General features: G+C 40.1%; 1 protein-coding gene and 1 long non-coding RNA gene across 3 annotated transcripts in view; one reads left to right on the top strand and one right to left on the bottom strand.

Moving 5' to 3' along the window:
* Positions 1–927, bottom strand: part of LOC145816688 (uncharacterized) — a 6,120-nt gene extending 5,193 nt beyond the window's left edge. Inside the window, exons 1-2 of the long non-coding RNA XR_014358771.1 lie at positions 755–927; positions 391–630 (exon numbers count right to left, since the gene is read on the bottom strand). This is a non-coding gene — a long non-coding RNA (uncharacterized LOC145816688). The remainder of the gene's footprint in view (positions 1–390; positions 631–754) is intronic.
* A 49,029-nt stretch (positions 928–49,956) lies between these two features.
* On the top strand, positions 49,957–60,278 carry LOC145816735 (PHD finger protein ING2-like). Of its 2 annotated transcripts, none has more exons than XM_082912685.1 (7): positions 49,957–50,174; positions 50,275–50,346; positions 51,106–51,410; positions 57,967–58,030; positions 58,995–59,251; positions 59,386–59,424; positions 60,024–60,278. In XM_082912685.1, the coding sequence occupies exons 1-7, from the start codon at positions 50,129–50,131 to the stop codon at positions 60,126–60,128; spliced, it is 888 nt and encodes a 295-aa protein (XP_082768811.1). In that variant the 5' UTR covers positions 49,957–50,128; the 3' UTR covers positions 60,129–60,278. The 2 variants fall into 2 exon arrangements, 1 of the variants encoding a protein (XP_082768811.1); XR_014358820.1 differs by having other exon boundaries at positions 49,964–50,174; positions 59,386–59,915.
* The last annotated feature ends 11,811 nt before the right edge of the window (positions 60,279–72,089 follow it).

Genomic DNA, 72,089 nt, shown 5'->3' with positions numbered 1-72,089 from the left:
TGACATGCCCGAACCATGTGGGTGACATAAATTTTAAAAAATTTCCATGTCCCATATATGTGTCTATACTTCCTAGGTTAACCACATGCAAATATATATCATCCTCTTGTGTTGGTAAGATTCTATGTTGAATTAGCAATGAATGAAAATTCAACTCGGAGACAATCGTTAATCAAAATTTGAATTAGAACCTCAAATCCCTGACAAAGGGCATGAATTCTATGCTGGCTAAATAGCAACATAAACTTCAACTTTTTTAAATGATCATCATCATCATAATCAATCCTATTATTCGTAACAAGATATTAGGCATTAATATAATTCTCCAATTATCCAGAATCGATCATACCAACACAGAATCAAAAAAAAAAAAGAAGGCAAATCACGAACCTTGCGATCGACGAACTTGAGGAGTTCGATAGGGACGTCATGGAACTTATCGTAGACAGGGCCAACGACAGTCTTGATGGTGCCTTTGACGGTGCCTTCAACGATCTCAACACTAGGCTTCAGAGGCCCATAGTTGTCCTTGGCATAGTCATACAACCTCGCCAAGCACATCAAAACGTGAATTGTAGCAACTTGCACGAACTCCAAATACTTCAACCTTTCTTCTTCCTCTCTCTCACCCTAAACACAAACAACAATAACACAACATAATTAGAAATCTAATCAACAAAATCATAAACATCAAAATCGAAATCAATCAAATTGATAAGGAATTGAAGTTGAATTTAGGGATAATTGATCGTACCATTTGGGGTTGAATGTTTAGGAGATCTGATTTGGCCATGCCTGTGAAGATGTTTTTAGAAAAGGTTACGATATATATATATATATATATAGAGAGAGAGAGAGAGAGAGAGAGAGGTGATTCCAGAGACCAGAGATATGGTTGTTTCATAGATAGCAAACTAAGAAAACTAAGGCACCGTTTGTTTACAGAGATGGAATGGAGGGAATGGAGGGGATTGATAGTGAGGGGATTGTTAGTGAGGGTCGTTTGTTTTCAGAGATAGAATAGAGGGGATTGATAGTGAGGGGATTGTTAGTAAGGGTATTGATAGTGAGGGGATTAGTAGTGAGGGGATTGATAGTGAGGGGATTAGTAGTGAGGAATTGTTAAATTATTTTTATATAAAATAATAAAACAAATAAAAAAATATAAAAAATTAAAAATTATATTTTAAAAAAAATTTCCAATATATAAAAAATAAAAAAAAATAAAAAAATTTCTAATCCCCTCACTATTTTTCTAATACCATCTCTACCTCCTCACTATGAATCCCCTCCCCAAGGGTATTAGTAATACCAGGCCATGTTTGATTCACAACACTAATAGTGAGGTATTAATAATCCTATTAAATTAGTGTGGTATTAGTTATCCCACCCCTACCCCATTACTAATAATCCTACAAATTTATTGGATTAATTATCCATTGGATTAATAATCCTAAACTAAAATATCAAAACAAACATAGGATGATTGGGTCCACGGATTAATAATCCCAATCCTATACTTTAATCCTTCCAATCAAACATGCCACCAAGGTATTAGTAGTACCCTCCCTATCTCTCAAAACAAACAAAGTATTAGTAATACCAAGGTATTAGTTAGTCCCAAGGTATTAATAGTCCCAAGGCTATCTCTCAAAACAAACACCCCATATACTAATCCCAAGGTACTAGTAATCCTAATCCCCTTGCTATAACTCAAAACAAACGGGGCCTAAATTAGACTAAGAAAACTAAATTAGGGCTAATGAATTAGAAAGTGAGGCAAGGAGAAATGGAAAGAAAGAGTCTGTGATTAAAATATATATATATACACGCTAGTGGGTGGCACACACGATGTGTGTGTAATTTAAATAAGTAAGAATAAAAAAAAATAATAATGAAATTAATATTATAATATGTATTTAGCTTAAGTAGTATGAGTCCTTGTACTTAAACCCATGATCATGAGTTCAAGCCTTGCCGATCTCTTTGTTTAATTTTTTTTAAAAAAATACTGCCACATGGCATGGGGAGAGTAAAACTTCAGGACACCATAAGAACTGTTCACTTTATAATAGTATAGAAGATATATATAATGACACTTAATTGAAAAGTCACGTATAAAGTAAATATAATTACATGTTAATTAGAAAGTGTGATTAATATATATATAATCATACTTAATTGAAAAGTGACATAAAAAGTAAATATTATCACACTTAATCAAATCAAGTGTGATTAAAATATCAATCTAATTTTTTTTCATCACACTTCAATAAAAGTAAGATATTTTTATTTATCAAAGTATGATCTTTAACTGTTTTTGTAGTAGTGATTTAAATCTATTTTAATTGTTTAGTTTAATCAAATTATTATAGTGTTTTAATACCTGATATATATATCCTGCAATTCTTACACATTGAATATATCCCAATCCAACTAGCAACGCCCGAAAGATAATAGGGCCCAAAAAGAGTGTTAGCCCAAAATGGATCTTAAGTTAGGGCGTAAGGTTCTGAGGATAAAAGATATTGTGCCTGTTTGGCAGAAATTATTTACAGCTTATTTCAGCTTTCAGCTAAATTTAAGTTATTTTGATGTGTTTGGTTTAGCTTATACCTTATAGCTTATAGCTTTGTGGAAGTCAGAAATCAGCTTATTCTTTGAGTGGGGCAGGAGATGCTTTAAGAATAAGCTGGAAATCAGCTTAAGCTGAAAGTTATAAGCTATAAGCTGTTTAGGCATAAGCTATAAACACTTTCCCACAGCTCTACCAAACAGGGCTATTCTTCTAAAAGCAATATCATTACAAGTAACACAGATCGCTAGATTATGTCCCAATCTAATTGATAAAAGTTAATAGCAAAAGAGCTACGGAATAGACTAAATCTAACAGACAAGAGAGTTGTTTGATCATTCTCTATCCAACGATCATCATGCAATGCAACTTGGTCACTATGATCTAACATCATTTTCACTATCTGATGAGCATGGATTCGACGATCAATAACAAAAGCAAGTTGGCAACTTTCCCAAGTGACTCTGATAAGGACAGAACCTTCCGATCAGAAGGGAAATAGACGATAACAATGAGAACCAAGTAGCTATAAAAAGGAAATCAGATAAAGCACAAAGGACAGATGTAGACACTCCATTTTTGACCGACCCCAAGACTTGGACGTCATCGGTTGTGTACTCGATGATTATGATTGCATGTGCTCGTTTTAGTGCCTGAAGTCCTCGGTGAAATGCCATGTCTTTGACCCTTTAAACCTTATCCATTCTATGCCTTGTTTTGGACCAAAACCTTAGTGCTTCAAAACTCAAGACCCTGGGACCTGCCGGCCATTATTGGTGGCCTCCCGGCCATCAGTGTCTTTTTTCAGATATTTTGTTGACAGTTGTTCCAACTGTTATCACAATTGGCTGCATCTCCCTACACGTGTATGGAGGGATGTATCTCAGCCAAATGCATGTTTTTCTATATGTAGGAGGTCTCCTCTCCCATTTTTGAGGGTTAGAATTTTGGGAGAAAAAATTATCTCTCTCTCTCTCTATATATATATATATATATTTCTCTCTCTCTTTCTCTTGCAAGTTTGTGCATAATAGCTTAGATACACCACACTTTTGCTTACAGCTCCTTAACCAAAGTTGTTCATCTTTGAGCTAAGGTTCCTTGAGGCCTTCTTGGAGCTTTAGAAGGTGGTCTTGGCTTAAATTGTTGTCTAAAATTGGTCTTTGCTTCAAAAGGTATAATACTTGCGTTTTAAACTTGCTTTGCATACTTGTTTTCTTATCTTTTCCACTGATTTTGGGTTGTTTTTGGGCTATAAAACTCTATTTTTGTGGGCTGAAATTTGTGATTTTAGGCCATTTAAGGTCAGAGGGTGGTTCACCCTTCTTTCTTCCTTGTTTGTAAGGCCTTTCCACATTTGTTTACCACTTTCAAACCATCATTTTTTGGGCTTTTGAACATTGAATTTCAGAGTATTTTTAGTGGTGAAAATCGTGTTTTGAAGTCCAAATTTGGAGGGGTTAGCCTCCTCTCTTTGTGCCTTGTTTGCTAGCCTAGATAGCTCTATGTGTTAGCTTATTTTTCTAGCCTTTTATTGCTCAATTCCAGCATGTTTTAACCTCTGTTTTGGACTGTTTTTCCTCTATTTTTGGCTGGTTGTTGCATTTGAGTCTTATTTTGCATGCTTCTGGTGTAGGTGTCCTCACAAGCTTGGTGTTTTAGGCCTTTAGACACCACTTGTTTGAGTTGATTGCATTGTTTTAGCGCTTTTCTCACTTAATTTCAGCAAGCATAATCTCTGTAACCTCCCTCATTTCTTGACTCTTTGTTTGCTTTGAGGGTTGTTTCAACCTTAGGATTGTTTAAGCTTGAGATAGAGGTTCATGCTTAATTGTTTAATCCTCTTTTGGTGGTTCATTATCAATGGCATGACACATCTCTCTTGCCTTAGACTACCCCTTGTTTAACACTTCCTTCTCTTTTAGAGGAGTTAATTCACCAATGGACTTAATTGGTTAAAGAATGGAAGTGTAATTAAAATAAGTAACCAAAAATGGAAACTAAAATTGTGCAAGATAAGAATTTGGTTGTGTTTTGGTGTGTTGAATCGGACGTTAATTGAACACAAGAAAAATTGGGGCATTTCATACTCAAAGTGACGAAATGTGCCAATTTTTCTAAGGTCACCATTGCCCTTGATCATGCATGATAGGGTGAAGGTTTGGCGTCTTGTTTGCGCATTTATTAACTTGTACACCTTGGTTTTTTAGCCATCATGCAATGAAATTGCTTGATTGATGGTCTTTAAACCAAGTGTATCACTCATTTTAGCTTGTTTTGATGATAAGGAGGGATACATTGTACAAACAACTTATGAGAATACCCTCTCTTTGCTCTGTTTGCTCTATGTTGCAGCAAGAAATGATGCATCATCAGTGGCCGGCCGACCACTGCTTTTGGTCCGTAGGCCATCACTGTTGGACGGCAACCCCTTACTGGTGGCCGGCCGGCCACCAGTGAATTTTGAGCAGAATGTTTATAAAGTAGAGCAGAGTTGATCTAGAAGAAGAAAACCAGTGCAAGGGTTGTGCAATAAAGGCCTTTGGGAGCAAACAGTGGATGTTCTTCGGGTGGAAACCGAGCATGCATTGGGCCTCCCTCGTTCTAGGGACCAGTTAGCGATAGTTAATTCATGTTGTAATTAATTAGTTAACTAGTTTAATTAGTTGCTTTGTAATTAATTAGTTAAAATAGTTAGCTAATTAGCTTCGTATTGTACTTATTTAATTAGCTTAAAGTAGTTAATTAAATTAGTTCATTATTGTTATTTAATTAATTAGCTTAACATAATTAATTATTTAATTGTCGTACTATTTAATTAGCTTAGATAGCTAGCTTATTTATTCAAGTTTTGTAATAATTAGTTAAGTAGTTTAGCTTAGCTAGTTTATTCATTCGGACCCCCCTGAGCGAGGGCATCAATGTTGTAATAATGTGTATGTCTTCCAACCCCACGTCTTTCTCCTTTTTATTTATCCGCTTTTGATGGTTAGGTTAAGGGCATCACGTTTCAATTAGCATATCGCATGTTTTTATCCATTCATTTGTCTTGCATACATTGAGGCTCGGTTCATCAGTCAAACTCGCATTGTCGTTTATTACCTCATTGAATACGTGTTTAAACGCATGCTATGAAATTGTTGCAAATAACATGTTAAGTAGCCGAGCCTATTTTAGTTGTATTATTGCATGTGTTGCATTAGCCATCTTGTATAGTTAGGTGTCATGCATATTTTTCTAACTCTTTTGTTTTATCTTAGCTTGGAGTACTAAGTGAGTTTTTAGTGCTTTAGCATACTTGCATGAGTGTGAGTGATTGCCATGACTAGCACGCTTGCCATGAGGCTAAGTGCTTACTTGTTAAACTGTTTGAGTGCCTGTGGATGAAGGCTTGTTGCTTGAATTGGAATGATTCAATGAATGTACATTTAAGCCCACTTTGTCAAGTAACAAATTCGCAAACTTTAAGCCCGCTTTGTTATGTGGCAAAATCAAACCCTTTTCGAAAAGCAAACATGAAATTGAATTGTTCCAATTTGGGCAAACTAGTCTATATCTTGTATGCACGCATCACAAAGTAAATGCTAGCCTAATAAATCGAAACAAGAGCATATAATGTTGATAAAAATCATATCAAGATTAGTAGAGGCCGATCTTTGATCGGGCGAGCGGGGGTGCTTAATTCATGACCTTCCCCTCTCGTACCTAAGTTCCTAAGCCGAGACAATCTTCGTGATGACGGATACGTGGCCTTTGGCACGAGTCATGGGTTTCCTAAATTTCCAAAAAATATTTAGGTGGCGACTCTGTATCTGGCAAAGTAGTTCATTTTTGGCAATTTGATTCAAAATCGATTTTCCAAAAGATTTCCCGGATTTGGACTCTTTGGTGATTATCTATTTCGCATTGCACTTGTGGAATCAGATTCAGAGCCGCGGGAGTCCGAACTGTAGGCCTTATTTTGAACTTCCGAAAAGGGAGGCGCAAAAAAGTCGAGCTACAGTTTCTGGTGACTCTACTGGGAAAATTAGAGAACTTGACTTGAAATTCATGATATGAAATTTTATCTACACTTATATGTTTCTTTGCATTGCATTTGCATTGGTGTGTTTAAGTCACTGTGTTTACCATCTGCTATTCCTGGACGGGTTTCTGGAGGCTTCCCTGAAAAGCTTGCCAAAAGGCTGACCGGTCACAGGCTCTGCCATGATGGGGACACAACCCTTGGATCTAGACTACCGCTGTACTATTTGATCCTCCTTTCACTTTTTCAATGTTAGGAGTAAGAGGTATATTAGGTAGTCTTGCCAAGGAACTCTTTTCAACCATTTGGCCTAGTTGCATATCGAAAGCCATAAAGACTGTTCCAAATTAGTATATGATGCTTACCCGAATGCAGGATTATGTGGAACGGCTTTGTTTGAATAGTGAACCCTTGCTCCTGAAGAAACTAGGATAGGGCAATCCTATCCCCTGATAGGGTTGTTTTGGTTATCACTTAACTGGTATGTGTTTTACTGTGAAACTATATAAGAACGTACGTATCAGCTGCAAGTTGAGTATCAATTTTGGAGGGGCAGAATTTAGTGTTGAGTGCAATCCTACAGCTTTGATTACATATGTGTGTTGTTCACATCTGAGCTAAGCTGCTGTGCGGTTTCTGATTTTTTTTGCTTCTTTTGCTTTATTTCTTTTTGCTAGGTAGTATAACATAATTGCTTCGGACAGTTCGGATATCCCCCAAGCGCTCTGGACCCGTGTCAGGAGGCTTTACAGATCTGGAGATCTTGTTAGGGGACAACTTGTGTTTGCTTCGCTCCCACCGGTTACCAGATGGAGAAGAGTTAGGCACCATTCACCAGTCCAGCAGATACTCTTCAGTTTACCTGCATCTAGTCAGGCTCAGTCTTCTACATCTAGTCCAGTAAGAAATTATTCAGCTATTCCAATGGCACAATATCCCCCGGTTAGAATGGAAGACCTAATCCACTACCTTCAACAAACAGTTGAAACCATGCAACAAGACGTTGCTCGTCAGGCCGAGGTCACGGCACGTCAGGCTGAGGTCATCAATAGGCTGCAACAACAACAACCGCAGTCGGCAGCGGCTTTTGCATCTCATGCACCTCCTATGGACATCCCAGCACCCGTAGCTACAGTCTATACCGCTAATGCCCAAGCTGAGAATTAGGGTAACCCAACAGAGCTGATCCCACCACAAGCCTCCAAGGCACCAGTGTACCGAACTGAGGCTCTGTTGGAATTTGAAGCTGACCCAATTGTACTTAAGGTCAACAAGCTGGAGAAGATTTTTAAGCGGGCACAGGGTGTTAACTCAATCCCTGACATCGAAGATGGATATACCGACTTTGCGGTGACATTGCCAGATTGATTCAAAATGCCACACATCAATCGGTTTGATGGCTCTGGAGATCCCATGGTTCATCTGCGGTTGTTCTCCGATATCTTGCGGCTGATGGGCTTTACCAGACTTCAAAAGTTGTCTCTTTTTTGCCGGACCTTGTCTGGAATAACAACTATTTGGTATGCAAAGCTCGAGGATTCTGTGAAGTAGAGTTTGGAGGAAATGGCTGAGGCCTTTATTGCGTAATACTCCTACAACATACAAATCGAGGTCACAACCCATGATCTCGAAGCGACGCGGTAGGGGCCAAATGAGGGCTTCTCAGATTTATTAACAAGATGGAGGGCCAAGGCTTCAATGATGACTACACAACCTTCAGAGAAAGATTAGATTAGAATGGTAGTCCGTAATCTGCATGGAAAATTCCTACAAAAAATGATAGTCCTACCCTTGTTCACGTTCATCGAGCTCCATGAGATGGGAGTTCAGATTGAAGACACCATGAAACAGGGGTTGATAACTGATGAGAAAGAGCAGGCCAAGAGGCCTTTTGTGCGCAGTTCCAATGCAACCACTAGTGGAAGCACAACTGCGCGGCCATCTGATGTAAGTGTTGTCACCACCACAACCAAAACCGTCAATCCTTTTGCCAGTACAACCCCACAAACTTCAAACAACCAGGCCCGATCCCAGAGGACTGTTACCCCACTCTACATGCCTTTATCACAACCCCTGAGGGTGCTGATCAAAAAAGCGCACCACAAGCCATTAGAGCCTCGCCCACTACCTGATCCACTCCCACCAAAACACAACCCAGCCAAGTATTTTGCGTTTCACCAGCAGCACGATCACGACACCGATCAATGTTTCAAGCTGCGTCATAAGATTCAAGATCTCATTGATAATAAGGTGATCGCACCACCTGAAAAGCTAAATATGACTACCAACCCTTTTCCGGCCCACAATTAAGTTCCCCCACCTCACAATCTAAACATAATCCATACACTGACCATTCCCTATGACCCTAGCGCATATATTACCCCTTCTCACCTACCCAAACCGGTAGTATTCATCCTTGAAAGCACAGATTAGTGCATGATGGACACGTCCGTACTTTAACCAAAACTTGTGGTGGTGACAGCGGTAGAAGAAGAGAGGCTGGCCTTAGAGAAGAGTACAAGTCTACTGCCAGAGTGCTCTGAGGATTTGACTGAGAGGGAGTATGATCCGAGCTGCTACATTGTGTCGATTGGCCAAATCAAGCCAGAAGTGGTATTGCAGTGGAGGTCAATGTGGTTAGAGAGGATGGCCCGAAACAAGGTTTGGATGATCTGGCTGAGCTAGAGGAGGGCTTAGACAATCTGCATTTCTATGATGAACAACATCAAGGAGATGTGCAGATTGACTTTTTCGATTTGAATGGGTCGGCGGACAACTCTGGGTGTTTGAGTGATGAACCTGACAAGAGGAAGGAATTGAACCAAAACCAGAAGAAAAGAGAACCGGAATTGCTACAGAGGCCGGAATGGCTGATGAAAATGAGAAACTGCCAGCAAGCACCGGCGTCATGAATTTAGCTCAAGAATTGAGCACTGTGAGTACTACGGACACCGAACAAGAAGCTGCGTTGAAGCAGTTTGTGCAAGAAAGGGATCAAGACAAACAAGAAGCTGGAAAAGCCCAATACCCTGCAGGGGATACTCCTGATATGAGAATGATTAGAACAAAACTAGACAATTATTTGTTGGTTGCCGGAGGTGTATGGTAGGAGGATGATGATCTATATCTGGCCCACACTGATGAGGACTAGGATGGATGGATGCCAGACAACACATGGTATGCTGAAGAGATAGACCACATGACGTAAAGTGGGCAGTATTTTAAGCCCCCACATTTAGACCAAGCTGAGGCCTCTAGGAAAGATAGAGAAGTTGAGAAGCAGAAAGAGAAGCAGTTGGAAAAAGAGGCAGTGCTGAAACAACTGAAGAAGATCCAAGCAGATATCTCAATCTGGGGTCTGCTCATGGCTTCTCAAGTGCATCAACAAGCTGTACTATTAGCAATGGATAAAGCCAAACTGTCCATTGACACCACCCCTGAACAGCTTGTGGGATTAGTTTTCCCAGGTGGTGCTAGCCCAACCCTAACCTTTTTCGAGAAAGAACTGCTACTAGAAGGCTGAGCACACAACAAACCTCTATACATATTTGTTGAGTGTAGAGAAAAATGGGTACCAGTGGTGTTGGTCGATACTGGGTCAGCTATCAATGTTTGTCCGTCTCGTACAACTTATGCCATTGGTTTGAAACTAGCAGATTTCGTGCCCACAACCCAAGTGATTCAGGCATATGATAATACTGTAGATGTAACAACCCGACCCTCATATATGCTTGTGATGTATGTCCGTCCTTTATTCTGTGCTATTAAATGACTAAGATGAAGCTGTATAAGAGAATAAGGTCAAGTAACTATGTTGTAATGCCTTGTGGAATGAATTGTATCTGTTAGGAAAGAAATGTATCTGTTACTACTCGAATGATAAAGTAGAAATTGAGGGCCTTAGCAGCTTAATAAATCAAAATTGATCATATATTTGGAATCAGCATAATTTTTAGGTAATATTAAGCACTTCTGTGAAATTTCAATTTCGGACATGTAAACGATAGATTTTCGTCTTATTCTCTCTTTATAGATGTACATATATATGATCTTGGTCATTTGACAAAAAAAAAAAAAAAAAAAGAGAACTCATCACTCTAGACTTGAGAAGTGAAGGGATAGAGAAAGAAGATCCTCAAGAAGGTTGAGATTTGGGCTTCAGGTATGTACATGTTTGTCTAATTTCTATCCACAACCCTTCTTGTCATAATTTAGGTGAAGATGTTTCTATGATCTTGTTCCTAAGAGTTGGAATTGTGGTGTTGTGAGTATGAAAAGTAAATGAGCAAAATGACCTTACCTTGCATGTTTTGACTCAATTTGAAGTCCCTACGAGAGACCTCACTCTATGTCTTCACTTGACTTGTTTGAATTCAAGTATGTAATATAAATTTGTGTTATGAGTTGAGATGTGAGAACAAGTAGAAATCTTGTGAATTGGAGTAAATTTAAGTTGTGAATTTATGATTTGATTTTTTTTACTCAAATGAAAGATGTAATTTGATCCTTGTTCACATGTATTTACATGCTTTGAGCTTATATTGGTAATTTAAAATTAGATTTTTGAGGCCCTAACCATGTCTACAAGAGGAGGAAATTGTACAGAATTTCAGAGTTGTGGTGCAGAATCGCCGCACGTGCGGGGCCTAAGGCCGCACGTGCGGGAACCTCAGCCGCACGTGCGGGAGTCACTGCCGCACGTGCGGGAAAATGGCAAAATTTCGGACTTCAACACTGCAAAAAAAGCACGTGCGGGGCCTCAATGCCGCACGTGCGAGAGGTGTGCCGCACGTGCGGGAGATCCTAGCCGCACGTGCGGCTAAAGGCAGAAAAGTTGGGATGCTCCGTTTTGCGTGTTGGGTCCTCTAATGTTGTCAAAACCTGCAATTTATGTTGTTTGAATGTTCGTTAATTTAATCAAAGTAAGTGAACCGAATATTGATTTAACAAGGATAAAAAGGGACTAATGTGATCTTTCATGTGTGTAGGAAACACCTCAAAAGGAAGTGCACCGCCACAACACAGTGAGTGATAGTACTTCAATGTATCCCTACTCAGTATTTATTTTTATTGACGTTGTGACCCTTGTTGAAAGTTTTATCACATTATATATAGACGTTATATCTTGACATTACGAATTTCACTACCAAACTTGTGTTGGCATTAAATGATATATTTGCTATAAGTGATTCAATACGAAATTGTGGAAACATTGAAAAAGGTTGTGAAGTTGTACACATCTTATGTGGAAGCTTGTAACTAATGGAATGTATCAAGGCAATTGTGAATTTGTGAACCAATGTGGCTTAGAGCCATTTGTGAACCAATGTGGCTTAGAGCCATTTGTGAGTCAATCTGGCTACGAGCCTAATGTGAAACTACGTGACCAAGGGTCACTTGTGAATTGTGAACCAATGTGGCCAAGGGCCGTTGTGAATGATGAATTTATGAGGTCAAGGACCGATGTGTGAAATATGAACTTATACTAATGTAAGCTTGTGAAACAAAAAAACCAAAGGTCTATGTGATGAATTGTAAATTATGAACCCAAGGACTCTTTTCTGATTATGTGAAGTTCTTAGGCCAGGGGCCGCATTATGACAATTATAAACCGATTATGTTGTCCCAACAAGCCGTACAGAGACAGACTAATTACATGATTTCAGCATTAAATATGTTTACAAGCATACTAGTACTATTGTTCACTGAGCTTGGCTCACCCTATGTTATGTCTGTTTCTGTAGGTAATCAACCAGGAGGTCGATCTTAGCTCGGCATCGTCATACTTTTGTCAGCTTAGGCACAGCCAAGATTGGGGTCGGGACCCTACTTTTGTGGAGTTGTTAGATGATGACTCACACTTTTGCTATTGGCTTAAGTTGTTATGTACTTAATGATTTTGTTATATACCCCATCTCGGGGTTAGTTTTGTATATGCCTGTAAATAACTAACTCTTAAATGTATTTTGGCTTTTGATGTACTTGTCCTGTGAAATGTTTTTGATCCTGGCATGACTTAATAGCTCAATGGATGTCATACTTTCTGGTTTTTATCAATTATGTTTTATAGCTTCCGGGCAGGCCCCTCTATGGAACCAGGTTAAGTGTCATTTTCTGTTTAGGTCATGCCCAAACTTTTAGGGGCAAGTTCGGAGCGTGACAGTAGACGCACCCGTGGGCCTCATGCTACAGTTTGGATTCCTTTTGTGTCGGTTCTTAATCTGATCTCACAATGCGCAATGTGAGATTGATAAATCACCAAAGAGTCCAAGTCTAGCAAATCGTTTTGAAAAACAAATTTTTTTGAGAAAGAAGTGCCAAACATGGACTGCTTTGCCAGATACAGAGTCGCCACCTAAATGTTTTATTTTGGAAAAATTTAGGAAACCCTGACTCGTTTGCCTAAGGCCACGTGTCCGTCATCACCAAAGTTGCCTCGGCTTGGGAACTTGGGTACGATTGGGGAAGGTCAGCTATGAGCACCCCCGCTCGCCCGATCAAAGATCGGCCTCTACTAACCATGATATCTTGTTTTGAAAACATTATGCGTTCTTATTCTGGTTATTAGCCTAGATTTACTGCGTGATGCGCACAGCCAACAAGTATAGACTAAGTCGCCTAAATTGGAACAAAACATTTCATGTTTGTTTATTTGAAAATGGTTTGATGGTGCTACCCGCAAGTAGGCTAAGACATGGATTTTGCCACCCTCAAGTGGGCTTAAAACTCGCATTCAATGCATTTAATGCATTGTTCCAATTTAAGTAACCCAACCTTCACCCACAGGCATTCAGGCAGTTATAACACGTAAGCACATAGTCTCATGGTAAGCATGCTATCATGGCAATACTCACACTCATGCAAGGATGCTAAAACATAAATGCTTACCGAGTACTCCAAGCCAAAACAGAAGCTAGTTAGTAATTATATGCATGATCCTAGTTTATGTTAAAATGGCTAATGCAACACATACAAGGTGCAACTACAATACGCTCGGCTATTCTAAGATGGCATATGATGATGCTACAACTAACACGTATTCAACTTGGAATTGAAATACAATGCAGTTAGTATGATGCGCCGAGCTTGGTGCATGCAAGACAAATGTATGGATGCACGCATGCATAGCATAAGGTATGCTAATTTAAATATGACCTAATACTAACCATTGAAAGCAGGTAAGTAAAAGGGAGAAAGAAGCCGGAGTTGGAAGACATGCACACACTCACCCACACTTATTACAAATTCGCCCTCGCCCGGAGAGACCAAAAGAATAATACAGTCCAAATAATGAATCAACTATCCTAGCTAATTAATTATTACAGACCCTCTAATTAATTAACGAATTAATCACAAAAATGATTTAAATGTGAAGCTAAAGAGACTGCCGCAACTCTGCCTTGGAATGCGCAAATGATGTATGCTTGACTCTCCCCGCTCGGAAACTCGCTGCCATAGCACTGTTGCCTCTGTTTACACTGCCGTGCTCCTCTGAAAATTTGCGTAAGTCCCAATGATGCTTCTCTGAACACTGGGGAGCATCACCGACCAAGTGGGAACACCACCGGCCGAAGGGAATGGTCATCGACCATCGGTTGAGCCATCGGCTAATTGTATTTGGTCGGTCGGCACTCCAAGTAGCTGGCCGGCTATTTCTTCCTGCAGAATCCTGCAGTTGACAGCAGCAGAGGACAAGCAGTGTATGGCATGGAATTCTCAAGCAAATGTGAGCATGGCCACACTCCCTATCATGCAATGGACTCAAGGGAGCATGACCCTCGACCCTCGGGCCATCAATTATACATTTTGATGCGTGATGGCCTAAGAGGCCAAGTTTGCCTCTTAATGTAAATGCATGGAACAAACAAATGAATGCCAACACCCTATCATATTGAGATCAAGGGCATTGGCGACCCAAGGGTTGAGACGTGTTTTGTCACTTTGAGTACGAACACACCTCACTCCTCATGCTTGGTTTGACACCACAAACCAAGCAATGCAATGCATGTATACAAACATGGCTCAAGTTATGCAACATAAGGCTAAGATGCAAAACATGTCAAATGCAATGCAATCTATCATACAAGCATGCAATGTCCAAACACGCAATGCAACTAGCTAAACAACATGCAAACATGCAAATGTAATGCAATGTAAGCATACAACCAATACAATGTAACATGCCAAACATGCAAAGTATGCGAAGATGGACTTATACTGAAATGAGAAGGCCTCAACCCTCTCCAAAACAGTGGCCAAAGATGGTGTAAATGGTGGACAAATGTTCATGCAAACATGCACATCAATGAGCCTAAGACTAAGGCACAAAAAAAGGAGCATTCTACCACCACTATCATGACCACACATGGCATGAATTAAACAACCAAAAACAGAGTTTCAACATGCAAAATGAGCCCCCAAAACCCACTGATAGGGCAGCCCCAAAGACTTAAACACTTAAGAATGCATAATGCTCATTTCAAGGCACAACAAAACAACTCTTCAAGGCATGAAAGGGATGATAAATGCAATCATACGAGCATGGGTTATGGATTGAAATAGCATGGGAAATCACTCCAAATCACTGAAACAACCCAACTCAGGCATGCTCATGACTCACACCCTCAAGGCTCACAAGCCAAAATGCAAAGAGGCTATACCAAACATGGCAAATATGATCAAAACAGCACTCAACAGGCCTCAAGCATGGTAAGATATGGCCAAGAACTTCACAAAGTTAGGCCAAAACATGAGAGCATGGTAGGTTAAATGCATGATGCACTTCTAGGCCAAAGAGAGGAATACAAAGCAAGTATATTAAACATGAAAGAGGCCATTAATCCGACCAAAAACATAGGCATAATATGACCGAACAACACCCAAAAACCTCTGAAATGAAGTCAAGAACAACTAATCATGCATGCTACCCTTATGAGCCAAAAACAAGGACAAAAGAGAGACAAAGGGAGAGGGGTGTCCTTTCCCTATGCAAGACCTCAAAACCTCTTCTTCACCACTGAAAATCTACTAGATTTTAGTGGTGAGAAGGCCAATACACAAAGATAACCAAGGCTCAACAAAGAAAGCACAAAAAGGGCCAAACAAAGCCTAAGAAGGAGGTCGACCCCCAATACCAAAACAACCTTAATGAAGCATCTTAAGCATGCAAATACAAGACTTTTTTTAGTTATACACAAAGTCTAAAACAGTAAGCAAGATAGGCTAAAGACTAGTGCAAGATTGGGAAATATAAAGTAAATAATGTTACCCTTGAAGAACACTCCAAGAACAGCAAGCTCAGCCCTCTTCTTCTGATCAAAATCGACCCAAAACTTCAAGAACAAACCCTCAAGGCCTTCCAAGTCGAAATATGGTGTAATGCTATGTGTCTTAGTGCAAAACTAAGAAGAAAACACACATTTAGGCTCTCAAACCCACACAAATGAAGAGAGAGAGGGAGATATAGAGAGAGAAAGTGTATATCAGATATATATATGTATTTTGCTCTGGTTTTTTTGAACCCCCACCAAAGGAGGAGGATGGGGCTCTTATATAGACCAACAAAAGTGTTAAGCTTCCAAGAGAAGCTAATTAAAAGGATCAAGGCTTCTTCAAGAAGCCAAGGCAAAGTGGCCAAGGCTTCCTGAGGAAGATGGGATAAGGTTCAAGCTTCTTGAGGAAGCTAAAGTTAAGACAAAGGTCCAAGCTTCCTCAAGAAGCTAGACCAAAAAGGTGTAAAAGGGGTAAAACAGCCACACTCGTGCATGGGGAGGAGGGTCCGTGCATTCCAGCTGGCACAACTGGCATGCATTATGCTTGTAAAAGGCAAAAAGGTGGTACCGGCCAGCAAAAGAGGCCATCGGCCAAACAGATGGTCGACCGACCACACCAAGTGCCGACCGGCCAATGATATGTTCCACAAATGGCCGGTAGCAAGAATACACGGCCGGTGGCCTCAAGCCAAGGCTGATGGGGGTCAGGGGTAGCTAACAAGCTACTCTCTACCCTCAGGTACAAAAACACACAAGTCCTTGGTGCAAAACCAAGCACAGAACAAGCAAGTCGAGAGATCCTGAGGCAAGGCGCGTAGCCGAGACCTCCGGGAACTCAGAACAAACACAAACAGGGATGATCACCGAGCGTTCAAACGATGACGTCTAAGTCTTGAGGACGGTCAAAAATGGGGTGTCTACAAATACCAACAGCGAGGTGATGGGCGCAGTACAAATCCGAGTTCAGGTGGGCCCAGCGCAGCAAGATATTGAGTTTCATGTCCTAGATGTGCCGACCATTTTCAATTTACTACTAGGGAGGCCCTGGAACCTTGTGAAAGCAGTCTTTTTTATCCTCCATCAAATGTTGAAATACCCTTACGGGAGGGGAGTGGCTATTGTGTTAAGGAATTTGTCCATGTATCCTCCGCCAGTGGTAACTACACCAGTACTAGAGATTGTTCATGGCGAGGATAATGTATTCCTTTCAGGGTTTACTCTGGCCGAGGCCTGAGTGGTGCAGAACATCTTGGCAGTAGATGAGGGTATGTATGTCAGCGCCCAATATGTGTATTTCATGAACAAACTCCAACATGTGTTAGGAATGGGGTTGGGAAGAAGTGCCCGGAAAAGCGTCACAGCATTGGCCGATGTGCCGTATAATTTGCATGCCTTTGGTCTTGGCTATGTGCCCACCTGTAGACACCTCATTTTTTACCGTCCTCAAGACTTGGGCGTCACCGTTTGAACACTCGATGATCATCCATGTTCGCGTTCGTCTTGAGTTCTCGGAGGTCTCGGCCACGCGCCTTGCCCAAAGATTGCTCGACTCGACTGTTTTGTGCTTGGTTTTGCACCAAACACTTGTGTTTTTGCTTTGGAGGATAGGGAATGGCTTGTTGGCCACCCCCACACCTCACCGGCCATGGCTTGAGGCCACCGACCATTGTTTTGTTGCCATCGGCCATATATTTGGCTGGTCAGCACTATTGATGGTCGGCCGACCATTGTTTTTGCCAATTTGTCATTTTTGGCTGACCGATCACTGTGCATCTGCTTTTGCAGATATTTTTATGCCAACTGTGCTAGCTAGCATACACTTTACACCCCCTCCATACACGATTTCACTCTTGCTTAGCTTGTCTTGTAAGCTTTGTAAGAGTGATCCTCTATAAAAGAAGGGCTTCTCCTCCCTCCTCAGAGGTTAGAGGGTTGAGTTCTAGAGGTTTGGATTAGGGTTAGCCATAGTGTATCTATTCTATCTCTATATCTCCCTCTCTTTGTGTATAAGTGTGTTTTTGTCCTTACTTTTGTGCACAAACACCTAGTTTTACACCTTACCTTGGTTGCTGAGGAGCCATTAGGTTGTTCTTGAAGTTTTGAGCTGGTTTTGAGCTAAGGAAAGCGGCTGGAGTGCTGTCCTTGAAGGGATCTACAAGGGTAAGAACTTTACCTTTAAATACCCCATTTTTGCATAGTCTTTTTGCCTACCTTGCATCTATTTTTGAGCTTAGTGTACAACATATAAAAGTCTTTTTTTACTTGCTTAAAATAGTTGTTTAGGGTTTCTTTGAGCTTTGGGGTTGTTTGACCCCTCTTAGGCCTTGTTTGGCCCCCATTTTGTGCTATTTTGGTGAGCTCTGGGACCATCTTGTTTGGGCCTCCTCACCACTGAAATCCCTCAAGATTTCAGTGCTGGGAATGGTGCTTTAAGGTCCTAAGAAGGAGAGGGCCATCCCCTCTCCTTGTTGCCTTCAAAAATGGCCATTTTAGTCTCATGTGTGAGCATCTTGTTTAAGTGCATGTTGGTCATGTCTTAAGTGTTATTTGTGCTTATTTTGCCATGATTTAGCACTGTTTTTAATTGGTTTAGACACACGATGCTTGCCTTGCATACTTGTCTTGTAATGCCATGAATTGCCTTAACATGTGCCTAGCATTTAGACCACTATGCTTACTTGTTTTGGCTTAGCTTTGTGAAGCTTTTATACATGTTTTAGTATGCCTAAGGTCTGTTTTTGGTTGCTCAGGTCATCCATTCTTTGCTTTGTATAGCTACCATGTAATCCCCCTTTTGAGCCTTGAGTGTTGATCCCTCTAGCATGCTTTACTTGCTTTGTTTTAGTGGTTTGGAACCACTTACCATGTCATTTCAGTCCTCATGGTATGCTTGTATGCTTGCATTCGATGCCCCTTTAATGTTTTGAAAGGCTTGTGTCTTATGCTCCATGTTTGGACCTTTGTGCATGCTTCCATATTTAGACCATTTAGATGCCATCTAGATGCGTCTTTGGTCTTGTTTAGACCTGCATTGGACCTGTTTTAGGCCCTCATGGCCCTTTGGGGCTTGCTTCATATAGCTTTGGTTTAAGCCCCTTGGCTTGTCTTGAGTTTTGGGCATTGTTGCATGCTTGGCTTGTCTTGTTTACTTGGTTTAGTACCTCTTATAACATGATTTCAGAGCTTATTATGCATGCCATTTGTCCATGATTATCCCCTTTTAAGTGTGCTTAAAGGTTGCTTCTTTGATGCTTAAGTGTTGGTCCATTTGCATGCATGTTTGTATGTATATTTGCACCTCATTTCCTTAGCATTTGGCCACTATTTTGGGTTTGTTTGAGAGCTGCCCAAATTGGTATAAGTCCATTGTTTGCATGTTGTTGCATGCTCACCTTGTGTGTTGTTGCATGCTCGGACTATCGCATGTGTTGCATGCTTGAATCATGTTGCATTTGGCATGCAATCTCCCTTGATTAAGTTGCTTAACATGTTGCATGCCTTACATGCTTGCTTGTTTAGATTACATCTTGCATGATTGGTCATTAGCATAGTGGTCCATGCCTTGCATGCTTATTTGCATATGTTGTGTACCTAGCATACATTGTTTGCTTGCATGCTCTTATTGCACATTTAGCTAGCATGCTTAGATTGTATTGCATTGAGCATGCATGCTTTGCCTCTTGAATTGAGTATGATAGAGGTTGGGCTTTATGTGTTTATTTGGTTTGCATGTCATTTGAAATCAAAATGCATACTTGGTTTCTTGGGCCATCACGCATTGAAATGCGCGATTGGCGGTCCAAGAATCGAGTACCATCCCCCTTTGAGTCATAAACATGATAAGGGGTGTATTGGTGCACACATTTGCTTGAAATACATTGCCATGCCTTGTTTTGCCCTCTGCTGCTGTCAAAACAGGTTCTGCAGGAAGCTTTGGCCAGTCGACTACATTAAGTGCCGATCGACCAATTATGGATGGCCGATTGCTCCATAGATGGTCAATGACCACTTTCCTTTGGCCGGTGACCATTCCTCATGGCCGGTGTCATTCCCCAGTGTTCATGAGGTGTACCTTGGGAATTGTGCCATTTTCAGAGGAGCAGAGTAGGGAAAACAGAGGCAGCTTGCGCATGGCATTGGATTTCCGGGCGAAGCCAATCCGAGCACGTGTGCATCCCTCTTCCCGAGGCCTTTTAATGCTTTCCTTAGCCTAATTGATTTGTTAATTAATTAGATGGTCTGTAAATTATTTAATTAGCTTGTAGGTTAATTAAAGTGTATTATTCTTTTGGTCCCTCCGAGCGAGGGCGAATTTGTAATAAGTGTGTGTGAGTGTGTGTATGTCTTCCAATCCCCACTTCTTTCTCCCTTTTACTTACTTGCTTTCAATGGTTAGTACTAGGGCATGATTAAATTAGCATACCTTATGCTATGCATGCGTGCATCCATACATTTGTCTTGCATGCACCGGGCTCGGCGCATCATACTAACTGCATTGTATTTCAATTCCAAGTTGAATACGTGTTAGCTGTAGCATCATCACATGCCGTCTTAGAATAGCCGAGCCCATTGTAGTTGCATCTTGTATGTGTTGCATTAGCCATCTTAACATGAACTAGGATCATGCATATGATTACTAACTAGTTTCTGTTTTGGCTTGGAGTACTCGGTAAGCATTTATGTTTTAGCATCCTTGCATAAGTGTGAATGTTGCCATGATAGCTTGCTTACCATGAGGCTATGTGCTTACGTGTTATAACTGCCTGAATGCCTATGGGTGAAGGTTGGGTTACTTAAACTGGAACAATACGTTGAATGCGAGTCTTAAGCCCACTCGAGGGTGGCAAAATCTGTCTTTTAGCCTACTTGCGAGTAGCAAACTGTTTTCAAAACAAACATGAAATGTTTTGTCCCAATTCAGGCGACTCAGTCTATATTTGTCATGCTGTGCGCATCACATAGTAAATCTAGGCTAATAACCAGTATAAGAACGCATAACGTTTTTAAAACTAGATATCATAGTTAGTAGAGGCCGATCTTCGGATCGGGCGAAAGGGGGTGCTCATAGCTAACCTTCCCCAATCGTACCCAAGTTCCCAAGCCGAGGCAACTTTGGTGATGACGGACACGTGGCCTTAGGCATACGAGTCAGGGTTTCCTAAATTTTCCCAAAATAAAATATTTAGGTGGCGACTCTGTATCTGGCAAAGCAGTCCATGTTTAGCACTTCTTTACAAAAATCTGTTTTCCAAAACAATTTGCTGGATTTGGACTCTTTGGTTCAGATTAAGAACCGTGACAATTTGAGTCCGAACTGTAGTAAGCCCAGAACGAACAAATCGGGATCATCCTCCCGGGACGTTTGGGGACGTCTATAGTTTCTGGCAACTCTACTGGGGAGTTAGAGAGTTTGACTCGAACTCATGATATCTTGTTTTGACTACACTTATGTGTTTCTTTGCATTGCATGTGCATTGGTGTGCCTAGGATACCGTGTTTGCCGTCTGCTATTCCTGAGCAGTTAGCCTGAGGCTGCGTGCCATAAGGTTGACCGATTACGGGTTCTGCCAGTATGGGAACACAAACTCCGGTTTTACCAGGGCACCCTTTTGACCATTCAACCTAGTGCATATTCGAAATCCGCAGTGACAATTCCAAACTAGAACATGTTGTTTACCCGATGCTAAGTTGTTTGAAACCGCTGCGTGCGTAGTGAAACCCTAGCTCCTGACAAAATAGGACAGGAAAACCCTACCCCAACATAGGGGTGTTTTGGCTCTCATTTACTTGCTATGTGCTTTTAGAGTGTATCTCTACAGGGAATGCGCATGTCAGTTTGCAAGTTCAAATACCAGGCCCGAGGGCACCAGTATCGGTATTCTGAGAATCAGTTATATCCGCGGGTATCAGACTCAGTTTTGGGGCAGTGATTTTGGGGAACAGTGATCAGTAGTAGAGTACAGTTATTCAACTATGCTTGTGTCTGTTCTGATTGGGCTGAAACGCTACATGTTTTCTCTTTCAGTTCAGAGAGTTAGTTCAGAATAACCAGTGTTCTCCTTTGCTGAGGCAAGACAGATATCTGATCCGTCAGTCACCGTTCAAATTCAGCGGACTTATGATGACCTAAAGTTCAGAGGAAATTGTGGTTATGGAAGCCGCATTAGACCAAGGAATCATCTTGCAGGATGAGACCAATGTTGATGTACCGCATCCACCTAGGTCACCTGTTGCGCACCCGATCTGGACGCCCCAGTTGTTTCAAGCTCGTAAGCCCACAACGTTTGAATTGATGGGAATGATCGGCAACCTCCAGAGATCTGTGGCCGATCTGGCCTACGAAATGTCGGCTCCGCCACCAAATGCACCATATGTCAGGAATTTCATACCACAAGAACCCTCGCTACTGGGACTAATTGTGATCAAGCTCAGCCAGCCTGAGGCTATCCCAAGCTATGGCAATGACATGTCAACAACAACCGGGTTCCGTTCTGATATAACAACCCGAACCCTCGATCAGGCTGAGGCTAGAGGTAAGAACAAAGTGGGAACAAATGTTGATCCCGTTGAACAACTGCTGTGGGCAATCGAGGCTTTAAAAGCCAGGGGGATGAATAAGCAACAAGTATTCGCAGTCATGACTAAAGCTGTGGATGATGCTTTCCCCACTCCAGCCGAGGGCAGTTCAAGCTAGGCGGAACATTAGGATAGGCCCCGTCATGCCAGAACAGTTCCTTCTGCTCCCAACCCTGCACCAGGGAAAGATCAGAAAGCCAAGGCAGTGCCTGCCGACCCTTTCGCTAGTGCATCTAGCAAGAACCCTCAGACTTCGAAGTACCTGCCTCGAGGGCGCAGAGTCTTTTATGCCCTCTACATGCCTTTGTCTAGGGCATTTCAAATTTTGGCTAAAAAAGGGCATCTTAAACCCCTCGAACCTCGACCTCTCCCGAAGAATCTCCCTCTTACACATGATGCTACCTTGTACTGTGCATACCATTAGCAAACCGGTCACAGCACCGACGGTTGTTTCCGCCTTCGCCACGAAGTGCAAGATTTGATCGACAATGAGGTCATCCTCCCACCTACCTCAGCAAAGTCTGTCACCACTGAGTTGTTGGACTTCGAGGATACTACAAGTATGTGATTAGGGGTTGGACCACTTGCGGGCGGCGCTCGGTGTATTTCAGATGTGGCGTTTGGCACACACTGTTGGGAGCATTTGCGAATGCAGTTTTGTAATTTCTGGCTTGGGTTTTGAGTCAGTTCTTTGTTTTTGTTTTGAATCTGTCTCATTGTCTTGAGTCAGTCTTTTTGCTCAAAGGTCTGTCTTGTTGTATCGAGTCAGTCCCATTGTATAGAATGTCAGGTGATTCCGGAGTTGTTGCCTCGAACATCATTTTTTTTGTAATTATCTTTTGCTTTCTTTTTTGAGTCTGTCTCTGCTGTGGAGCCAGTTGCAACCAGGGAAATCTGAATGAAACGGCTGCGACTATCATGTTTTCTGTGTTTATTACTACCTTGAGCTAGTTGTGCCAGAGGATTTGAATGAAACGGCGGAGCATCTCACTTACTCTTCTGCACCCCAAACTCATTGCATTGACCTAAGTTTTTCAAAACTTTTTGAACACTGCGGTGATGAAAATAAAGAGGAAGGAATTCCTCGGGTTTTGCAAAACTTTGATCAAACTGAGAGAAAGAGAGGCATGCTAAGCCCTTAATGATTGAAATCATGTTTGTTAACGTGAGTACTAAGAAGGACCTTAGCTTGATCCAGATTGGTTCCGCACTATCTTCAGCGCGAGCGATTTGTCGCTTTCTTAAAAACTTTCAAACACAAAATGTTTTGCGCAATCCTGCGAAGACCTGTGTGGAATCGCTCTTGAGATTGTACAGCTTAGGATCGCTCTCAGCCTCGAGACTTGAGCCCTTGCTTTCAAACCTTGGACCTTGGGTTCAGACTGTTCAACAATCAACCGCAATGCAAGACCTGTCTGGCCGGATTTGAAGTAGCCCTCAAACAAGAGGCACCAAAGTCAGATCAAGAAGATCAGACCTCATCAGAAGAAGCTTGTGAAGCTAGAACAGAAGCGCCCCCCGAACTAGGGGCAAAATTGTCCGATGTGCTCGAAGAGTCGAAGATGGATCTTTCTGTAAATCAATACAACAGCCACTCTCCTGAATACGGATGGCTTCAAAACCCTAAAACCATTTGACATGAACTTGTTACACTTTTACCCTTTGAGAGGCTCACTGGGCCGAAAACCCAGAAGGGCGACCCAGGCAAAAGTTAGAGCAAGAGAAAAATACAAAAAGAAGGAAAAGAAGAAAAAAAAAAAGAGAAAAGAAAAAAATGCAAAAAAAAAAAGAGAAGAGAAAAGAAGAAAAAAAAGAAAAAGGGATGAAAAGATACTAAAAAAGAGAAGAATTGAAAAGAAAAAGAAAAACAAAGCTCGCAAGGTTGAAAACCCAGAAGGGCGGCCTTGGCAAAAGTTAGAGCGTAGAAGGTGAGGGTCAATACACGAGTGAACCCAAACCGGAACTACGTAAGGCTTGATTCCCATGTTTGGGATACGTAGGCAACTTCATCCTGAAGTCCAGCCCCACGCACTTTCAAAGTGACTATGTCCATATATTGGTTTTGACCATCTTCGTCTTCTCTGTATCCGAGAGTTTGGTTGCGATCATCACTAATGAAGACTGACTACAGTATACTACGGCATTATCCAGACAAGGGGCAACTTTCCGTTGCCATGAGTCGCCGTCCAAACCAGGGACAACTTCCCATTGTCGTGCTGTGCCCTCTGAGACAAGGGGCAATTTTCCATTGCCTCCGATCCGAGGTTGTGCATCTCGAGAGTAGGTTCCGTGCTCGTTGAGCAGTGGCCCTTCGCAAAAAATGGTTTTTGAGAATTTTTACTGAGGTTGATTAATTTTCGCGAAAATTATTCCATCTTTTCCAAAACTGGACCATTTTCTTGGACCCAAAAAAGGAAAATTTTCAGTGCTCATAGCCTGACTTGCATGATTTTAAATCAAAAATCGAACAAACATGTTAATCTAACTCTCATTTCGATCAAAATTATTTTAATAGAAAACCAAAACAAAAAATGGTCAAAATAATGAATTAGGGGCATAGTTGAGTCAGGTTTTCTGTCTTTTCTCCCTTTATCAATGCACTTACCAGAAAGGGCATCATACTTTCCAAAAAGGGCACAGCTGAAGCTGTCATTAAAGGGTTGAAAGCTCTCTCAACCTCCGAGCAACGAGGTATCGAGCCAAGTGCGAAGCGCGGACCGGAATGGATCAAGATACTCCATTCCCTTATCAGGAACATCGACTAAATGTCACCGGAGGAAATAGCTGCGAGCTAACAGTGTTGGGCATGAACCCACAACCTCTTGTTTATTCACCGACCATACCTGGGGAGGGAGGAAAAATGAGAGATTGAAGAACAGAGAGATATGCGATGAGAGAAAAAGTAAGAAAAGGGTTTTGAGAGAAAAAAACCGAGCCTGAGGGCCGAGTGATGTGAGAATCACAGATAAGAAGGGTGGGAAGCAATACTCGAAGAAACTGGCTCCTTGTGATCTGAGGTCTCTCGCCTTTGTAGCACGTCTGTGTCTCGTGTCTTTTGTTTTGTTTACCTCAACTCTTGTTTTGAGTCAGTTCCGGGCGTGTCTCATTGTGTTTAGGTTGTTTACCTTTTGTTTTTCGTTATTGAGTCTTTTTCACTATGTTCAGTCGTAGGCTCAATACCCGGTTGAAAACCCTTTTCTCAAATCGTTTTGTGCTCAGAGTGCTGTGTCATTCTCCACATTTCTGCAAAACAGGTTTGGTTCTTTTGTAACACCGCAGGGGTTCAACCTGGGTCACTTGGAAACAGTGAACATATGGGTTCCAGATTGCATCTGAGCGTGTTTCAGCTTCAGCAGCTTCCACCTTTGTATTCCGTCTTTTCAGATTGGACTGTTTGTTCAGGATCCGCCGTGTGCAAATGAACAGAATATTGTGTTATAGGCTATGAGTTCAGAATGAGCAGTGTTCAGAACAAGCAGTGCGTTGTATGAGCTGTGTGGATCCGCTGTGTGCAGAATAAACCAAGCAATGTGTTAAGGGCTGTATGTTCAGAATGAGCAGTGGGTTATACAAGTTGTTTTATTAATAGCTGGTTCGTTACCTGGTTATTGCAGTACAAGTGTTTGATTTTCAGACAGGAGATCAATCTCATTTACATTGAGGTGTAATATGATGCAATGCAATGCGTAGTATGAAATTTACAAATATAACACTTTTTCAGACAAAAAGTTTGTTTCATTTCATCATCTTTTCAAGTACACAATTTTGGAGAAAAAAAAAAAAAACCTGCCCGCGGCAGTACAAGGTACTCAAGCTATCAACAAAAAGTAAAGCAAAACAAAAAAGAAAAGTAGTAGAAATCTGGATCAGCGTCAAATGGTCTCAGGCCTGAAGGTCTGTCCTCCTCCTCTTCTTGGACGAAGGTCCAAGAGCATCGTCATCAATACCACCATCTGAGCCCGAGCTCGAGCTCGAGCCATCGCCAGTCTCCTCCTCGGGCGACTCTGCCTCCGCCTCCTCCTCGGACTCATCATCATCATCTGGGACTGGTGCTCGAGAGCTGCTCCCAACATGAGTGCGCCCCGCTTTGGTGCGGGGATGTACTGAGCCACCTCGCCCTCCTCCTCGGGTAGGAACAGAAGGCCCAGCTGGAGCACCTCCTGCAGCCGACATGTAACAACCCTCACTTCAACTTAGTCATACTTGCATACATTTATGTATGATCTTGTTTTGTTATGTGCATTTGCAAATCTTGTCTTGTTTTACTTGAGTGTTTTCTTGCATACTTTGTTCTTGCCTGGTGTGTTACCAAGGTCATCTTAAGCCTAGACACCTTGGAACCTTTCTACACTTAGAACTATCTTGTAACCACTTCGGTTGACCTCCATCTTCACCCTGGCATATTGGCCGAGATGTCATTATATAGGCCGAGATATGTATTATCTAGGCTGAGATGTTACCTTTGCACCTTAGTGATCTTGTCCTGGAGTGGTATGACCTAGACCAAGGTGTGGCATATCTAGGCCAAGGTGTGGCACAGCTTAATCAAGTGTTGTCCCTCCTAGCCGAGGTCATTGTCACCTTAGTTGCCGAAGTTTTGTCCTTAGCCGATGTCATCACTTGCCGGAGTGCCTTACCGAGTAGCTTGCTAGATACACTTTGTCATGGTCTTGTCTTGTCAAGTCAGTCACCTTTTTTAGTAGAGCCAATCAGCCGATGCCACGTGTCCCAGCAGAGGGTTAAGTCAGTGACTGTCGAGAAAACATATCATTTTGTATCAAATCTTGTCTTTTAGAGAGAGAGGCTCTAGGAAGGAGAAGGAGAAGTTTTGAATATGAGAGAGTGAACTTCCAAGCTTGATCGTTGGAGTTTGAACCGTTAGATTCAAGTTTTGAGGTTAGAATCTTAACCTACTCTTGTTGTTCTTATTGATCATCTAGCTGCATTGCACGATCAAACCTGTTCTGCACGTCATGCATTGATTTAAAGTTGGTTTTAGAAAGAGAAAATGATTTTCATGTGTTCTTGAAGAAAAGTCTTGTTTTGATCCGAAAGTTTGCATCTAGAACCATGTTTTTGTGTTTGTTTTCGTAAGATCTTCGAGTATGGGTACCTAGGTCCATGATTTCGGATTCTTAGCATGAAATCTCAGATTTTGTAATAGCAAGTTTTAATCTTTGCATTCATCTTCCTCATGTTCATGTTTTTCATGTTCGTCATGTTCTTCAAGAGAGGGAAACCCAGATTTTCCCGACTTCATTTCCTTGACTGTGGCCATTGAGGCCACACCTCGGCAAGGAGGTGTGGGACCTCGGCCTAGACCTGGTGGTTGCCCAGCTTGTTTTCCAGCGATAAGAAACTGTGTTTTGACTTGATTTGACTTAGTTTTTGAAGAATGCCGAGGCCATTTGCATGCATGCAAGACTTGTTTTGAGAGGTGCATTCAATAGACTTTGCCATGTGTTTGTAGGACTGGGACTTGCCTTGACCCCAACGTTTGAAGAACTATGTGAGTGGTATTTTTAATAAAGCTATGTTATCAATGTTTTGATGAGCTTTACTTTGCTTTGTTTTGAAAAGTATTGTTAAGCATGAATGATTGTCCCTATTTTGTATATTAAGCATTATCTTGTTTTGATGACCTTCTCGGAAAGTCCTTAGTGCTAGGGGACTATAATGCAACTGCACATTTTGTTTTGAAAGTCCCTTGTGCTGGAGGACTCTAAACTTTCACAGCACATCTTGTTTTGAAAGTCCCTCGTGCTGGAGGACTCTAAACTTTCGCAGTACTCTCGTGTTAGAGGGCTACGGGCCTTTGTAACATAGGTCCTTTGTGCTAGAGGACTTTAAACTTTTGTAGCACCCTTGTTTGAGATATTTTCCTTGCTTTGTTTTGTTTTGCCACTGACGGTTTACCGCGTGGGTTTGTTGTCCGGAATGTCATCATTTGTAATATGTTGATGCTAGTAAGTATCCCTTGAAGCTTTGAAGATTTGCTAGATGGACGAGGTCCATCCCTTGTTATATAAAGTTTTGATATGTATTTGTTTTGAAAAGACTTCGGCTATCATTCATGCAAACCCCTTTATTATTTATATCATTCACTGAGTATCCAAGCTCACCCTCTTTATATATATGTAGGTGATGAGCAAGAAGGTGATGACGCTTAGATGTGATTCGTGAGCTTATTTTGGATTTTTGTTATGTCGGGTTGACTTGTATTTACGTCGACAGTCTTGAAAATTGTGCTTCTTGGCTCGTAATACTTGTATTTTGCAAACGTCGGCTTGAGAAGCCTTTTGATCAAGATGTAATTTGTACTTTGCTTCTTTTGTAATTAAGTTGTAACATATGTGAAGATGTTTGCTATTTCATTTGACTTACGCACAGCTCTTATGGACTAATCTGATTTGTATGTATTACTTCCGTACTTGTGAGCCCCATATATTTTTACTCTGTTTGTGTGTGAATTTTGTAAGTGGCCTTCGGTAATCTTGGATTACTGGCCATCACGGCACCATCCTACTAGGGGCAGGTTGGGCTCGTGACATGACATCTGGAATGGAGACTGAAAAGCATAAATGGCAAACGCATCAGTATGCTACACAAAACAGTGTATCAGTATAGAATGCAGTGTGTGAGTACAGTGTACGAATACTGTGGGCAGTGTATCAGTACAGAATGCAGTGTATAAGTACAGTGTATGAATGCTGTGAACAGTGTGTTAGTACAAAATGCAGTGACTGAGTGCAGTGTATGAATGCCGTGAGTAATGCTGTGAACAGTCTATGGGCTACAGTGTATCAACCATGTTGGTAGCACGATGCATCAGATTATGCGTGAAACAGATTATGCACAGTTTGAGATTGTGGTTGAAAAAGAGCTTACTGGGATACCGTAAATGGCCAACAGGTCGAAGCTCCGCTGTAGCATCCCCATCATTGAGGCGTTCAACTCCAGGGACTAGCGAGTATACTCGGAGGAAGCCTGCAAAAGTGTACATCAGTATTCTGCGGAATATCAAACGGAATGAAATGAAATGACTGTACCAAATGCAGTAGTATATACCGGAAGCAAGTCGTAGAAACCGACTAGCTCATGATCAGCCGGAGGGGGAGCAAAGGGGATCTGATACATCTCCCCACTCTGTCCTCTGCATGTCATCGTCGTGGGCAGTCCTGGCCAACTAGCCCCCTGTCCTCTCCGAGCCCCACTCCTGCCACGAACCTGCGCCACCCTCGGCGCTCCTGCTCCCGCTCCTGCCCTAGCCGCCGATGCCCCTGGTCTCTCTCTCTCAGCTCGACGGCCACTGCTCAAAGGCCGCATGATGTAGGTCTGGACGTACTCTGTGTAGTCGCCCTCGCCCCTGAAGCCCTCAACATCCCAGCCGATCGTGTAATCGGCCATCTCCTCCAGGGTGTACCTCTTTGTGTCCCTCGTATGGACAGGGGGCTGACCTGGAACTATCTGCTCTGGTAAACCCAGGGTCTGGCGCAGGAAGCGCTCGCCCAGGTACCAAGCCCAATAGACCAGGCCCTCCAGCAAAATCCTGAACCAGGCGGTCTCCTCAGCACCGACAAACCACTCCCGAACCGCAGCTGGCAATGGAGCCCAGGGCTGCCAGCTGATCTGAAAGTGATATGCAGTCAGTTATCTACTGTTATTGAAAATACAGTGCAAAGCGAAGCTTGAAATAAACTCTAAAGTTGAACATACCTCTGCGGCGATGATGGTGTCGAAGTAGCGACCAAAGAATATGAACGACTCCCGGGGTCTCCGCACGCATCTCACATCAAAGCGGCGGGAGAAAGGAACGCCGAGAGGGGTCTCCTCGTCAGGTACTGGGGCAAGCCTCGGGAAGTAGGCGTAGACCCACAACTGCAGAGCAAATACCAGTGTGCTTATCAGATAAAGTAGAATGCAGAATAAAGCAGAATGCAGAATAAAGCAGAAATGGCAGAACCGTGTATTGTGCAGAGTGTACAGTATGCGCAGTATGCAGTCGGTGTAAAGCATTGCATGTTTGCAATGTGTGCAGTGTACAGTTAGTTGGCAGCAGATTGTGCAGTATGTGAAGTATTGTGCAGTATACAGTCAGTGTAAAGCAGATTATATGTGTGCCATGTGTGCAGTATATGAAGTGTGATGCGCAGTGTGTGCGGTGTACAGAGTACAAATAATGTAGAGCAGAAATGTAAAACAGAGAAAGAAGATGTACCTCCCAAGCCCGCTAGTAGCCTCCGAGCAACTGTCCACTGAGGCGAGATGATGAACTCATGTATCCATAGAGTGTGGCCAAGGCTGCCCCACCCCAGTCGTAGCGCAGGATCTGTGTGATGTCCACCAAAGCGCTCAGTAGACAGAGAGGCACGATGTTTACCCGGTCGGCGAAGAGGGTCGTCCCCAGCAAGAACATGAGGAAGCCGCGTGCATACCGCTCCGTTTCCTCTTGAGCCATCGGTGCCTCCTCAGCTAAAGCTGGCTGAATCCGGAAGTGGTCCTCGAACCACGAGTATCTGACGATGCCTGGACGAGCAAGAGGTGGTATACATCTGAGCGGCGTCTCACTCGTCCATGTCTGTGTCAAAGGGGATCGGATCACCCCCTACCCTGATGCCGGTGAGCATCGATAAGTCATAGGGAGTCATCGTCATGTCTCCCGTGGCAGAGAAGTGAAAGGAGTCGATGGTGTCCCACCACCTCTCCACCAGAGCGGCAAAAAGAGGCCTGCTCGCGGTGAGGCGTGAAAGTCCTCTACAAAAGGTGCCGAAGCCGGCCTGGTCGACAATGTGACGGACTGCGTCCGGTAGCCCCATGTACCAATCTCGGGTGGCGACGTTCCCATACCCCCGGAAGGCATGGGAATCCCCCTGTATTCAAAAGCAAACAGTTGCGAAGCAATATTCAATGTACAGTTTTAAAGAGCATTCAGAATTGGTAACAACGCAGCGTGTGTGCACATGTTCAGATTCAAACAGACATCGGGTGCTGGTGTGCTCGCAGTGAACTACAGCATATGATGTGTCAGTGTATTTGAGTGGTTCAGCACAGATATAGCGTGTGCACGTGTTCAGATTCAAACAGACATTGGGTGCTGGTGTGCTCGCAGTGAACTACAGTATATGATGTGTCGGGGTGTTTGAGTGGTTCAGGGCAAATACAGTGTGTGTGCGCATGTTCCAATTCAAACAGATACCGAATACAGGTGTGTTCACAGTCAACTACAGCATATGGTATATCGGTGTATCCGGATCAAACAGTTAAAGGCAGAATCGACTATGGCAGTTAGGTATTCTACTTTGCAGAAAATGAAACGGGGAAGAGTATACCTCGGAAGCGCCGTATGAAAGCGGCGTCTCTGGCTCACGCAGAAGCAGCTCTGATGGCACCCTCCTATCAAAACTCCTGAACTGGCGAAGTCCGTCAGGAGGCAGCACATGAATCGCCGGTTTGTATGCCGCCGGATCAAACGGCCGGATGTGAAGCGGCAAGAGCTCGGCCTCTGGGTCCATATCCATCTCCGGGGGAGCCCCACCGCCTAGAAGATTGTCTGCCATCTCAGAAAGAGTGTGAAAGTGGCCGGGAATGTGAAAATCGGGCGAAAATATGAAAAGTCAACTTAAAAGTTAACCCCGAGAGGGCGAAAAATGACCGAAAAGGTCGAGGTGCGAAAAAGGCACAGAGATCGAGAAAAACTCGAGGGAAACAAGCCCGGAGTTGTGAAAATCGAGAAAAAGGGACCGAAACGAAGATTCGTTCGGTTCAAAACGTGCGAAACGATGAGGTGTTCGCGAATCGAATGTCAAAATGGGCTTTAAAACCAAGGAAAACAGAGAATAGAAGGAAGAAAAATGACCTACAAGAAGAGGGGAAGAGATTTCGAGCAAGGAGGAAGTGAAGAAATAGGGCTAGAGGCCCTATTTTAAAAGACCCGTACCGAAATGTCCAAACTGCCCCGATTTAGGCAGATTTGGCCTTTCGGCCACACTGTTGGCCGATGGATTTGTTTTGAGGCCGATGGATGGCCGGTGACCTCCCCCGATGGCCGGTGAACCTCCTACACCTTTGATTGGGTCTTTGATGTGGTTTGGGGCCTCCATTGCTCAACACAGTGCAAGAGGGTGCATTTCTGAAGCTCAACCGGACTCCGTTTTGACTCCGGACCGTGTTTTCTGTTCATAGCACTCGAATACGTGCGCGGCATATCCTTTTTGTATCCTTTTGTCTCCTGAGAGATTCGAAAGTTTCCCCACGTGCATACGTTACAACGCTTTGTCGTAAACGCGCGTTGAGTTATACGTCATTCCACTCGCATTGTCATGCGCATGCCATACTTGCATTAGTATGCATCTTCTTTATGTCGCATTGTCATGCGCACTTCACATGCATTGTCATACATTTCGAGCGACTCGTGTCGTCACACATTCAAGTTCACATGCATTGTCATGTATTTCAAGAGACGCGCGTGGTCGCGCATTCAAGGTCATGTGCATTGTCATGCCTTTCAAAAGACACACGTCGTCGTGCATTCAAAAAATAAATACATGCATCATCATGCACTTTTCATGCATTTTCAAAAAAACAAAACAAAACAAAAAAACTTTGCATTATCATGCATTACACTGTTAATAGTGCATATGTCATGCATTACACTGTATATAGTACATATGTCATGTATCTCACTGTAAATATTGCATTTACATACATTCCATCGCATATATTGTATATATTGCATTGTAGCTTGCATGCATTCATTGCATCACTTCCATCTATGGCTTGCGCCTTTCTATGTTGATCTTGGTCTGGTATGTGCCCGAACTCTTCGCGTTGAAGCACGGTTATGATATTATGTGTATGCACCTAGTGTTGTAGGTGACGGCACCGTTTTCGTGTAAACGTGGTCTGTATGTGTCCATGCCTTTCCTAGGCAAGATACGTTTTGGCCGCAGGCCTTATCTATTCAATCCATCGCATATTATATATATTGCATTGTAGCTTGCATGCATTCACTGCATCACCTCGATCTATGGCTTGCGCCTTTCCAGGTTGAGCTTGGCCTGGTATGTGTCCATATTTTTCACGTCGAAGCACAGTTATGATATTATGTGTATGCGCCTATTCCACTGCTGGTATTGTGGTTTGAGGGTGACGGCACCGTTTCTGTGTTAGACGCGGTTTGTATGTGTCCATGCCTTTCCTAGGCAAGACACGGTTTGGCCACAGGCCTTTTCCACTGCATCCGTTGCATTTTCCCCAGCAGGTTGCATTGTACATAGCATTCATTGTATATAATGCATCGTACATAGTATCTATCCATTGCATATTGTATATATTGCATTGTAGATTGCATGCATTCATTGCATCACCCTCGCCCACGGCTTGCGCCTTTCCTTGTTGAGCTTGGACTGGTATGTGCCCGTAATTTTCGCGTTGAAGCACGGTTATGATATTATGTGTTCGCACCTAATGTTCAAGGTGACGGCACCGTTTCCGTGTTAAACGTGGTTTGTATGTGTCCATGCCTTTCCTAGGCAAGACACGGTTTGGCCGCAGGCCTTATCCACTGCATCCATTGCATTTTAGCTTGTAAATATTGCATTGTGCATAGCTTGCGTTGTCATGCATCTTTCCTTACATGCATTGTAATGCATTCTTCCTTACTTTGCATATGTCATGCATTCATTGTAAATAGTGCATATGTCACACATTCATTGTATATAGCTTGCATTGCCATGCATGCATTGTATTGCACATAGTTTAGTATTGCATGCATCATTCATCTATGGCTTACACCTTTCCATGTTGAGCTTGGTCTGGTATGTGCCCATATTTTTCACGTCGAAGCACAATTATGATATTATGTGTACGCGCCTATTCCACTACTGGTATTGTGGTTTGAGGGTGACGGCACCGTTTCTGTGTTAGACGCGGTTTGTATGTGTCCATGTCTTTCCTAGGCAAGATACGGTTTGGCCGTAGGCCTTATCCATTGTATATATTACATTGTAGTGTAATTTGTTGCGTCCTGCATTTAGGATGACGGTCTTTCCTCAGCAGGTCATTTCCCCACTTATGTCATTCCACCCAATTACTTGTTCTTGTGTCCGTCTACATTACTCATGGTTCTGCATGTGTACGCGCCTATTCCACTGCTGGTATTGTGGTTTGAGGGTTGCGGCACCTTTTCTATGGTAGACGGACTTTGTATCTCCATCATCCTTATGACATTTGTGTGGTTTTGAACCGCTTCTGGTTTGATCATGTTTCAATTGCATTGCATATCATTTGCATTGTTTATATATAGTTTTGTATATATTGCATTATCATTTTGCATCCATTCCGCATTGTTATGCGTTGTCACACATAGGTTGCATTGTCATGCACTCATTCACTTGCGTTGTTACGCAACTTAGACTGCATTGTTATGCATATTGCTAACGATATCGTACTTGTTAAGTTTTCTTTCTCTTTCAGGCACGATATTGTATGTACGGTTCATTTGAAGCTGGTGCAACCAGACGAGCCGCACAGGTATTGTATTCTCCGTGTGAGATGTATCGAGAATTGAATAATTCTCTTACATCCTTTCTGCATTGTAATGTAGCTTAGATTACTTAAAACTCTTGCATGTTATGCTTCGTTATAGCTTTCTTTGCATGATTATGAGTTATGTTCGGTTTCTTGCATTGTCAGTTGTATTTTGCCCCTGCCTTCGGGCGCATATCTTTGTTTGTAGCTTGTATGCTTTGTCTAAGTCTTCGACCTTGTCAAAAATGGATCGTCTCTGGGCTTTGACATTCACTCCCGTCATTGTTATGACTTTCGAGTTCTGTCAAAGAGAGGCAACTGTAGACACCTCATTTTTGACTGTCCTCAAGACTTGGGCGTCACTGTTTGAACACTCGGTGATCATCCATGTTCGTGTTCGTCTTGAGTTCTCGGAGGTCTCGGCCACGCGCCTTGCCTAAAGATTGCTCGACTCAATTGTTTTGTGCTTGGTTTTGCACCAAACACTTGTGTTTTTGCTTTGGAGGATAGGGAATGGCTTGTTGGCCACCTCCACACCTCACCGGCCATGGCTTGAGGCCACCGGCCATTGTTTTGTTGCCATCGGCCATATATTTGGCCGGTCAGCACTATTGATGGTCGGCCGACCATTATTTTTACCAATTTGTCATTTTTGGCTGGACGATCACTGTGCATCTGCTTTTGCAGATATTTTTATGCGAGCTGTGCTAGCTGGCATATACTTTACACCCCCTCCATACACGATTTCACTCTTGCTTAGCTTGTCTTATAAGCTTTGCAAGAGTGATCCTCTATAAGAGGAGGGCTTCTCCTCCCTCCTCAGAGGTTAGAGGGTTGAGTTCCAGAGGTCTGGATTAGGGTTAGCCATAGTGTATCTATTCTATCTCTATATCTCCCTCCCTTTGTGTATAAGTGTGTTTTTGTCCTTACTTTTGTGCACAAACACCTAGTTTTACACCTTACCTTGGTTGCTGAGGAGCCATTAGGTTGTTCTTGAAGTTTTGAGCTGGTTTTGAGCTAAGGAAAGCGGCTGGAGTGCTGTCCTTGAAGGGATCTACAAGGGTAAGAACTTTACCTTTAAATACCCCATTTTTGCATAGTCTTTTTGCCTACCTTGCATCTATTTTTGAGCTTAGTGTACAACATATAAAAGTCTTTTTTTACTTGCTTAAAATAGTTGTTTAGGGTTTCTTTGAGCTTTGGGGTTGTTTGACCCCTCTTAGGCCTTGTTTGGCCCCCATTTTGTGCTATTTTGGTGAGCTCTGGGACCATCTTGTTTGGGCCTCCTCACCACTGAAATCCCTCAAGATTTCAGTGCTGGGAATGGTGCTTTAAGGTCCTAAGAAGGAGAGGGCCATCCCCTCTCCTTGTTGCCTTCAAAAATGGCCATTTTAGTCTCATGTGTGAGCATCTTGTTTAAGTGCATGTTGGTCATGTCTTAAGTGTTATTTGTGCTTATTTTGCCATGATTTAGCACTGTTTTTAATTGGTTTAGACACACGATGCTTGCCTTGCATACTTGTCTTGTAATGCCATGAATTGCCTTAACATGTGCCTAGCATTTAGACCACTATGCTTACTTGTTTTGGCTTAGCTTTGTGAAGCTTTTATACATGTTTTAGTATGCCTAAGGTCTGTTTTTGGTTGCTCCGGTCATCCATTCTTTGCTTTGTATAGCTACCATGTAATCCCCCTTTTGAGCCTTGAGTGTTGACCCCTCTAGCATGCTTTACTTGCTTTGTTTTAGTGGTTTGGAACCACTTACCATGTCATTTCAGTCCTCATGGTATGCTTGTATGCTTGTATTCGATGCCTCTTTAATGTTTTGAAAGGCTTGTGTCTTATGCTCCATGTTTGGACCTTTGTGCATGCTTCCATATTTAGACCATTTAGATGCCATCTAGATGCGTCTTTGGTCTTGTTTAGACCTGCATTGGACCTGTTTTAGGCCCTCATGGCCCTTTGGGGCTTGCTTCATATAGCTTTGGTTTAAGCCCCTTGGCTTGTCTTGAGTTTTGGGCATTGTTGCATGCTTGGCTTGTCTTGTTTACTTGGTTTAGCACCTCTTATAACATGATTTCAGAGCTTATTATGCATGCCATTTGTCCATGATTATCCCCTTTTAAGTGTGCTTAAAGGTTGCTTCTTTGATGCTTAAGTGTTGGTCCATTTGCATGCATGTTTGTATGTATATTTGCACCTCATTTCCTTAGCATTTGGCCACTATTTTGGGTTTGTTTGAGAGCTGCCCAAATTGGTATAAGTCCATTGTTTGCATGTTGTTGCATGCTCACCTTGTGTGTTGTTGCATGCTCGGACTATCGCATGTGTTGCATGCTTGAATCATGTTGCATTTGGCATGCAATCTCCCTTGATTAAGTTGCTTAACATGTTGCATGCCTTACATGCTTGCTTGTTTAGATTACATCTTGCATGATTGGTCATTAGCATAGTGGTCCATGCCTTGCATGCTTATTTGCATATGTTGTGTACCTAGCATACATTGTTTGCTTGCATGCTCTTATTGCACATTTAGCTAGCATGCTTAGATTGTATTGCATTGAGCATGCATGCTTTGCCTCTTGAATTGAGTATGATAGAGGTTGGGCTTTATGTGTTTATTTGGTTTGCATGTCATTTGAAATCAAAATGCATACTTGGTTTCTTGGGCCATCACGCATTGAAATGCGCGATTGGCGGTCCAAGAATCGAGTACCATCCCCCTTTGAGTCATAAACATGATAAGGGGTGTATTGGTGCACACATTTGCTTGAAATACATTGCCATGCCTTGTTTTGCCCTCTGCTGCTGTCAAAACAGGTTCTGCAGGAAGCTTTGGCCAGTCGACTACATTAAGTGCCGATCGACCAATTATGGATGGCCGATTGCTCCATAGATGGTCAATGACCACTTTCCTTTGGCCGGTGACCATTCCTCATGGCCGGTGTCATTCCCCAGTGTTCATGAGGTGTACCTTGGGAATTGTGCCATTTTCAGAGGAGCAGAGTAGGGAAAACAGAGGCAGCTTGCGCATGGCATTGGATTTCCGGGCGAAGCCAATCCGAGCACGTGTGCATCCCTCTTCCCGAGGCCTTTTAATGCTTTCCTTAGCCTAATTGATTTGTTAATTAATTAGATGGTCTGTAAATTATTTAATTAGCTTGTAGGTTAATTAAAGTGTATTATTCTTTTGGTCCCTCCGAGCGAGGGCGAATTTGTAATAAGTGTGTGTGAGTGTGTGTATGTCTTCCAATCCCCACTTCTTCCTCCCTTTTACTTACTTGCTTTCAATGGTTAGTACTAGGGCATGATTAAATTAGCATACCTTATGCTATGCATGCGTGCATCCATACATTTGTCTTGCATGCACCGGGCTCGGCGCATCATACTAACTGCATTGTATTTCAATTCCAAGTTGAATACGTGTTAGCTGTAGCATCATCACATGCCGTCTTAGAATAGCCGAGCCCATTGTAGTTGCATCTTGCATGTGTTGCATTAGCCATCTTAACATGAACTAGGATCATGCATATGATTACTAACTAGTTTCTGTTTTGGCTTGGAGTACTCGGTAAGCATTTATGTTTTAGCATCCTTGCATAAGTGTGAATGTTGCCATGATAGCTTGCTTACCATGAGGCTATGTGCTTACGTGTTATAACTGCCTGAATGCCTATGGGTGAAGGTTGGGTTACTTAAACTGGAACAATACGTTGAATGCGAGTCTTAAGCCCACTCGAGGGTGGCAAAATCTGTCTTTTAGCCTACTTGCGAGTAGCAAACTGTTTTCAAAACAAACATGAAATGTTTTGTCCCAATTCAGGTGACTCAGTCTATATTTGTCATGCTGTGCGCATCACATAGTAAATCTAGGCTAATAACCGGTATAAGAACGCATAACGTTTTTAAAACTAGATATCATGGTTAATAGAGGCCGATCTTCGGATCGGGCGAGAGGGGGTGCTCATAGCTGACCTTCCCTAATCATACCCAAGTTCCCGAGCCGAGGCAACTTTGGTGATGACGGATACGTGGCCTTAGGCAAACGAGTCAGGGTTTCCTAAATTCCCCCAAAATAAAATATTTAGGTGGTGACTCTGTATCTGGCAAAGCAGTCCATGTTTGACACTTCTTTACAAAAATCTGTTTTCCAAAACGATTTACTGGATTTGGACTCTTGGGTTCAGATTAAGAACCGTGACAATTCGAGTCCGAATTGTAGTAAGCCCAGAACGAACAAATCGGGATCATCCTCCCAGGACGTTCGGGGACGTCTACACCACCAAAGAGGATTGGGTCAGGAAAAGAGAAGAAATGACAGGCAAAGCTAGAGCCAAGTAGGCCGGGAAACGATATGAGCATGTTCACAGGCCGATCCGGGGAACACCGAATGGTCACTTTGTTCGGGAGGGTGAAGACTTCCCATTTTGAGGCTTTCGCGAGCCCTGGTTGAATTCTGCAAAGCAGTGTGTCCCCGACTTCGAAATCTTCTTTGACCTCTAGTTGCAAAAAAATGATGCCGAGGAAAAGGCTGAGCCAACTGCTGAAGCTGAAAAGAGCATGGAAAGTGACTCGGACAACAGCAAGCTTGGAGTAGAGGCAGCACTGGCATGTCTCCTTTCAGATCCTCTGGTCGACTCAGAGTGCTTGGGGGATAACCTGACCTGTCACACCCCAAACTCGCCCCTAGAAGTTTGGGTATGACCACTTCAAAAACGGACATAAAATTCGGTATACCTACATATGGGGCTTGAACGGAAGCATTATATATTATAAAATAACATGAAATAAAAAGAAACTACATCCATTGAGCGACCACTATCATGCCAGGATCACAAACAGTGCATCAGATGATACATATTTATATACACATATACAAACCCGCCCCTTGTTTGGGCGAATAACAAAAACATTGGAAACTTCAACATGTTATAGACAATCAGAGTACAAGTCAAACTTAGTATAATTCATAAAAACGGGTAGGCTTCACCCAAATGCTTGGTCATACAGAGGCTGACAAAGGGAGACGAGCATCGAGGGTTATGGCTGACCTCCAGAGTTATTACCTACAGAATCAGACAAAATACAAAGTGAGACAATCACAGTGAATAATAGTACTTAAATAACTCAATGTTCAACTTGCATTATGATGCGGAGCAATGTGTATATAATGTAAGAGACAGGTAGTTAATTTGATTCTGTACTCATATTCAGAATGGCCTTGTCGATTCACAACGTCATAGATTGGCCCTTAGCTTGGTGGGTTCACATATTCACAAATTGTCCCTCAGCCTCATAGATTCATAACTTCATAACACAAATTGGCCCTTAACAGAACGACATTAAGCCCTTGTCAGAATGGCATTAAGCCCTTATCAGAATGTATGAACTCAAGAGGTGGCTCGCACGGATTCTAGAGGTGACTCGCATGGCAGCACTTAGTTCCGTGCAGCACTTTGTTTCATACTAACAGATCATACAGAATGGCCATAGGCCCGGATGTCACAAATTGGCTATAGGCCTCACAGATATTACAGAACGACCATAGGCCTCATAACTTTTACATCGGCTTTAAGCCCAGTTCACATATGTATGGACTCAAGAGGTGACCCGTATGGATTCTAGAGGTGGCTCACATTGCAGCACTTAGTTCCGTACAGCACTTTGTTCCACACCAAAAATCATTAGGTCTTAAAGACCGCACAATCCAAAACATGCCAGAACATAAATAGAAGCAGAATAATCTTAGTTTCCTAAGAATACCATAGTGCACATAAGTTTCTCATGGGTTAGTTACAGATTAACATGGTTGTCTCGCGTGTAACAGAATAAGAATAATAACTATTACAGAGCGCACATAATAACGTTAAACCGTCGCATTTATATCATAGAATCTGAATGACCTCGGGTCCATATGGAACACAACAGAATTATTTCAGATTCATACGGATACACATAACTTTTGTAATTACTCTGGCTCTTCGGAAATATTCATATTCATTGACTTATACCTGGACGGCCACAGGCCCATTAGTAGCAAAACAGTATGCTCTTATATTTACACTGAAACCGTTATTCAAGAATGAACATAAGTTCCCTTTTATTCCTTAAGAACAACGTAACTTACTTATGGAGAATAGAATGTTAATATTAACTATTAATCAGAAGCATACAGAAGTATATACATTTATTTCATCGTTCATATCACCGGTTCATCATATTTGTTAATTCAGTCAGAGTGCAACATCTATAGTATATGTCGTTCTCGACAATTGTATACAAATGTTAACGTAATCATTTACGAAGCACAGAACGTCAATAACATTAATTATTAACGATAATATCGTTCGATTACAGTACTACTACTCACAGTGTTGTGATGACGCGCTAGTTCCTCCTGAAGTACGTCTTTGAATTTAGATCTCCCAAATTCTCTCTAGATTAGTCAATCTTCAATCTTTACTCTTTGTTGCAACTCCCTTCTAACTTCTCTACACTTCTACTTTCCTTTCCCAGAAATTATGTTGAACTAAGTCCTAGCTAAGGAACTCACATACATATATATCTAATGTAGATAGAAACGAAATTTAATCAGTTTAATCATTCCAAATTAAATTTTCACAAAAATGCTTCTTATTACTTAAAAATTACGCTGATTCCAAATACAAAAGCAATTTCAGATAATTAGGCTTCCAAGGCCCTCAATTTATGATCCAAACATTATAATCATAACAGATATTTTTCTTATCAAACAGATACGCATCCTTAATCATAGGATTCACTTAATTAATCTTAAATTCACATAAAATTTCACAATAAGCATTTGAATGCACAGAACGTGGGATTGATATGATACCAGAAACACATATGAGGGTCGGGTTATTACATGACCATCTCTATGATCGGGGACCAACTGGGTGTGAACCCTTCTAGCAGCATTTTGCACGCATCTGAAGCACCATCTCTCGTTTGGCAACTAGAGGAGGGCTACCTGTCTAGTTCTGAGTCGGGTAGTGAGCTAGAATCTAATTCCACAGAGTCTGTGGAGTCAGAATCAGATTTCGGTTCTTCTGAGTTTGAGTCTGGTATTCCTGGGGGTGATAACCCAGATGCCAAGGTCTTGTCTAGGTCCTCTTTTTCTTTTGCTTTTGAGTCGGTTGTAACCAAAGAGCTGGACGAGCTAGACTTTATGAATGAGAATGCCACTATAGATTCTGAGTATTTCTCTATGCCACTTGTTTATTGCATTAACCAAGACTTTCAAAATTTTAATGAAAATGATGAGGAAGGAATTCCTCTGGTTTTGAAATTTTTGATTAATCGGGAAAAGGAGAGGTTTGCAAAACCCTTGCTGATGAAATCATTGCTTTTAATGTAGGTACTTAGAAGGATCCGCGTTTGGTCCAGATTGGGTCCACGTTGTCTTCAGAGGAGCGCGAGTGCTTAGTCGCTTTATCAAAAGATTTCAAAGATGTTTTCGCGTGGTCCTACAAAGACATGCCTGGAATCGATCCTGAGATTATATTGCATCGGATCCCTCTCGATCTTGAGGCCCGACCTGTCAAGCAAAAGTTGCGGAGAATACGTCTAGATTGGGCTTTGAAGATTAAGGAAGAAGTTACCAAACAGATTGAGGCAGGGTTCTTGCTTGTGTCTAAGTATCCAACGTGGTTGGCCAACATTGTTCTAGTCCCAAAGAATGATGGTAGAATCAGAGTCTGTGTCGACTTCAGGGATCTGAATAAGGCTAGTCCGAAGGATGGTTGTTCCCTACCACATATTGATGAGTTGGTGGACTTTACAGCGAGTCATGCTCTCTTTCATAGATGGATTTTCTGGGTATAACCAGATTCTGATGGCACCTAAGGACAGAGAGAAAACTACATTTACTATGCCGTGGGGTACCTATTACTATCGGGTGATGCCGTTTGGATTGAAGAATGCCAGGGCTACCTATCAACGGGCTGCAACCACTATCCTGCATGACATGATCCATAAAGAGGTCGAGGTGTACGTAGACGACATGATTGTCAAGTCCAAGGAAAGATAGGGCCACTACACCGCCTTAAAGAAATTCTTTCAACGGATCAGAGAATACAGACTGAGGTTGAACTCCCAAAAGTGTACTTTCGGTGTGACAATAGGGAAAATGCTGGGTTTTTTTATCACACAGAGGCGCATCGAAGTAAATCCTTCAAAAATCAAGGCCATCCTAGAAATGCCACCACCAAGGACTGAAAAGGAAGTGCGAGGCTTTCTCGGCAAAGTGCAATATAAGATGGTTTATTTCTAAATTAACGTTGACTTGTGAACCACTTTTTGGTCTCCTGAAGAAAGGAATGAAATTCCAAGGGGATGATCGATGTCAATTTGTTTTTGAGCAAATCAAACAATACCTTCAGAATCCGCCTATGTTGTCACCGCCAGAGTCGGGAAAGCCTTTGATTTTGTATCTGTCTGTCACGAACACAACGATAGGACGATAGGATGCATGCTTGTTCAGGAATCTGAGGATATGGTGGAAAAATCCATTTGTTATTTGAGCAAGAAAATGCTAGATTATGAGACACTCCGTTAGAGAAAGCTTGCCTAGACTTGGAATGGGTTACTAGGAAGTTGAGGCACTACTTGTTAGCTCACTCCATAATTCTGGTTTCAAGATTAGATCCCATCAAATATCTCTTTGAGAAACCAGCGCTTACGGGTAGGCTAGCTCGTTGGTTGTTTCTTCTCTCCAAATTTGATCTGAAGTATGTCACTCACAAGTCTGTCAAGGGGAGAGCTGTGGTGGAGTTCCCGGCAGATCACCCAATAGAAGGGGATAAAGTGGTAGAATACCTGTTCCCAGATGAAGCTATTCTACAAGTCGATGAGGAGACTTGGATAATGTACTTTGACGGAGCGTCTAATCAATACGGTTATAGGATAGGTGTGTTGCTGATAGCACCCGACAACTCCCATATACCTTTAGCCTTCAAACTCCGGTTCAAGGTGTCCACTACCGAAGCAGAATATGAGGCATGTATCGCTAGTTTGGAAACCACCCTAGAATTAGGGGCAAAAAGGTTGGATGTTATCGGGGACTCAAACCTAGTTGTGTCTCAAGCAAACGGAGACTGGAACGTCAAAGAAGAAAAGATGAAGATCTATTACCAGACCCTAGACGTTCTGATTCCTAGGTTTGAAAAGTTGACTTTCATGTATCTACTGAGAGAGAACAACAGGTTTGCTGATGCCTTACCAACTTTATCTTCTACGATAGACATCCCACTTGGAGTCCGGATGCGTCCAATCATCATTAAGCAGAGATACACGCCGGCCTATGAGACTATTGCCGCCATAGATGAAGCTCAAGATCAAAACCCTTGGTACTATGATATCTGGAACTTCTTGGAAAATGAGGTTTATCTGCCAGGGGCAAAAGCCAAAAACAAAAGGGGAATACGGCGGATGGCCGTTCAATTTATCATTTGCGGAGGTAAACTGTACAAGAGAGGTCATTTGGGAATGCACAAGTTGTGTGTCGAAGTAGAGGAATCAAAGCGCTTGATGAAGGCTATCCATGGAGGGGAGTGCAGAGAGCATATGAACGGAGTAATATTAGCCCGGAAGACTCTCAGGCACGGTTACTACTGGTCCACCATAGAGGCGAATTGCATTGGTTTTGTTCGGCGATGCCAAAAATGCCAAATTCATGCTAACCACATGAATATTCCGCCGTCAAAGCTGTACAACATGATTTCACCATGGCCTTTTTCAGTCTGGGAAATTGACGTCATCGACGCAGTCACACCAAAAAGGTCGAATGCGAATGAATACATTTTGGTGGCAATTGACTTCTTTAAAAAGTGGGTGCAAGCTCAGTCCTGCGCAGTGTTGAAAGTAGCTTATGTGACTAAATTCATCTGAAACAACATCATTTGCCGATATGGAGTCTCAAATGAGATTATTTCAGATAATGGCTCTCTTTTCAAGAAAGAAGTGATAGACTTGTTGGAGAAATACAATGCGGCTTTTCATAAGTCATCTACATATAGGCTGCAAACCAATGGAGCTGTTGAGGCCGCCAACAAGAATATCAAGCATATTTTGCATAAAATGGTCGAGACCTACAAGGATTGGCAAGACAAATTGCCATTTGCACTCTGGGGCTACAGAACTTCAATCTGGACGTCTACAGGGGCAACTCCTTATTCTCTTGTCTACGGAATGGAAATCGTTCTGCCAATTGAAATAGAAGTCCCGTCACTGCGAGTTATGGCTGAGTGTGAGATAGTAGAGACAGACTGGCAACAAAGCAGGTTTGAAGAACTGATGTTGTTTGATGAAAGACGGCTGAAAGCATTGTACCATGTTCAAGGTTATCAACGTAGGATTGCTATGGCTTTTAAAAAGAAGGTTAAGTCCTGGAATCTCAAAGAGGGTGATTTAGCGCTGAAAGACAACCAAGCTCCTATCCATGACCCTAGGGGCAAGTTCAGACCTAATTGGACTAGTCCTTACATCATCAAAACTATGTGGTCAGGTGGAGCTGTTATTCTTATGGACCTAGATGACCTGGAATTTTCCCAACCGATCAATATGGACAAGTTGAAGAAATATTATCCCTGAGTGGCTCGCTAGGCCGAAAACCTGAAAGGGCAACCTAGGCAAAAGTTAGAGCACAAAAAATTAGAAATAAAGAAAAACTGAGCTCGCAAGGTTGAAAACCCTAAGGGGCGGCCTTGGCAAAAGTTAAAGAGCAAAAACAGAGAGTTAATACCTGAGTGAACCTGAACCGAACTACGTAAGGCCTGATTCTCATCTTCGGGATACATAGGCAACTTCATCCTGAAGTCCGGCTGTAAACACCTCCAACTCAACTACGCTGTCCATGCGTCTGATCAGGTAATCTTTATCCGTTCTCTACCGGAGGGTTCGATTGTGATCTTTACTCTGAGAGAAAAGCTGGTTACAATGCAGAGTAGTGGTGTTCAATTAAGGGGTAGTTACTATCTTTGGATTCGGAGTTGTACATCTCGAGAATTGATTCTGTGCGTGTCAAGTGGTGGTCCTTCTGGAAAATGGTTTTGAAAAGTTTTAATAGAAGTTGATTTTTGTTCAAAATTTACCTTTTACAACTTGGACTATTTTTGAACCAAAAGGAAAATTTTCAATGCTTACAACTTTAATTTCATTGATTTCAATACAAAGTTCTCCAACTCTCGATACAAATCAAAGTTCCTTTTATTACATTAAAAAAAAAAAACTTGGAAAGAAAAGTCAAAGCAATAAACTAGGGGCATGGATGAGTCAGGTGCTCTTGCGTCCCCCCGCTCGTGCTTGTGGAAGTTTCTGATGCCAAAGTGGGCCCGGTTTGTGCCTCATCCTCGAGCCAATCCAAACACTCGCCAGAAAGGGCGCAACTAAAACTAGGGGCAGGGGCCAGAAGCTCCCTCATCCTCCAAGCAGTGAGGTACCTAGCCAAGTGTGAACCTCGGATGGAGAATGAAACCGGTACTCTACCCCTTCCTCTAGGCAGCTCTGATCATGCCCAAACTGACGCCTTAACCAGAACGGGATGTAAAATACATAGTGAGTCAGGCCAATCAACTGAATGTTGGACTGCCGGCCCATGCTTTAGCTTATCTCGGTCAAATTAAACCAGGGGCGGCACCAAGCTATGTCAGCAGCAGACCTGTTACACATCCATTCACATCACTATCCCTCACTCGGGGAATCCACTAGTCGATGATGGAAGAAATAACCTCGAGCTGAGTATTTAGGGCAATAGTCTACTACCTTTAACTTGTCCATAAGGCACACCTGGGAAGGGATGAAAGAAAAGAAAGATTAAGGAATATAGAGGTATATGTTGAGAGAAAAGTCAGAAAAGGGCTTTGAGAGAACAACAGAGCATGAGTGCCGAGCGAAGTGAGAAACACATATGAGAAAGGGTGGGAAACATTACCTGAAGAAGTAGTGGACTCCCTGTGAATCTGGTAGTCTCCCGCCGATGAAAGGCATCTTAACCCATCAAAGTCTCGGCTAGTGTCAAGCCAATGCAACTCTTGCCTTCTTTTAGGCCTTGCGCCACTTCGATCAAGTGAATGCTAGATCTACCAAAACTAGGGGCAAGAAGGAAATGAGCCAACATACATAAGCAGAAGGCATGTTGCCGAAACCCCGCCAAAGCCGGTCGCCGCGATCACCGGCATCAAAAAATCGACGAATCAAACTAGGAATATCCAGCTCTCCGTTGTGGGCCAAAGATCGAGCCTTGTGCAGAGTGAGCCCACACATCCGTCCCAAAGCTTAGGCATGACCAAAACGGGGCTGAGGCATAATCTTCTTATCATGCCAGGATTCCATTAATGCCTGAAATTCTTCAATTGTCGAGCATATTTCTTGTCCCCCAAAGCTAAAGACATGTATAATCGGGTTCTAACATCTAGCCGCGATATGAAGAAACGAAAAACAAAGTGGAGTCTGACTCAATGAAAAAAGTGCATTTATGCCGAAACCCCAAAAATTCACCTTTTTTGAGCCATCCAAAGTTGCAATCCAATCCGCAAGGTTTTGGGCAAGAAATGGCTCTATTTGTGGCAAAAAATAGCAGCTAGAATGAGTTCTAGAGAAAAAATGACGAAGGTGAACCTTTTGTAGAAGATAAGGCAGTGAGTGGAAGCCAACTGTCGACAATCTGGAGGTTCTGCTCATTGGTGGCAAGCAGGCCACTGCTGATGGCCGGCAGGCCATTTCTTGTGGTCGGCAGATGGCCGGCAAATTCCTATTTTGGTCGGCACCCTTTCTCTCAGGTCTGCTGTCCACCTTTGTGATGAACAATGTTGAAAACACGTGTTTTGTTCTACTCTTTGCGTGTTTTAAGGTCTTGTTTTGAGTCATTTTGGTTTTAGCAAGTTTGTTGAGTTGTTTTATTTTGTTTATTGAGTTATTGTTGTTTTGTTTATCGAGTTGTATATTGCATTTTGTACTTTGTTTGTTGGTTGGTTCATTACCCGATTAAGTATCTTGTTTTAATCAAGCGCTCTTGGCCATTTCAGTTCCCTGTTCATTTCATGCATATATGGTGCTCATGATGCAAAAATGACAACACACTTTTCATAAAAACTGCAAGGTTTTATTCCGATCATGGCTTTTTTACAAAAGAGCAGTACAAAGTAGAACTTCCTAAAGCTATACATATGCTAATGCTACCAACCAAAAAGAAACTAAGCAAAAGTACAAAAGAGATCAATGCCAGTCATCTCAGGCTCAAGAGGCCCTCTTCGTTCTCTTCCTGGGTGGAGACTCAGAGCTGTCTCCATCAGCGCCGCTGTCTGACTTAGATGTCGAGCCAAAACTAGAATCATTGCCGCTCTCTGCCTCAAAACCCGATTTAGTATTGCCTTTGCTCTTAGATCTCGAGCCACCATCATCTCCACTCTCAAAGGACTCAGACTGTGGACTCACTGCCTCTCCGGAGTCACTGGTCTCAGCATCATCGTCACTCAACACTGGCCCCGAGGGGCTCATCCAACCTCGACCACAATGCTCTTCTTGGCTGTATGTTGGGGTCCGTCTCTCCCTCCCCTCTGCTGCTGGATGAGGTGGTGATGGTACAGGCACAATTGCCGCCACTAGTGCTCTCGATGCGGCTGGAACCTGAAGAGATGCAGTATTGGCATATCAGATACAATGTATAGTTACAGATGCAGCATGATGAAAGTTGTGGGATGCAATGAGCTAGATACAGTACAAATACAGTGTAGTGTGTCAGTGCAACATATCAGTGTGATGTGACAAGGGAAAAAATGCATACCGTGATATAAGTATCAGTGCTTTAGTGAGAATGATGTGCACAATAGTATTGAAAATGCTGAAATACGGGAAGAAAATATGAGAGAATACCTGGATGTTATGGAGACTGAGCAGTGCCTCATTTCTCAGTATCATGCTCTCGAACGAAGCCAGTAGCTCGAGCAGTCCCTCAGTGTACTTCGGTGGTGCCTACAAATGCATTGGGAATGATCAGTATTCGGAAGGAACAAATATCAAAAAGAAAATGAAAAGCTGGAGAAAATGTGGTACATATTGGAGGTGCATCGCGAGCTCTAACGTATCTATTCCCGACTTCCGCTGGCTCGATCAGAATCTGGTAGGCCATTCCCATCGGCCTCTCGCATGTCAGCATGGTTGGGATTTCTGGCCAACCTGTAATAACCAGACCCTCGTATATGTTTTCTGATATATTTTTAGACCCTATTTTGTGATTTTGAATGCTTATTGTGAATTTCTATGAGAAATTAAGGTTAAGTAAGTGAACTCCATGTTTAAGGGTGTCTATCTGTTTAAACAAGAAAAGAGTGAGAAATGGCAAGTGGTGGCAAGTGGCGACGGAAGACGGTGGTGGAAAGTGGTGACGGTGGGTGGTAGATAGCGGGTGGCGGTGGATGGTAGCGGGTGGGTGGTGGTGGTGGCGGGTGGGTGGGTGACGGTGGCGGGTGGTAGGTGGTAGCCAGTGGGTGGTGGGTGATGGTGGTGGCGGCGGCGGCGGCGACGGCGGCAAGGGGTGGGTGGTGGCGGCGAGTGGGTGGTGGCTGGTGGTGGCGGGTGGTGACTAGTGGTGGCAGGTGGGTGGTGAGTGGTGGTGGTAGGTGGTGGGGGTGGGTGGTGGGTGGTGGTGCCAGAAAATGGTGGTGGAAAATGGTAGCGGGCGGTGGCTAGTTTTGGGTGATAAAAAAAAAAAAATTCAAAACTCAAAACGGAAACACATTTTTTGTGTTTTCATTTTTTGGCAAAATTTGTAAACTGTGACTACTGATTTATAAATTAAAAATTTTATCAAATAAGTTTTTATTTAAATTTTTAAATTTTTTATAAATATAAATAAAAAATTAAAAACCGAACGACGCCGTAATTTTTGATATTTGTTACCAGACGGGACCTAATAAACTTAAAAGTGCAAATAGAATTTAATAAACAGTTTTGAAAGTGCAAACAGAATTTCCCATTTCAGAAGGACCCGCGTGGTTTTTTTTTTCCTTCCACTTTTGTCCAAAGGAAATCGGAAATCGAAAATCGAGCTCGTCTTTCCCTCTCAAAATTGTAAAACCCTAACCAAAAAAAAAAGAAAAGGAGGAGAAGAAGGGCACCGCAGCTGGTTGGTACGCCATGGCCATCGCTCGAACTGGAGTGTTCGTGGATGACTATTTGGAATGTATGTTATTTCCTCTGTCTCTTCTCTCTCAATTTATCATATTCTCTTTTTGAGTTCTATTTGCTGCTGATTTTATTTATTTATTTAAAAATTCGAATAGATGCAAGCACATTGCCAGCAGAGCTCCAGAGGCTTCTCAATACCATTAGAGAACTCGATGAACGTTCACAAGGTACGTACTTCCTTCCTTCCTTCCTTTCACACTCAATTAGGGCTGACCATAATCGTTTTTGGTTTTTGAAATACACGAAACCTTACGCTTCAGTCCGAACTAGACAGTTTAGATTATGTTATAATAAAATATTTTATTACTATCAAATATAAAAAATTTAATGACGCCTGTTTTTGGTTTGGGATTTGGGAAAGGATTTGGAAAGGTAATTGAACCAAAAAAAAAAAAAAAAAAAGGGTAAATGTGAATAAAATATACTTTCATTTTACCTAGTTTCACACACTTTTTTTTTTTTTTTGTCTTTTCTAAATCCCTTCCCAAATTCCCCAACCAAACGCAACATGATAGAATAGTTCTAAACAACCATATAAACATTTCTTGAGTAATATTTTCTAATCACATTATGTATAATGATAATATTTTTAAAATTCGCGATTCCGAACTGAATTGAACCGTGGTTTAGTTGTTTGGATTAATTCCAAGATTTTTATGGATTGGTTTGGTTCTAAATTTGGTGTAACCGTAGGTAATGGATTAAATCGAACCAATTTGAACTATGCTCATCCCGACTCTCAATCTAACACAAATGTTAGAATAATAAATGTTTGTTTGCATATGTATGTGTGTGTGTGTGAGAGAGAGAGAGAGAGAGAGAGAGAGAGAGACTAGGCATGCTATCCTTTTGTTAGATTTTTTTATTCTAATAATAATAATAATAATAATAATAATGATAATGTGATTCAAAATTTTGGGAGAAAGCTATGATAAATCAAACAAGGCAGCAGACCAAGTACTGCTTGGGGTTGGCTTCTCAAGGCTCAAAGAAAGGTAATAACGAAGAAGAAGAAGAAGAAGACGAAGATGATGATGATGAAGAAGAAGAAGAAGAGGAAGAAGAAGAAGATGAAGAACACCACGTTGACGGTGAAGAAGGAGAAGAAGAAGAAGAAGACGAAGAGGAGCCTGCTTTCGAGAAGATGAAAAAGGATATTGAGGCAAACCAGGACAATGCCTTGAGTCTATGCACCGAGAAGGTTTTATTGGCACGGCAAGCTTATGACCTTGTAAGCTAAATTTCATTCACTTCTTTTATAGAACTTTCTCAGCCTATTATGCTTCATTTTATGCCAGTTCCATTCCATGCAGTAGGTTCTATGCTTCTAATCATTCTGTTCTTTAATTCTATGATGTGTGTTTAGTAACCAAATCAAGATTTTGCTACAATTTTTGGTATGTGTTCACGTGTAGAGACTAGACTAGAGTGCGTTCATTCTTAGTCGATTATATATATTTTTTTCTAAATTGCTTCCTTGTTAAATGATATTGTACTTAGTTTCTAATTAATTAATATGTGGGCAATTCAGCTGCTGATTACATTTTCAATGTTGTAATCTACCACAGTTTTAGTGAAGTTCACTAGCATCACGATAGCACCATGGAAATTCTCTAAGTTGCAATGTAACGATGAGGTGTATGCAAACTCTCCATTTTATTAAGAAGGTCACTCATATGGCAACACCTGTCAGTGGTCTCTTATGGCCATAAGCTTTTTGAAATTATCACCTTCATACTTATTTATTAATTAGAAATTAGAATTAGTCCTTCAAGCTAGATCCCTGAGTCTTTTAACAAAACTGAAGGATTTTATGCCATTAAAAAAAGAGTATACGGTTTCTGTGTGCACAACTCATGCTCCAAATTTGTTCAAATATCCATACTTTGGCCTTTTATTTTGTGGCGCAATGCAAACATTGTCTCCACTTTAAAAGCCTGTCTTATGCTATAAAAGGATTTGATTCTTTTATATATATATATATATATATATCTTAAAGGGGGCATGCTGTTATTAAAAAAAAAAAAATTAGCTAGATTAGGGCATGTGGGCATTAAATAAGAATGCTGCAAGATTTATTTATTTATATTTTATGTTATGTAATCATGAAGTCAGCATCAATTTCGAGCTTTGCATCCTTGACGTATTTGTGCCATGCATGACAGCATTCATTCTGTTTACTTCTCAGCGTGGGCATTACATCATTGAATATTGTAGTAATGCTAAGCTAGCAACTTTTACAGCAGATGTTGTAGACTTTAATATAACTAGAGATCTGAGGTTTAGTCGGAAATAGGAAAAGAGTGACTCATTGATTAGGCCATTGCCACCATGATAAATAATGGTCCAGAGCACAAGATTAGTATACACTCAATGCACAACAAATAATTCTTTCATGTGGCAATTCAATATTTGTCAATCGTGGCAAGTCATATCAAACTGATAAAATGCAACGGACAAATATGTTTTTGCAGGTGATATCATTTCTTTATGTGTTCTTCATACATCAATAACTCGCCTTCTTAGTTGCTGCAACAATGGCCTACTGGGGGGTGTCTTGTTTGGACTGCGCTCTCATCAAGATAGAACTTCAATTCTCTCTCAACTGGAATGTTGTTCCAACTAGATCTAGGATGGGACCATTCAAACATATGAATCCCAAATAAATATAATAGAAAGCTACCGAGGCAAAATATAATATTATGTAGAGAAGAAATATTTATCCTCAACTTGGTTTTCCTCCCATGAATTAAAAGATGGAGATTTTTCATTTTTTTTTTTTTTTTGAGAACTTAAACATAAAATGTATGTTATTTTTTTGATCAACAACAAAAGCTTTATTGATAAATCAAAAAAGGAAGAGAGGATGAGGCATTCTCTTACAAAAGGACAATGAGAATACAAAAAGTAAATAACCCTAACAAGCTAAACACGAATAAAATGTATGTTATTGGTAATGAATTGTTACTTGTGATATGAGAATTTACTATGCTTATTTTAACACTTGAAGTGGTGGTATAATGTATACATTTAACATATATATTACAACCTAAATGATGAAGATCATGGAAAGAAGAAAAAGAACAAATCTGGAATTTCACATGAGGCACATTTTGGGTATCAAGAATTAAAGATTTGGAATAATTTCGAGTCTTCATGTCATTATAGTAGGTTTTAGTAACTAAAGGTATAATGGTAATTCCAATAATTGTTGGACATGGGTTATAGGGGTCACCCATGGATTTTATTATTTTGGGTCAAGTTATTAAATGGATCATTATATATAGGTTTTATTATGTCTAAAATAATCTTAGTGGTCAAAAGTCTAAATTTCCTATTTTGATGTTGAAGTAGAATTGGAAGCCATTACAGTTTCCTTTTATGATTGAAGTAGAATTGAAAGTCATAATTGGTTTAGAATATTAATAGTTGCTAAATATTTTTAGTTTTTAAATTTGAGTTATAGTCTTGATAGAATTAAGAGTCTTTAGCTTATAAATATATGTGTAATCTCAATGATTAAGGAGAAGAGTTAATATTATGAAAATCTGAGGTTGTGTTTGTGTGATTGGCCTATCCCATGTGAGGGTGACGCACCTCTCTCTCTCTCTCTCTCTCTCTCTCTCTCACGCGACCCGAATCCGCCCCCAGAGGTTTATGCCGTGACCGGCCAGTAATCCCAGATTACGTTCGGTCTCAAAGACAAAACTGATAATTAATAATTAGAAATAATAACGGGGCATTGCGGACGCAATATTAAAATACAACCATGTCCATCGAGCAGTGCACACATATAATTACATGAATAATTAAAACTAGACATGAACTCATAGTTACAACTTACATCAAACATCTTAACATTTAGACAAAATATCCGTACATAACAAGTTCCAAAAACAAAAGCAAACTAAATAAAAGAACTTGGTTCACAAGGTTGACACAACTTGGCTCCACATGAGACCAAGATCGCCCCATCAGAGAGGCACTCCGAAGCGGCTTGACAAAAGGGTGGACTGCCGAGGTTGCTCTAAGCTTGTCGCTCCATTTGCTTACCTACATATATATAGGGGAAGGGGGTAAGCTAAAACTCAGTGAGTAATACCAGTGTAAAGAGGTTAAATGAATGATATCTATCATAGTACAAAATCATTTCACATGAGTTCGAAACAAATCATATCACATGAGTTCGAAACAAATCATAAGTGAGTACTTGTCGTATCAAAGTTCACAAATCATATTTATATGTGGTACATCCAATAGTGCAACAAAGGGCTCGAAGGCATAACAAAGGGACCGCATGAGTCTAATGAAGGGACCATATAGGCCAAGCAAATAGACCACTTGGGTCAACATCAGAGATCTCTATGCACATATAACAAAGGGCCATGGTATCATTTTTCCTGGGCGAGGGTCTTATAGCGAAGGGCCATGGTATTGATTTCCTCGGGCGAGGGTCTTATAGCAAAGGGTCATGGTATTGTTACCCCAGGTGAGGGCTACACTAAGGATACGACATTACATTTCAAAAGAGATAATCAGTCACTCATATCAAAATATCATTTCAAAATAATAACCTTGCGGTAAACCAAAAATACACTTTAATAACATATTTTTACAAAGATACTACTCACAGTGGGCTGGTATTGATGATAGACCTCGTTTGGCTACCTACACAAATCACATAACATAAATACACATTAAACACACGTTTGTAACAAGTAAAGCATCTTAATCCAATCTTCTTGCATGTGTTTCTAACTTATTCCATGACTAATGATGTTTAAGAATGCCTAAAAGGACATGATGATGCAAATATGCACTTAGGAGTGTTTGTCAAAATTTGTTGAAAATAGAGCGGTGTGACTTGACTGCAAAAGTATTGGTTGCTCAAAATGTGCGCTCGATGGTCACTTGAGCCAAGTGTTGAAGAAAGGTGAGTTCTCTCGAGCGCACACTTGGTCACTCGAGTCAACTGCCAAAGGCTTGCAAAAATACTGGATGCCTGCAATGGTCGCTCGAGCCATGAATTCTTCACTCGAGTGAACTGGGCGAATTCTGAGTTTTCCAGAATTGAGTTTGAAGTTAAAAAACATTCCTTTCAAGTTTAAAGCTTGCATGGTTAGTCTCAAAAGCTTAGAAACTCTTCATAAAATATGAATTGTTGAAAATTATGAAACCATGATCCCAAATTCTTTTTTAATTCTTCAAAACAAAGTTCAGAACACCATGTTCTTGCCATGCATGTGGTAAACTCAACTCTTTTCTTTACAAACCATGTTTATATGAGATGTTGAGTGTAAAATCATGAAGAATCTCAAGAAATAACATGTGTAAGTCCCATGTATGTATGAATTTGTAGAGAACCAAGTTCAAAGATGGAGAATTATGCATGTATGTACACAATTCACTCAAACTCACTACACTCATGACGATTCTAACTCTTTTCTTTCAAATTCATGCAAATGGTCCTACAACTTGGTGAATTCATCTTCCTACATGGATTATCTTTTTTAATTCTTCAAAACAAAGTTCAAAACACCATGTTCTTGCCATGCATGTGGTAAACTCAACTCTTTTCTTTACAAACCATGTTTATATGAGATGTTGAGTGTAAAATCATGAAGAATCTCAAGAAATAACCTGTGTAATTCCCATGTATGTATGAATTTGTAGAGAACCAAGTTCAAAGATGGAGAATTATGCATGTATGTGCACAATTCACTCAAACTCACGACACTCATGATGATTCTAACTCTTTTCTTTCAAATTCATGCAAATGGTCCTACAACTTGGTGAATTCATCTTCCTACATGGATTATCTTCATGAATTATGGGTAAGAATCATACCTAGAGCTTGAATTTGGCCTCAATTAAGCTTAATTTCTTCAAACTGCCTTGAATTCCCCTTCTCTCTCTCTACAAGTGTTGTCTCTCTTCTCCTCTCTCAATTTTCAGCTCAAGAGTTGTTGAAAATGAAGTCTTAAGTGTAATTAACATATATATATATAGGTGGATTAGGCTTAACTAATTAAATGTTATTAAGACTAATCAATTAGGCTTAAGTCTAATAAATTATAATTAATTTATTATAATTATTTTGTTCCGAATCAAATTTTAATTAAACTTGCCATATAGTTCTAAATATTCCAACTAACCTATTGAATTAATCAATTTCGATTTTTGAATCTATTTGGGCTTTCAATTTTGAATTCTAAGGCGACATTCAAACAGATATATCACAAACAAACAGATAAGTATCAAATAAGCATGTAATCATGCATATTATACCCAATAAAATAATATGTAAAAACAATACGGAGGTCAGGGTTGTCACACTTTCTCTCTCTCCAGCAAGGTTATTGTTCGCATCACTGTTCACAGTGCTTAGAACAGCCACCCAATAGCCCCTGAACACTTGTGTTTTCATTTCCAAAACCCCACCTTTTTGCAAACTCTTAAACTCTTATTTTTTAAATACTTTTGTAGCCACAAACTCCCACCAAATCTAGTCCTATAAGTCTATTGTTGCTGCTGCCAGTATATTTAATCAGGGCTCACTACTTGTAGGAAAGTAATCCTTACTCGTCTTACATCACTAAACAACAAACATATTTCAGCCTAAACAACAAACATATTTCTTACAATATATTTATATATAAAATATATACTCTCGCATAGGCGCTCCACCACCAGCCCCCACTTTTTACAACTAATGTGTGCTTGTGTATTTGAGAAAGTTCTCAAATGTCTCTTTAACGCTAATACATAACTTCAATGTATGTGATACTTGGCATTGCAAGTAAATTGGCATCTGATTAGTGTTGGTAGTTTGCTAGGACAATCTCACTGTCATACTGCCACGATTGTTGTATAATTGTTTAATTATGTTGTCAAAACCCACATAACTTTTATTTACATTTGACTACTACACTAAAAGTTGTTTATTTGAGGTCTATAAAGAACGGATACTCCAAAAAAGGTCCTGTACGAGTGTTGGATATGTATCGGATACAAATACATGATCAATATGTCTGGATATGTATTGGATATGATAAATAGGTATCCAATTTGTTTTTTATTTAGGTTTCAGATACGGGAGGGATACAACAAATAAATATCCAGTTGTTTTTTATTCCAATTTTTTAATTTATTTTTTATTTTTTCAAAGGTCAGTGCTCTCTCATTCTTTCTCCCTCTCTCCATCTATTTCTATCTCTCTTCATATTCTATTGGGCTTGTTTTGTCTTTGATTTATTTCCTTGTGATAGACTATTTTCTGTTGTATTAGCTTTATAAGGGCTACACACATGTTAATACAGCTAGCCACTGGAGATGCGCTGAAATACTATGAGGTTACCCCTGAACTACCAATTGGTTTTACTTCTGTTTTCATGTGCACTCCATTTTTGGTAACCTCTTAAAATTTCACCAGAGTAGTTATAGTGAATTCTCCTGTCAATGCTCTCTTATATAATGTTGATCTTATGAGTTGCTTGTTTCCACAATTCTTTCACTTAAACAATGAAGACAATGGTTTGCTGTGTCATGTTTGTTAGAATGTTTATTTTCTCATTGTATTCTAGATTATGCTAGGAGCTTTTTGTTGTCACAACACAACATTGTTTAACCATAAACCATTGGGGGACACAAAATTTGATTATGTCCCAAGTATTAAATTTATCTGTGGTGCATTATTTTCATATATTGTCCAGTCACTGTATTGTTGTTACCTTCTAAGAGTTGGAGCTCTCTTTTTCATTTTATTTTATTTGCTTATTTTATTTCAGATAGATAGCCATATAAAGCGGCTTGATGAGGACCTGACCAACTTTGCAGAAGATCTAAAGCAAGGTTTAGCAAATGCTTCCTAGAGTATCCAGTTCAATTACTCTTTATAATGTTTTTTTAGCAGTTCTGAATTGGCTATAAATAAGTTAATGGGTTTAAGCAAAAAGTCTTGTGGTCTTAAAAACCAGCATCTTGTATGACCGCTAGAAGTTTCCTAAAATGCCAATACACCTTACTTAAAAGTTTAATTTTCCCTATTTAAACACCATTAGATATCAGTAACAACTGGTATTTTTAGTGTTTGATATTGAATTGTTGACCACCAACTCATCTAAAAGCTTAAGCTATTAGATAGAGGGGCAATTTTATTATTTATATTTATATTTATATTCTCAATAGGCCATGTGTGGCCGGGCTGTCCTCCATAAGTGGACCAAACATGTGTAAGTATTTTAATTATCGGGTGGGCGGTGAGGTTTAAAGACATGATATTTGTTATAGCTTTTGGGGGGTGATTATAGCGTATTTTGATTTGGGAGTCTGTACTAGACTGTTTAGTGCAACTTCTGCCTATAGCTTATTAGGCAGAAATAGCTTAAATAAGCTAAAAAAAGCTGATTATTTGAAAGGTGAGGTAGGGGTGTTTTTAGCTTCTGCTTTTTGATTATCAGCTTTTAACTTAAAAAAAGCTCCACCAAACAGGGCCATTACCTGCTCTAATACCATATTAAATTGTTGACCAATGACCACCAACTCATCTAAAAGCTTAAGCTATTAGAGAGATGGACAACTTCATTATTTATATTCTCAACTGTATCATACTGGATCATCAAATGGGACATACTAATGGTTGAGGTAATTGCATGACATGTCCCGGCCACACTGGAACGGGACATACTAATGGTTGAGGTAATTCCAGTATTTTTCTCTAGGTTTGGATCATCAAATGGGACATACTAATGGTTGAGGTAATTCCAGTATTTTTCTCTAGGTTTGCTTATAATTTTTCTTTTGCCAATATTTACAGAGGGAAAAATATCACCAGATGAGCCAACAATTCTTCCTCCATTACCTTTAGTCCCTAAAAATGAGAAACGCAGATCACATTACGGAACACCTCAACCAAAAAGGGTTGATTACAGGGAGAGGGACTGGGACCGAGAGCGTGACAGGGATTTTGAGCTCATGCCTCCTCCCGGCGGCCTTAAGAAGGATTTTGCTGCCCCTGTTGATCTTGATCAACCCATTGATCCAAATGAACCTACCTACTGTGTGTGCCATCAGGTTCTGACTTCTGTTCAACTTGTGTTTTGTTTTTTTAGTTATTTTTCAAGTTACCTCTCTCTGTCTCTCTTCGCTTCAATTGATTTGGTAAACTACATCACTAACATACTGCAACTGCCTTAATCATCTTTCAGGTGTCTTTTGGAGATATGATTGCCTGTGACAATGAAAATGTAACTCACGTTTTCTTCATTCTTTTTTATAGCTTTCTCTCTGCATAATTCTCTCCTGGTTCTCATTCTATTTTGTTTTCGTTGATTCATTAGATACAGATATTTCAACTGTTAGGTTTGATTGTCTTGGTGGCAGAATCGTTCAAAAAAATTCGTCAAAGATGATAGTGAGGAGTTATGTAATGAACAGTAGTTAGTATTGTAGAATTTTTTCGGAGTATCTGATTGGAAGCATGAGAGAGATTTGGAACAACATAGATAATCAATACAATGTGAGGTGAAAAAGCCAATCTCTGGACATATTTTTGGTTCATAAAATAAGAATCGTAACTGATTTATGAAAGCCAAATCCATCTCTTTGTTGTATTGTGTGGTCTTCTCTAGGTACACATTCACTTGCTGCTTATCACTTAAAATATAATATGATGGTAAAATAGTAATTTCAAGCAATTTGAATCCTTGCCAACTTAACCACCAGTCTTGAGATGAAGGTAACTAATTGATTGACTTTGTAATTAAGGTAGTCATTGTGGGGAAGTGAAGAAAGGATCTTTGTGATTCTGGTTTATTTATGTTTTATTTATTTTTTCTTTTGACAGTGCCAAGGAGGTGAATGGTTCCACTACTCGTGTGTTGGGCTCACACCGGAGACGAGATTCAAAGGAAAGTGGTATTGTCCAACCTGCAGACAACTTCCACTATGAATACTTGCATGCTGTATGCCAATCATCATTTGACTTCTTAACCAAACTGAATTGCTGTTGCTGTTGCTCTTGCTCTTGCTCTTGTATATCTTTCATAGAAAAACACAAATTGAAACAAACAAATAAATAAACAAAATTACTTTGGATCCAGTCATTGTCACTACCCAATTTTATAAACCCATATAATTCTACCTCAATGTAATAGAAGTAATCAAATAATCATACTCTAGCTCTCCGACGATACATATATATCACATACAAAACATGTTCTGGATTCTATTCATTATCTTTTACAATAGTTACATGGTATACATTCCCATGTCTAATGCATCATACATATAATTCAACAAAATAAATCAAGTTGTTATTCTAAGGCATACATTCAAAATAGACGACATTCTCTCTTTACAACAAGAATATAATAGAAAGTCATCATCCTCATCCACTTCATTGATAGACTGAAGAGTGATTTATAACAATTGGAATGAACATGAATGTACAACATAATTTAATTTTTACTTAGGTTGTATGTGATTGGGAGATTTGGGGAGGGATTTGAAAAGGGAAAGAAAAAATGTATGTAAAATTAGGTGAAATATAAGTATATTTTATTTACATTTCATTTATTTTTTTTCTTTTCCTTTACAATTTTTTTTTTTTTCAAATCTCCCAATTAAACAGAACCTTAAGGTGAATAAAAAGAATAGCAAAATTCATTTTACCTCCCTCTCGTATGGCTTGATAGCACTTTATCTCCCAATCTTTTAAAAATAGCCATATGCCCCCAATATGGTTTTGGACTAAAATGTAATCATTAATACTGTTAACTATAAATGTGAAATGATTATAATACTTTGAAATCTTATACTTTTTTATTATTTTCTTTCTCATTTCTATACACAATTTATAATATCTAGTATTAATTCAATTAAATCATAATTAATAATAAATTTTTAATTATTTATTGTAATTCTTAAATTTTTATTCTAATTTCAATTTAATTATATTTTAGATCACAATCAATCCTAAATATTTAACTATTTATTGTAATTTTAATTATATTTTAGATCATAATTAATCCTAAATTCTTAATTATGTATTATAATTTTTGACAAGTTAATCTAATTTTAATTTAATTATATTTTAGATCAATTCTTAATTATTGTTTATCTTATATTTTAGATCAATTCTTAATTATATTTTAATTTATTTTAATCTAATTTTAAGTTTGGAGAAAATGAAAATTGTCCTTTTGTTATATTAATTTCATTCTAATTTTTCAACGAACAAAACTCACTGTCAAAAGTGGTGTGTAATATACCTTTCGTTAGTTTGGTTGAAAAAACTAACGATAGCACTTTAATTCAAAATTACGTGGAGATTTTTTGCCTATATTTAAACGATAAGGAAATAAAATGCTCTGGTTTCAAACCATAAAGAGGTAAAATGAATTTAACCCTAAAAGAATAACGAATATAATCCTATGATGTGATAATAAGTAGAATAAAACTTCGTAGCTCGAATCTTCCTTCCCCCGAATCTCCTGACTGTCCAAAACGACGTCATTTTGGACAGTTTCCTTTTTTTTTTTTTTTTTTTTTCCCCTCCTTAATTTCTGAAACGCAGAGAGAAGAGAGAAGAAGAGGAAAAGGGAGAGAAAGAGAAAGAGAAGAGAGGGAAAGAGGGAATGCAGAGAGATAGAGGGGGTCGCCGTCGCCTTCGCCTCTGATTTTTTTTTTTCTGCCCGTTTTTTTTTTTTTTTTTTCCAGATCAATCGATCATTGTGTTTTTTTCAAATCAACCATTTTTTTTTTCTTCGGATCGATGTGCTGATGAGGATGATGATGATGGTGATGTTGTTGATGATGAAGATGTTCTGGATCTGAAGATGAATGGTTGATTTTTTTTTTTCTTTCTAGATCTGAAGATGAATGGTTGATGATGATGATGTTGATGAAGATATAAAGATGAATGGCTTGTTGGGTGGTTTTTTTTCTCTCTGTTACTTCCTTCTTCTTCTTCTTTCTTGTTCTTCTTTTTTGATTTTTCTTGTTTTGTGTTATTGAAAAATAAAAAAAAAAATCAAAACAACGAAACGACGTCGTGTTGAATTCGGGCGAAATTCGAGCTCGAAAATTTCGAGTTACGTAGCATAACTGTAATAAGTAACGTAAGTCAATTTTAAATTCAAATCTTTTTCCTCAACTCTTTTTCCTAGGTGTGTATCTATCAGTGGTCTATCACCAAAATCATCTAAATAACCCCTACTTCATGGGAAGGAAATCACTGCTTATATAACTCCCGCTTAATCATCTACTAATTAGAAGGAAATGGGCAAGTTTTCAAACTTTCATTGTGAAACTCAAACCAATTAATTCTCAATATCAATTTCACTATACACAACTTAGATTCGCTAATGCTGTGTTTGGTTGAGGGATTTGGAAAAGAAAAGAGAAAAAGTGTGTGAAGGATAAAGGATACAAGAATTTCAATTTTTCGAAATGAGTCGGACATTTAAATCAAAGAACGATTTGCAAATTTTTAACCAAATCATCTTTTAATTTATAATTTCCACCAATTCAAATTCACATGCAAGAGTTCACAATTTATCCTTGTATATATAACCACAAATTTTTCAATATCATCAATTCTTTCAATTCAAGGAACTTTAAACCACTTTCTAGCATGAATTCAAATATGTTACAAAAATCAGTAAAATTACAAATATTCAATTCTTGTTCTTTACTCTACAAGCAACATAAAATAAAAAAATTTACAAAATTAGGCTTTAAAAGATTATTTGATGAATTTCTTAACATGCATGAGTTCAACAACATATAACTATTGACTTTGTGAATTATAGAAAAAATACCACATATTAATTACTCAATTTATACAACAAAAGCAATCTCCAGAGGCTAGACAATTCCTAGAAGATATGATTTTGATATTAAGAATCAATTTTTGTTCTACTAACTTCAATTTGACCTGAATATTGTTGGGAAATTTTCAAAATTCATAATTTCGTTTTTGGGTGTTTTCAAACCTTTTCTTATTTTTCTTTAGAAAACTTGAAATAAGTTTGGGGACTTTGTCCTATATTGGAAGGAGAGAAGAATATGGAGCACTTAATAAAGTGTTACATGGAATATTTCTTTGAATATGGAATTATGGAATAGATGCTAGTGTACACGCACTCACATCGCAAGAATGGTGCTTCGCACCATCTGCAGTGTGGCATTTGATGGCGCACTTAGCACCGACACATCGCCGCCATGAGGGCTTTTTCTATTTGCATCGGATAGGTTGAAGCGATAACGTGGATCCGACGTAGCATGGATGACGTGGAATACAGTCAGCACTTCATGACCGTGATGTGGCATCTGCTAGCAATGAGTCAATCAACCAATCGAATGGTTGTGTGTTTGATCTAAAGCAGTTTGATCATAGCCATTGATTGGAGATGCATGTAATTGTACGGTTGAGATGGCACCCAATTGTCATCAGGAGTGATCAGTCAAGGCATCTATTCGGTGTGGGATTGATTTGCACCATAGATCATCAATCCAACGGTCAGATCTGATCAGATGTAATCAAGGGACTTGAACATTCGATCAGATGCATCAAGGCCTATAAATAGGCTGCGGAATCAACCATTTCAATCCATTCAAAATATTGAAAGTATTCTTGTAATTCTTTCTCTTTCCCTCTCGATTTAAAGTTTTCGATTAAGAGTTTCTTAAGCAAGTTTCTACTTTTCTTACTAGTAATCAAATTCTGCATACTTGATTATTAGTGTCTTGGTTTTGTTGATTATATCAAGAGTATTCTGATTTACTGTCGTCAGTGCAAACGCCGGTGGACTTGATCCTTAGATCAGGCTTTATTGTATCCTGGAGGCAAATTTGCTATAAACCCCTGCAGACCTTTTGGTGGGTGCAAATATTGTGTTTAGGAAAAAGACTAAGTAACGCGACTTGAAGCACCAATTTTCTGTTCTACATAGACAAGATCATCACCAAGCTTTTAAGCCGGAAGACCATCAACTGAAGAATTCAAGATGGATTGATCCAACAATCTAAAGACAATGTTTCGATATGGCGATGTCTATTTAGAAAATGACTCAATATTTCATGAAGCTTGATTGATTTGATGGAGAAAATTTCCGACGTTGCTAAAAGAAGATGCACTTCCTGCTCACTAATCTTAAAGTGGTATACGTGCTGACTACCCCCTATCCGGTAGAGCAAGAAGACGAGACGGTAGAGCAAACTCATACCAGAACCAAATGGGAGAATGACGACTACATTTGCTGAGGACACCTTCTAAATGCGTTGTTAGACTCTCTGTTCGATGTGTACAACATTTGGAAACGGTAAAGCAACTCTAGGACACATTGTAATCAAAGTACCTCATTGAGGATGCCACTAGTAAGAAATTTCTTGTTAGTAATTTTATGCATTTTACTATGATTGATACAAAGCCCATTATGGAACAATTCCATGAGATCCAGCATATTCTGAGTCAATTTCAACAAAAAAATATGAACATTGATGAATCTATTGTAGTTTCATCTATAATAGAGAAATTGCCATCTTTTTGAAAGGATTTTAAGAAAACTCTAAATACAAAAAGGAAGATTTTACTTTAGAGGAATTGGCTTAACACCTCTGAGTTGAAGGAAGAGTCAAGGCTTCTTGAAAGTAAAGATAACCAATTGGCTCAGACTTCCAAGATCCAAATGGTGGATGATGGCAAGAGGTTTAACAAAGGGAAGCGTAAGAGCGACCCCTAACATGAGAAAGATGTTAAGAAGCTGAAAGGCGCTTCCTTGCACTTTGGGAAGCCAAGGCACTTCAGAAATGAATGTTGGTCATACAAGAAGAAGCGAAAAGCATCCAATGCCAAGAACAAGTTCGTGGCTATTGTATCCGAGGTGAACATGCTCAAAGATGCTGGTGACTGGTGGATTAACTCAGAAGCAATGAGGCACGTTTGCAACGACAAGAACCTTTTCGCTACTTATGAACAAGTGAGTGATGGAACAGTTCTCTACATGGGCAACTCCTCAACTGTTGTTATTAAGGGCAAAGGGACGGTGGATCTGGATTTCACATCTGGAAAAGTCTTAAGTCTTAATGATACTTATCATGTACCTTATGTCTGGAAAAATCTTGTATCTAGAAGCCTACTTAATATGTATGGTTTCAAGTTAGTATTTGAGTCAGAAAAATTTGTCATGTCTAAGGGTGGGATCTTTGTTGGGAAGGGCTACATGTATTAGGGAATATTCAAACTTAACGTTATCAATAATACATTTGTTTATGCTTATATTGTTGATTCTCTTTCTTTATGGCATGCTCGTTTAGGTCATGTTAATACTAGGAAAATACATGATATGGTTAATTTAGAATTAATTCCGAAGTATTGCATTGATATGTTTGAAAATGAAAATTTTGAATGCAATCTAAAATTACTCGCATTGCATTTCCTAAAGTAGATAGAGCCATATCTTTGCTTGAACTTGTACATAGTGATGTATGTGACATGCATAGTACCCCCACTAGAGGTGGTAATAAATATTTTGTAACATTCATTGATGATTTTTCTAAGTATTGTCATATCTATCTTTTGCATTCAAAAAACGAGGTGCTTGATAAATTCAATATTTTAAAGACAGAAGTAGAAAATCAGTGTAATGTCAAAATAAAGAGACTTAGGTCTGATAGAGGCGGTGAATACTATTTTTCAGAATATTGTGAAGATGTTGGTATTATTCATGAGAAGTTTGCACCCTACACACTACAACAAAATAGAGTAGTTGAAAAAAAGAATAAGACATTAACATAAATTATTAATGCTATGTTTTCTTACTTCAGTTTAAGTTCTAGTTTTGGGGTGAAGCCTTGTTCACTGCCTATTACATACTCAATAGAATTCCTCTCAAAGGAAGAAATGTTACTCCTTATGAACTTTGGAAAAACAAGAAATCTAATCTAGTTTACTTTGAAACTTGGGGCTGTAGAGTAATAGTCAGATTGCCTAAACCTAAAAGAAAGAAATTAGGTGAAAAAGGAATTGAATGCATATTTCTTGGCTATGTTATACATAGCAAAGCATATATGTTTCTGGTAATAGAGCCTAACGGTTCAGTAGAAACAAATACCATCATTGAATCACATGATGCGGTATTTTATGAGAATCGTTTCACAACCATTCCAAGATTGGATTCTAATCAAGGAAATGAATCAACTCCTTTGATGTCTATAGAGGAAAGTGAACGAAATGAACCCATTGAGCCTATTGAACTTGATGAACCTAATAAGCATGTTAAACTAAGGAGAAGTAATAAGGCTTGGATTGAGAAGTCATTTGGCCCTGAGTTCATTATTTACTTACTAGAAGGAACTAGGGATGCTCATTGTAAGCAAACAATGCATTCTTTGAATGTGGATTCAGATCCATTAACCTTTGAGGAGGCTATGAAGTTTCAAGATGTTACTTTCTAGAAAGAAATAATAAATGATGAGATGGATTGTATAATGGGTAACAATACCTGGATACTTACTAATTTGCCATTTGGATTCAAGCCAATTGGTTGTAAATGGATTTTCAAAAGGAAAATGAAAGTTGATGACACAATTGACAAGTTCAAAGCAAGATTAGTTGCTAAGGGCTTTACTCAAAAGGAGGGTATCGATTATTTTGATACACATGCTCCGGTAGCCAAAATCGCCACCATTCGAGTGTTGATTGCCTTAGCCTCAATCTACAAGCTTGAAATCCATCAAATGGATGTTAAGACCGTTTTCCTAAATAGAGAGTTAGATGAGAAAATCCACATTCAACAACTGGAAGGATTTGTTGTATAGGGTCAAGAACACGAAGTGTGTAAACTTGTCAAGTCACTATATAGACTGATATAAGTTCCAAAATAGTGGCATTAGAAATTTGACAAAGTAATAGTGTCAAATGATTTTAGGATGTATGAATCTGATAAGTGTGTGTACAATAAGTTTACTGGCAATAAAGGTGTAATTATATGCCTATATGTAAATGACATGCTTATTTTTGGTACTAACAATGTTGTCATTAAAAGTACTAAAATTTTCTTGTCAACTAGCTTTAGTACAAAAGACATGGGCTTGGCTAATGTAATTCTGGATATTAAGACCAAACGAGAGGACAATAATTTGATTCTTACCTAGTCGCACTATATTGAGAAAAATCTTAAGAAATTTAATCAATATAATTGTACACCCATGTCTACACCTTTTGATTCAATTTGAAATTGTATCATAATACTAGAAGAGCTGTTGATCAGTTAGAATACTCAAGAGTGATAGGTAGCCTGATGTATGCCATGACTTGGACTAGACTTGATATTGCATTTCCAGTGGGAAACTTAGTAGATACACTAGTAATCCCAGTAGTGTGCATTGGCATGTTATTAACCAAGTACTTAGATACTTGAGGAAAATAATAGACTATGGAATAGTCTATAATGGCTATCCAGTAGTGCTAGAAGGATTCACGGATGCTAGTTAGATAATTGACTGTGAGGATCCATGAGTGGTTGGGTTTTTACTCTTAGAAGATGTGCTACCTCTTGGGGCTCTAAGAAGCAAACATGCATAACAAACTTAACATTGGCGTCTGAATTTGTAACATTGGCTTCTTGTAGCAAAGAGGCAGAGTGGTTAAGGAATCTCTTGTTAAAGATTAAGTTATGGCCAAAACCTATGCCACCAATAGCTTTGCATTGTAATAGTAAAGCAACTCTATCACGGGCCTATAGCCATGTCTATAATGGAAAGTCTAGGCATATAGGACTGAGACATAGCTATGTTAGATAGTTAATCAGAGAAGGTGTGATTACCATTGGTTATGTAAAGTCAAGTGAAAACTTGGTTGACCCTTAACAAAGAGACTCGCAAGGGATTTGGTGTAGAAAACATCAAAGGGGATGATGGGTCTTAAGCCCACTTAACATAATCACTCCTGGTGGAAACTCGACTCAATGCTTGAAGAAACATCAAGTCTTGAGTTCAATAAGTCCAAGTACATATGTCGTGATTGCAAACACTTAGTTTTATTTCATTTTCATCCCAAGGTTGAAGTGCTTGGTACCTGTAATGTGAAAAGAAGAGGATGAGTTAGCAAACTCTTAATAAGCTTACAACTGGGTTGTTAGGGTACTGTAAATTACAGGGGTACTCTCAGCAAGCTTACCTATATGAGCGTAGGAAGTGGTGTCGCTTCTTACAAGTCCAAGGGCTTGACTTTAGAATGCTCATGAAACAGGATATAGACACAAGGCCAATCCATGTGTCAGTTTGTTTGAATACTTGAGGTAATCTGTACTGTACGTGAGACATGTCCGGTTAGTCGTATAAGATCGCCAGTTCAAAGTCAAGTCTACTATGCTATTTTGACTAACTTTGAGATGTCTTCACTAAGTAAATGATTCAAATCGTAAGATATCTTCACCTATGCATAAGGATGCCAAGTGAAACAAGAATCATCATTTGATATTTTGAAAATGGTAGGGAAATGTTGGGGAATTTTCAAAATTTGTAGTTTAGTTTTTGGGTGTTTTCAAAACCTTTCTTCTTTTTTTTTTTTTTTGGAAAGCTTGAAATAAGCTTGGGGACTTTGTCCCACACTGGAAAGAGAGGAAAACATGAAGCACTTAATAAAGTGCTACATAGAACATTTCTTTGAATATGGAATTGTAGAATGGATGTTAGTGTGCATGCACTCACACCGCAAGGATGATGCTTCGCACCATTCACAGTGTGGTGTTTGATGGTGTACTTTGCACTTAGCACGAACGCATATGTGCAAGGCACCATAAGGGCGCTTTTCTATTTGCAGCAGAAAAGTTAGAGCGATAACGTGGATCTGATGTGGCATGGGTGACGTGGAATACAATTAGCTCTGCGTAGCAGGATGTGGCGTCTGTTGGCGATGAGTCAATCAACCAATCGAACGGTTGTGTGTCCGATCTAAAGCAGTTTGATCATAGTCGTGATTGGTGATGCGTACAATTGTACAGCTAAGATGGCACCCAATCGTGATCAAATGTGATCAATCAAGGCATTTATTTGGTGTGAGATTGATCTGTACCATATATCATCGATCCAATGGTCAGATCTGATTGGATGTGATCAAGGGACATGACCATTCGATCAGATGCATCAATGCCTATAAATAGGCTGTGAAGTTAGCCATTTCAATCCATCCAAAATCCTAAAAGCATTCCTGCAATTCTCTCTCTCTATCTCTCAGTATCCCTCCCTCTTGATTTAGAATTTTCGATCAAGAGTTTCTTAAGCAAGTTTATGCTTTTTTACTGGTAATCAAATTCTACAGAGTTGATTATTAGTGTCTTGATTTTCTTGATTATATTAAGAGTATTCTGATCTACTATTGTCAGCTCAAACGCCGATAGACATGATCCTTAGATCAGGGTTCATTGTATCCTAGAGGTGAATTTGTTGCACACCTTTTGGTGGGTGCAAATATTGTCTTTAGGAAAGCGACTAAGTAATGCGACTTGAAGCACCAATTTTCTGTTCTACATAGACAAGATCATCGCCAAGTTTAAAAAACTCAAAGACCACCAACTGAAGAATTCAAGGCGAATTGATGTACAAATATTAACTTTTTGTTCTCTACTTGATTACCCTCAAATTATTCCAAAGAAGTTTAGAGGGGGAATTTGCGATGAAGGTGAAGAAACTGAACTCTCTTTCTATTTCTGTTTGTGTAGATTGGAGAACATGACCAAATATGTATGTGTGCACTAAAAGTCACGTGACACACTACTCCTCTAGCTACGATCGTCTGGTCGCACATCACCAACTACACCTCATCACCGACAAAATTGGTTTTTAATCACTTAATTAATTCTCAAACTGAGCTCTCAAGGCATCTTGAAGTTCAACATACAAGCCAACATAACCAAAATAAGTATTAAAAAAAAAAATTGTGATATGCTAAAATTGCATAAAAGAATCAAATCTCACAAAGTCAACATTGAACACCTAATTGAGTCAACTAACTAAAGACAAATCAAATATTCAACTACAAATATCTGGCCGTGTCTAAAAGTTGTTTTCTATAAGTAGCATAGTTAGCTGCTAAGTCGATTCATTCTTCTTTGTGGCAGATGTACATGTAAAAAGATGGGAAAATGGGGAAAAAAATTGCAACTTATTTGTCCTTTTTGTTTTCTGTTCTTGAAAACATAAACATGAGAGGACTTTAATTTTTTTTTTAGTTGTTGCACAAAAATGAAAATTTTATAAAAATGATCAGAAATTCTAAACTTTTCGGTGGTTTTGTTTTTGAAAACATGAAAAGCAAAAAATAAACAAGACACGCTACCTTGTAGTTAAATAAGTTCCAATTCTTCATAGATTTAATGTTAACCAATTAATAGCGTGCATAAATAAACTTAATTTATCTTACATGTCCAACTCAATATCACCACACTATTAATCTTATCGGTCAATCACACCATATTCATGTTGGACAATCTTCACTATATTTAAAAAGATTAAATTCTGTTGTGTAAATCAAAAACACAAAAACATGCAGCGGAATAAAATAATCAGATCATACCTTTTGATTGATCTAAAATCTCGTGGATAAATCACGTGTTTCCTGAATCTAGTCAATCAACCCAGCAGTGAAGTGATATTACAATATTGAATATCACCCACACAAACCACAGTGCAAAATGGCTTGATCGTTGTGTTTTTGGGAGAGAGTCAGTATATGGGTAGAAACAGACTATACGTTGTTTCTCACTTGATTACCCATAACCATATATCAGATATATAATATATTATTATATCTATCCATATCAGTTAAAACTGGTAATATCTGTATCTTGAGTGGTTATCCTAAATAGGTTTGATTTCAAATTCAAAACCTATTTGGATAAGGATTCAAATTCAAATTTAATGGTCATGCCACATGGGCGCCCATTACTAACATCTCCCACTCGCACATGAGTTGGCATGACACTGCCACATCTCTGTCTCAATCTCCCAAAAATAAACAATCTCATACTAGCCACTGCACCGTGCGACTGCTGAGAACACCTGCATGTGGGAGCTCTATACTAGAAACTCAAAATGAGCCAGCATAGAGACATCAACCCCAAAAGAACAGAAATAGTGTCTCATATACCCCAGACCCATCTAATTACACCGGTCCAAAAAACATCTCTAATCCCTCAAAAAGAGCATGTTTGACCCTCTCAATTCTTGCAATATATTCACACTCAATTCGCCTCTCATACAGAGCGATGTGAGTTGCCGACAGTGAATATACAACAGTGGTGTAATACTAGATGATCTTCCCTTTGCACTCATGCCATTTAGTTTAGGATTGACCGCTTTCCCAGTAATGTCCCTTAAGGCCGAATCATGCATGACCGCAGGCAACATACCAAAGTAGCAGAACATCATCCCCTTACCTTATGACATAGTCAAAAGTCACAAAAGGGTACATAAATGAAAGTCATATCAATAATGACACGTAAGACTCACACGGTGAGGAAGCAGGGATCCATTCTCTCACCTCATTACTCGGTCGCCAAGCACATATAGTATGAATACATGCTACGGTGGAGTAACTCTTCCATAAAGAGTGACGTCATACTCGATACACCGTACAGATATTAGTCTAGTCGCTTTCTAGCGCCTAACCCGAATTCTCTATTTGCTCGCCTTCTAGGCGCCAAATGAGATCTCGCATCTGGCTAATCATAACAGGCATAACATGGAAAGTGGGTACTAACATCCATGTTTGGTCCTTAACACGACCTTATCTTGGTTATAACCAAGGCGACATACATAGTGGATGATTTAAGCCTCTCTTGGCTCCAAAAAAAAATAAACCACCAGTCTCATCCTTGCTCGCTCCCAAGCGCCAAGGGCGATTGCT

The sequence above is a fragment of the Camellia sinensis genome, unplaced genomic scaffold, assembly GCF_055761805.1.
Source record: "Camellia sinensis isolate YWXY unplaced genomic scaffold, ASM5576180v1 Unanchor4, whole genome shotgun sequence".
Taxonomy (NCBI): domain Eukaryota; kingdom Viridiplantae; phylum Streptophyta; class Magnoliopsida; order Ericales; family Theaceae; genus Camellia; species Camellia sinensis.
The sequence above is the reverse complement of the archived record's forward strand: the minus strand, read 5'-3'. Positions and strand labels throughout refer to the sequence as shown.

What these genes read in the sequence shown, in the direction of transcription:
- LOC145816735 (XM_082912685.1), top strand. Translation starts at nt 50,129, where the DNA reads ATGGCCATCGCTCGAACTGGAGTGTTCGTGGATGACTATTTGGAAT. An exon ending in CACGGCAAGCTTATGACCTT is followed by an intron (nt 51,411 to 57,966) that starts GTAAGCTAAATT and finishes ATTTTATTTCAG; the next exon opens with ATAGATAGCCATATAAAGCG. An exon ending in CCTACTGTGTGTGCCATCAG is followed by an intron (nt 59,252 to 59,385) that starts GTTCTGACTTCT and finishes ATCATCTTTCAG; the next exon opens with GTGTCTTTTGGAGATATGAT.